General features: G+C 34.3%; 1 pseudogene; it reads left to right on the forward strand.

Moving 5' to 3' along the window:
• The first annotated feature begins 49,032 nt into the window (after positions 1-49,032).
• On the forward strand, positions 49,033-49,836 carry LOC132799861 (ATP synthase subunit alpha, chloroplastic-like; annotated as a pseudogene).
• The last annotated feature ends 22,253 nt before the right edge of the window (positions 49,837-72,089 follow it).

The following is a 72,089-nucleotide window of genomic DNA, read 5'->3' on the forward strand; positions in this document are numbered from 1 at the left end:
CCATATGGAGGCGGCGAACCAATGTGGTCCATGTAGAGCTAGCCCCATGATCATGTTGCCTACGAGCCCAGGGAATTGGACGGCCAATATAGGCAACCACCCTGGTTTGTATTGGTAGCAGAGTGTCGGCGACAGTTGGAATCATGGATTACGTAACATGTAGAAGGTGTCGTACGTACCTCCATTACAAGCGTGCATATTTTATTTTATGCAATGGATTTTAAGATATGATTTTCAATGTGGAGTTTTAACAATTGCCTATGCAAGTTAGGTATATTGAAAAATATATTTTATTATTTGTTTTATGTTATGGTTTTTCCAAGAGCGACTTAAGGGTTAAGTATCGCCAGTCGAGAATCCAAAGCAGGGTATTGTTGAGTTCAAAAAGGGGATCCTAAAGGACGCATGTGATTCAATGTATGCGATACATCCCAAGGGTATAAAGATGTATGGAATGCTCACTAGATGACATTGTGGTTTGGCATGATAAAGGAAGTTGCAAGATCCGAATAAAGGTACTTAGGTCACCGATAAGTAAAAGTAGGGAGATGTAAATATGGATTTCGTGCTTAAACTATCATTCACAAAGAGAAGGTACGACAGTGTTTAGAGAATCAAGCAAGCTTCGGATAGCAACTAAAGTTCTACTTGGTGGTTGATGAGGTTAATGAGATGAGGATGATTCCTTAGGCATGGTTGGATGTTTAAGCATGGTTATTTTCATTCTAGAAGCTAAGATCTTGATATCTTATTTCCTTGGAGATTTAAGGTTCGTATTGGTGGTGCTTTATCGATTCAAGGTGGTTGATATTGTTGGTGATAATTTACAATGATAAGGAGTATGATTTTTGGGACGGAGTTAGAATTTAAGAAGTGTGGAATACTTTATTGGGTTAAGGATCTAGTGATTTGTTCATAGTATTGGTGGTGATGCTAGAATTAAGATTTACATTTCTTATTGCTTGAGGTGTGGATTCATGGAATTTATTTGAAATAAGGGAAACTTAGGGTTTTCAAGAATGGTATTTGGATGTTGAGAAATTTTATTTATGACCTTGATGAATTTAGTTAAAAGAAAGATTGATGTTTGTCGAGGTTAAGACTATTGGTTAATCAATGAGGAGCAAGGGTTTTATAATTGTAAGTACTAGGAGGGTAATCGAAGACAAGTGAATTAATCTCAACCTTAACTTGGTGATACCAGTATTTGAGGAAATTAGACTTAAGTTCTAATCTTACCTTTTGGATTGCTGATCGAGTTACGAGAGTTGGTTGTTGGTTTAAGGATGCATGCTTTAGAAGCACCTTATGGTTAGCGTTCGACTATGATCAAGACTTGCAGATCGTGTTCTCGTGGACCAATTTGACTATCCTTAATTAGTGGGCATGAGAAGGAAAGTTGCACAAGAGGGAAGTTAAAGTCACTATTAGGCGAATGTAGTGGCAAATGCTTTGAGTAGGAAGGCTACTGGATCCCTTGCTCACATCCAAGTCATCCAACTACCTCTCATGGTGGAGTTGAAGAAGATGGGGGTGTTAATGCATATGCATCCTTTAGGAGTTCTCATGGCTAGCTTCCAGGTACGACCGGTGTTGGTGGATCGTATAGTAGAGACCCAAATGGAAGATCCTAAGTTGAGGACAATTAAGGGCAAGGTACAAGAAGGTCTTGATCCGGAATTTTCCATAAGGAGGGATGGAGCCCTCGTGTATAAAGGACGACTTTGCGTTCCGGATATCCCAGGACTCAAGAAGGAGATTTTGGAGGAGGCGCATAGCTCGATGTATGCGATGCATCCTGGGAGTACCAAGATGTACTGGACGCTTGTTAAGTATTATTGGTGGATTGGTATGAAGAGAGAAGTGGCAGACTTCGTATCAAAGTGTTTGATTTGTCAACAAGTGAAAGCAGAAAGACAGAAGCCTTTGGAACTACTCCAATCTTTACCGATTCCCGTGTGGAAGTGGGAAGAACTCAACATGGACTTCGTATTCAAGCTTCCTTCCACACCTAGAAGGTACGACGGCATTTGGGTAATCATTGATCGTCTCACCAAGTCGGCACACTTCCTACCGGTACGAGAACGTTTTTCACCCGAGAAGTTAGCCCAGTTGTTCGTGCAAGGCATACGTGGGATCAGTTCAAGATTGCCTTCTCTACTGAGTTTTGTCCTCCTACCTACCGTGAAGCAAGAAGGAGAGAGTTCGAGGAACTACGACAGGGGAACATGACGGTGACAGAGTACGAGAGGAGATTCCGAGAACTATCAGAATTCTACATGCACCTAATTCCCGACGATCACACGAAGAAGGTGAGGTTCATAGACGGATTGAAAGAGAGCATCGGCTACACCCTTTCTGGATCAGTACATCCCACCTATCAGTCCGCCAGGGATGCAGCGCTCGAGCTAGAGAGACAGGAGGAGATACACAGACCCTCGAGGCGCAGATCTTTCGAAGGTTCGTATAGCGGAGTACCTCGACAGGGGGCAGCTAAGAAAGGCCATAGCTCAGGCTCAGACAGTGATGGGTTAAGCCCACGAGGCAGATTCCAGAGGAGAGATAGTTATCGTATGCCCCAGCCAGCTCGCCATTCGATCAGTGTGGATACAAGCTCGTATCAGCAGTCACGCATTGGTTCTCCGCGGATTTGTCCACTTTGTAGGGGGAATCATTCTGGGCAGTGTCAGATGGATGGTTTATGCTTTCGGTATGGGCAGCCAGGCCACATAAGGAGGGAATGCCCTTATGGTAGCGGCAGTGTGCTAGAAGCAGGTCGACGGACACAGCATACGGGGATATTTCCAGGACAGAGTTCCCAGGGGAGTCAGCCAGTAGGAGTTTCTTCGGGATCAGTCCAGCCGTCTGCAGGATCGAGTCGAGGTAGAGGAAGGAGACCCCAGCAGACAAGTCAAGGCCGGGTGTTTGCTATGACGCAGCATGGAGCCAGGACTACGCCCGACGATTTCACAGATCAAGTGATGGAAGCAGACCTGATCCTGTTGGATCTATCCGGACTTGAAGTAGTGTTGGGCATGGATTGGTTGGCAAGGAACTACTTAGTCGAGGAAGCGACATGGGAGCCCGAAGCGCAGGTGCGTGATCAGAACCCTTGTTTGTTCCAGTGACGCGCGGAAATTTCGAGGATGAAATTTTTGTAAGGGGGGAAGGCTGTAACACCCCGTCCCGAATCGCACCGGAATCCGTGCACGTTGATCGTTGACTGTTGACCGTTGACCAAAGGGGTCAAAAGTTGACTTTTTGACTCGGTGGGAATTTCGAGTTGACCAGGGTACCGTGGCGAAGTGCATGACGCCCTGAGTTCGTAGACTAGTAGCACGTCGAAAACGGAGCTACGGTTTGAAAGTTATGGGCAAAACAAGTTGAAGTGTAAACTGTCTAAAAGGTGCCGGGAGTTGACTTTTTCTTGTGATGTAATTGTGAGTTGACTCTTGTATGGTTGTAAAGTACTCGTCGATACGAGTTCATAGACTAGCGGCACGCTTAAATCGGACATGTGGTTAAAAAGTTATGGACGTTTGAAGTTTACCGGATACCGTATTATTTTAATGTTTTTGGGTCGTGAACAGTGAAATACCACGTGTCAGCTTCTGAGTGGTCCAAGTGGCATGAACAGTGTCACGCAGGGTTTTAATTTTGAAAAACTCTCGGGGAAGAGAGAGAAAGAGAGAGAAGAGAGAGAAAGAGAGAGAGGAGAGAGAAAGAGAGGACCCGCCGGCCGCCGGTCATTTTCACGTTTTCCGGCCTAGTTACTGTACACGCGCCGGCCAGCCAGATTGCCCACCTCATTTCCGGCAAAACCTCCAAATTTCACGGCAAACGGCCGCCGAACGCGCTCGGATCGGACGTCCGAAGTTTGGCGGCGATTTTTCCCCCTCCACCGTCGGCCACCGCGAATCGGCACTATTTCGGCCGATATACAGTACACGCGCCATACACCCAGCATCCTCTCCTCAAGTCCGGCCTACCCACCAAAAATCACGGCCATCGGACCACCGACGCGCCGGGATCGGAGCGTTTTCCGACGAGGGGTCGAAAATCTTCAAACGGTGATTTCTCCGCCGTCCGACCTCCGTTTTGCTCACCGTCGGTCCCGTTGGATTGCTCTCCTCACGATCTACAAATCTGCAAAATTTCACAGCAAACGGCCACCGCCGGAAAATACTGTTCCGGCGACGATTGCCGGTGACCGCGGCCCACCGCCGGAAAATACTGTTCCGGCGAGTACCCGAAAATTCCGGCCAGCTCCAGTCCGCAGTATTCGACCTCCTGAACCCAAATCCGACTTCCGTTTCCACCAATTCGCGACGGTTTGGGAGAATTGGGGAGCCGAAACCCGAAAAGCTTCCCGATAAAATTCCGACCCCGTCGGGTACGATCATTGGAAATTAAGACCGGATCTGTGATTAGCATCACTCGAGCTTCGATTCGGTATATAATTCGTAAATTTTAGTTATCGTTTGGTGTTCGCTCCCCGGGTACCCATTTGGGGATTACCCGAATAAAATATTAATATTTGTGGTTTTGGTACTGTGGATGTTTTAGGTGCACGTGCAAGTAGCGGAGTCGATCCTGCGGAGGATCTTGATTGAGATACGTGCACAAGGTGAGTGACCCACCTTCAAATTAATTTTGGGTAATTTAATTGATGAATATATTATGTGTGAATTAAATATTTGGAATTTAATTTCTATGTGCCAAATATTTATTGGATTTATTGTAGAATTATTTATGAATTTATTGGATTTAAGAAAATGCGAATTCTACAAAATTATGCCGTGTGGAATTATTTTATGGTTTTGAGGATTTTGAAATTGGTGTGGTTTTAATGGTAAATTGGGCATGATTTGATTTTCAAATATTTCAAAGAAAATATTTGGTTATATTGGTGATTTCAATTTTTATAAAATATGCCCATGGAATATTATGAGATTTGATTATGATATTTCGAGAAATTATTTATACTATTGGGAAAATGTGGATATTTGAATTGATGGATTTGGAAGTTGGTGGATTTGAAAATCATAGAATTTATGGTATGGATTATAAGAAAATTGTGGAGAATTTCCCAGTTCAAGCGGATGGATTATGCCCGCTATGCTTATGAAAAATGTGAAATTTGTTTTATGATTTAAATTTATGGATTTTATAATTTTTAGATGCACCGTGCACGTACTGGTGTTCTGATTATGTGATATGGTATATGTGATATGGTTAGTGTGCACACGGTTGTGATTAGCGCGCAGGTGGGTGTGAGTAGCGCGCGGTTGATATTATGAGGGTGTCCTGTGGATGCCATCGGAGAGGGCGGCCACCCCCCTTTGGCCGGGACACCAGGTTAGCAGCGGCGCAGTGGGACGCCACGCGACCGTATGCCGGTTTCTTTCTATAACCTCCTGTCTGGCGGTACCTTGGGACGCTGGGTACTGTTGGCGCCACTGGTATATAGTGGGTGCATCAAATTATTTTCAGAACTGTGTTTTAAAAATAAAATGTTTGGAAACTGTATTGGAAAAATAAAATTAATTATTACTGTTCGGATATTTATTTGATGTCTTGGTTTTCGGGGAATATGAATAAAGGGTTTTGTGAAAATGTTTTAAAAGGGGAACCTTTCCAACTGAGAGAATTGTAAGGGTTTTGAGAGAAATTATTATTTTCAAATAATTATTATTTATACTTATTACTGTGATATTATATGGTATAGTAGTAGGGTCGCTCACTGAGATGATTAGCATCTCACACTCTTAAATTCCGTTCCTCTAGGTACCAGGTTGTCGGCGTTCACTTGGAGCGGACTTGATCTTCCTCGCTGTTTTAGTTCGTGCTGTACCATGTTTTTCTTTTATTGCAGTTGTAATATTTCTTTCATTCTTGTTGTATTTATTATGCACTGGATTACTGTATTTATTTTGAAGTGCTGCAATTTGTGGAATCAATTTGTAGTATTGTGGGAGGAATAAGGGGATATTTTTGACGTGTGTTTTCAGTGCAGGTAAATTTATGGTAAGTAAATCCCTTAGGGGAGGTGCTGCCGGATTTTCCGTTGGAAGGTTCGGTGGTATTTCCCTGGGATCAGGGCTTGTCTAGGGTTCCGGGGAAGAATTCTGGACGGGTCCTGACAGTAAATCAATCAAAAAAGATATAAAAGAATTAAAAATTCAACCTACATCCTCTAATCAAACTCTATATCCCCAACCTACACTTAAAAAATGGCACATTCAAATCACCATAGTCATTCAAAATTTTCAATTATCAACTATTGCACTTTTAGACTCTGGTGCAGATTTAAACTGTGTTCAAGAAGGTCTTGTACCTAGTAAATATTATACCAAAACCAAAGAAAAATTAAATTCTGCCAATGGTAGTAAAATGGATTTAAAGTATCAAATCAATCAAGCCCATATTTGCCACCAAAATGTTTGTTTTATCACCTCCTTTGTTCTAATTAAAAATTTAATAGATCCAGCCATATTAGGCACTCCTTTTCTCTCTTTGTTATACCCCTTCACCACAGAACATGATGGAATCATTAGTCACCCTTTAGGTGAAAAAATCAAATTTAAATTTATTCAGAAATCAAAAAATATACAACAAAATTCTAATTTAAAAACATTTAATTTCATTCAACATAAAACTAAACACCTACATTATTTACAAGACGAAATTAAATATAAACACATCGAAAATCAATTATCTACCTCTTATAATCAACAAAAAATCAATGATTTCCAACAACATTTAATCAAAGAAATCTGTGCTGACATCCCTAATGCCTTTTGGCATAGAGCTAAATATATTGTTCAACTTCCTTATATAAAAGATTTTGATGAACGAAACATTCCAACTAAGGCCCGAGCCATCCAAATGAATCACTAATTAATGGAATACTGCAAAACAGAAATCAATGATCTTTTAAAGAAAAAATTAATTCGTCCTAGTGAATCCCCTTGGTCTTGTTCTGCTTTTTATGTCCAAAAAAATGCTGAATTAGAAAGAGGCTCCCCTAGATTAGTAATCAATTATAAACCCTTGAACAAGTGTCTTCAATGGATTAGGTATCCTATTCCAAATAAACAAGATTTAATCAAAAGACTTAATCAAGCTACTATTTTTTCCAAATTTGATATGAAATCAGGATTTTGGCAAATAGAAATCAATGAATCAGAAAGATATAAAACCGCTTTTGATACTCCATTTGGTCATTATGAATGGAATGTAATGCCCTTTGGTTTAAAAAATGCTCCTAGTGAATTCCAACATATGATGAATGACATCTTTAATCAATACAGTCATTTTACCATTGTTTGTATAGATGATGTCTTAATTTATTCACAATCCATAGATCAACATTGGAAACATTTAACAACATTTTTAAACATAATCAAACAACATGGTTTAGTTGTTTCTGCCTCTAAGCTCAAATTATTCCAAACCAAAATCAGATTTTTAGGCTTTAATATTTACCAATCCCAAATCACTCCTATCACAAGAGCCATTGAATTTGCTAACAAATTTCCTGATGAAATTTTAGATAAAAATCAATTACAAAGATTTTTAGGATCTTTAAATTATATTGCTGAATTTTATAATAATTTAAGAATCAAATGTAAACCTTTGTTTGATCGTTTAAAATCAGAACCTCCACCTTGGTCTTCCACTCATACTAAGCTTGTTCAAGAAATCAAACTCCATGTTAAGACTCTTCCTTGTCTTGGCATCCCTTCCCCTTCTGCATTCAAAATTGTTCAAACTGATGCCTCCGACATAGGTTTTGGAGGGATTCTATTACAAAAAATCAACTCTGATTCTCCAGAACAAATCGTCCGGTTTCATTCTGGAACATGGACATCTTCTCAAATCAATTATAGTACTATTAAAAAAGAAATTTTATCTTTAGTATTATGTGTATCCAAATTTCAAGATGATTTACTTAATCAAAAATTTTTAGTTCGCATTGATTGCCAAAGTGCCAAATATATCTTAGAAAAAGATGTTCAAAATCTTGCATCTAAACAGATTTTTGCCCGATGGCAAGCTATCTTAAGTGTTTTTGACTTTGACATTGCATACATTAAAGGAAATCAAAACTGCATACCTGATTTCCTAACCCGAGAATTTTTACAGGAAAAGAAATCTCTCTACAGGATTATCATGCCTCCCAAGAAAAAGGGGTCATCAACCCCAAAGGAATCATTGATTCCTCCTCCCAATCACAAGGGATCATCTATCCCTCTTTCTCAACACCACATCCAATCACCCCATAATCAAAAACTCCCTGATGAGGATCAAATAACCAAAAATCAATCCATAATTCCCATAGAATCCACTCATCTTACTCATCCTATCCCAATCAGTCAAATCAATTATCAAACCGCTTTGACCAAACCATACAATCCATACAGTTTAACATCTAGCCAACCATTCACCCCTCTTGCCCAATCACAAACCAAATCAACCCCTTATTTTGAAATTACCAAAAACCTTTTATTCTACTCTGTTCTTATTTTTGTTCTTCATATCCATATCTCTATCTCTGTTCTTCATAATATTGGTGCTTCTCCCCTGTTGGTATCAGAGCCATAAGTGTTCCGATCTATATGCTTACTACTTCTTTTAGCACCCGTAGAGTATTATATCTGTTTAATTCATTCATTTCCTTGTCTTAATTTCTAAAGGTTTATTAAGCCAACTTTATTGTTGTCATTCGTGTTCGTCCCTAGCTGAACAGTAAATGGTCCGTGTCTGAACAATAAGTCCCAGGTGAGGCATGAGAGGAGCGGTCTGAGAGGTCAAGGGAAGAGAGCAATCATATGTCAATAGTAAATTTGAATTAATAAAGTTTTAAAAATTAAAATTTGAAAATGGATAAATTATTCAGAACTAATTCTTCTACTAGTTCTAGATTAAGTACCAGCTCTAGGTCATCGCTTAACGGAAATCAAATACCAGACATAATTAATGAAGAACATTATAGTTTCACCTCTAATGAACCAATCAACCCAGACTGGAATATTCCTCCAGTTTCCCCTAGTGAAATTTACCACCATAAAACTTGGTTTTTGTCCTCCTTTAAAAGTGAATCACATATTAAAACTGTTGAACAAGTTTACACAATCAATAAAGATCATGAAACATGCCAGTTCATCACTAAATCAAACATCAATCAACATTTAAAAGATGGTTATAAATTCATGCATATAGGATTAGTCCAAATCGGAATCAAACCCCTAACCAAATTAGGAACCAATTCATCTATACTACTGTGTCTTCGAGATGCAAGCTTTAAAAACTTTAATGAAAGTGTTTTTGGAGTTATAGAAACCAGTTTATGTAATGGCCCTGTTCATTTTGACTGTTATCCCAATTTTCCAGTCAGTTTAACAGACCCATGCATATTAAAGGTCTTAACTCTTAATTTAAAAACTTCGGGTTATCACTTCGACGAAGGTCGTCAACCCTTAGCCTTAATTTACAGAATTCATTATAAAGTCTCAGGAACTAATATGAACTTTAAAGCTAAACAACATAATGCTAAAGGTCATACTATGTTAATCCAGAGCCAATATCAAGATTTAAATATTCAAATTCCTAAATTAATCAAATGGTCAGATGTTAATTTACCCTCTGATTGGGTATTAACTGATGTCCGAAGTCCAACACCTATTCAAAATATATTAACCAACACTGAGTTCATCTCACAATCTGATGATGGATCAGTTCGAATCTCCTTTGATAGAAATCCTAGATCTAATCAACCCTTAGGAGAAACCTCCTCCCGAAGATCCCTTAATCAACCAATCATTGAGTCAGTCTCTTCTGATAGTATATCTCGCAGAGATCATGAAATAGAAAAAGATTTACAAAGAATTAAAATTCAAGAATTAGAACAACAACTACACAAACTAAGATTAGAAAATGAACTTAAAAATCTTAGATTAAAATCAATTCACCACACTGGACAAGTTAGTCAACCTCGTTACAGTGATGAAGAAATCCAATCCACACAGTCACCCACAGCTTCAGATTTTATAGATCCCCAATTAAACACCTTAGATACACCCTTTAAACCACACTGGAAACAATTAAATCAAGAAATGATGTCCGATAAAAATCACGATAGATTAATCAAATATAGACAATCACACACTAGAGAACAGAAAGAAGAAATTTGGCAAACTTGGAAACACACAATGTTGCATCTTTTCCAACTCTTTGCATTATTTCAAACTATCTTTTTTCTAATCATTCTCATTACAGCATGTCTCGCCCCAGCGGCTACATGATCATCAACAGCACATCTGTTCCAATTTGGAGTGGAGAAAATTCTGAAAAGAATTTCCCAACCCAATTTGAACTAGATATCCCCCAAAGAGCCTTAATCAATTCCGTTTGGAATAAAACCCATTTTGAATCACCCGAAGAAAAAATAGATTTTATTCAAACCCTTGATAACCTTTGTTTTTATCTCCAATCAATCAAACAAAAGCCCGATAGTAACTACTATTCCCATTATATCTTATTCACAGGCCCAAACCCTGGCCTTTATAAAACATGGTCCCAAATAGCCCATGAGATAGTAGGCCAAATCAATACCCAATACCGAGGCTATTACAGTCTTCATCAAGCCCTTGAAATCACCCATCGAGATATAGGTCCACAAGCCTTTATTCACCCTTGGGTCCAAATGGATCTAGAGTTTTCCAAAACTCTCCGCTCTGTCCAAAAAATCATCTCTAATCAAGCTTCTAGTTCCCAATCAGCCCAGAAAATTCAACATAATCATCCTCGCCCAATCACTGGTTTTGTCAACCCACAACATCCCAATCATCAACTTATTCAAATCCAAGATCCACTTGATATCCTCAATATAGAACATCCTTTAGAATTCCGAGTTCATGAACTCAAACATAAAAATCAATGTCTTGAACACCAAATCCAAACCTACTTCATAATAATGCCATCCACCAACTCCACATTAATCACCTTCAACAGGATCTAGATTATTGGACCAAAAAACAATCTTTTAATCCCAATCAAGCTTCAACCAGCAATTCCAATCAACCTTTTCAGCTCATTGACAATCCTTATCCTTTAATCAAAAATTCCACCTTACCTTGGAATCCTGTCCGAATATTTTTCTATCCTAATCAATGGTTACATCAAGCTGGCTTACCCAGTGATATTATTTCCCGCATTTGGCAAATCAAAAGAAAACAATTTTATGATGAATTCAATTTTCTTCAAAAAATGTTACGCTCATTTATCCAATCACCCAATACCTGTCCCCGTGGTATGTATGTCTATTCGGAAGCTGCTCTACATCCTTCCAATATCAAATGTACCACATGTGACCCTGAAAATATTCCCCTTAATCATGTTGGCTGTCCACACCAAATCAGTTATTGTATTTATCGTGTTGGCCTTTATGCCCCAACATTCCACAATTTTATTTACCAAAATAAAACAATCACTTGGGCCACCCTCTTCGACTGGGGATTAGTTGGTACCATTTATATTCACCCATACAGATCAAGCCCAAAACTGTACTGAACTAATCAAAATGGCCATTACCTGTCTCTTTTTACCTCACCATTCAGCACCATTAAAACAACAAGTATATATTGCTGCTCACATCACATCCACTCCACCATAATGGATTCATGGATGGGAACCAGCACGCCATCTAATCACTTTTGAAAAATCAAAATATGCTACTAATCATTTCCGCCAAGACGAACAGGTACGATGATGTTCAAGTCCAATCACAAAACAGCTTCGCCATTGGAGAGCTGCAGTATATGGAGACAATTTTAATCTCCAGCACATTAATCAAAAATATTTTTTAGCAAAAGAAAATCAATATACAAAATTATATTTACATCAAGGTTTCCGTTATGTATGGAATGATATATTTACATCTTTTCATTACAAAACAATGTATCCGGACCTTGCTGCTATTTACTATAAAATTTTCCAAAAACAAAAAATCATCAATGTAGATGTTGAAAGAATCATCAATCCCAATCAAGAATCAGACGAAGATATAGAAATTGATCCAGATGAAGATGACACTTACCAGTATGATGATGAAGAAGATCACAACATCAACAACATGCTGGAAGCCTGAGCCATAATCAACATCAGGAATCTTTGACAGTACAAAGTTACTTTCAAAATTCCACCCACAAAAGCAAATCACGAGACTTACTGTTCAATCACTATTCATGAACAGTAAAAGGAGCCGAAAGCAGATCACTGTTCAATCAACTGTTCTCAACAGTACACTGTTTAATCAACTGTTCATCAACAGGAATCGAGTCCTCCTTTGCCTATTTAAAGGAGCCCCATTCCTCTTCCAAATCAAGTTTTGTTTTTCAAGTTTTTCTCTCAAGCTTTTTAATTTCATTTTCAAGTTTTTTTTCTTTTTTGGAAGAGCCAAAATTGAGAGAGTTTAGAGAGTTTCTAGCAGAGTTTCTCCTCTTTCTCCCTCTTCTTTTCTCTTCCATCTTCATTTGTAATCAATTTATTTATTCTGAGTGTTGAGTGTTGAGTGCTTGTAACACTTTGGTTCTTCGTAATCAAGTAAGCATTCATATTTATCATTCATTATTTATTTCTCATTTACATTATTTATTTTACATATATTGCTTGGCTGGTTATACCGCCTTCAATATTTTCATTTAATTATTTTATATTTATATTTTATATTTCATTGTTCTTGGCTGGCTTTGCCGCCTTTAACTTTTGTCATTTTCGTTTCCTTCCGCTTAATCTTATTTTACTCTGCTCTTATCTTTGTTTTTCTTCCTGTATACTCTACTCTATTCTCCCCTGTTGGTAATTCTTTAATTTCAGACTTGATTGTTTTAATTTCAGTTTGTAAGTCTTGAACAGTTATAGGTTTATTTTTGGATTTATTAAATGTTTGCAAGGCTTCGGTTAAACATATTTTTTGAGTACTTTTATGATGTTGATTTGCCTCCAGTCAACCTATAGCCGAATCATCCAAATTAAAGCAACCTTTTGGCACAAGATGGGCCGATTACCAAGAAAGTCAAGATCCATATGATTTAGGATCTGACTAAATCATAATCAACATCAGGAATCTTTGACAGTACAAAGTTACTTTCAAAATTCCACCCACAAAAGCAGATCATGAGACTTTATTGTTCAATCACTATTCATGAACAGTAAAAGGAGCCGAAATCCAATCCACACAGTCACCCACAGCTTCAGATTTTATAGATCCCCAATTAAACACCTTAGATACACCCTTTAAACCACACTGGAAACAATTAAATCAAGAAATGATGTCTGCTAAAAATCACGACAAACTAATCAAATATAGACAATCACACACTAAAGATCAAAAAGAAGATATTTAGCAAACTTGGAAACAAACAATGTTACAACTTAAATTTGATATTAAATTTTTTGATTTTCTTGAAAAATTTTACTATCCTTTAAATAATTTAAAAACTTTAACAAAAGAAAAATGGATTAAATCCGATAAATCCACAGTCCTGTCTAGTCACCCTCCAGTTGAGAAAATAATCATTCCCCATTTAAATAACCAAGTCATAGCTTCACCCTTTAAAACTTCCACAAATGAAAATAACGATTTAATTAATGAAACTAGGAAAGTCATTGAACAAAATAATTACACCAATCAAAGTCAACAATGTCAGGTTGGGGAAGGTTTTGATTAGTAAAATAACTATTAGCAACCATGGACATGTGGTGTAATTTGTTTAGTATTTCTTGTTCTTTTAAACCATCTATATTCCATTCGTATAATTTATCAGAACTAACAGAGAATTGATTTTTAGAAAAGGTTGATTGGAATGGCTGGTTGAAGCTTGATTGGGATTAAAAGATTGTTTTTTGGTCCAATAATCTAGATCTTGTTGAAGGTGATTTATGTGGACTTGGTGGATGGCATTATTATGAAGTAGGGTTTGGATTTGGTGTTCAAGACATTGGTTTTTATGTTTGAGTTCATGAACTCGGAATTCTAAAGGATGTTCCTTCTGTTGATTGTGATTCAGGCTTCCAGCATGTTGTTGATGTTGTGATCTTCTTCGTCATCATACTGGTAAGTGTCATCTTCATCTGGATCGATTTCTATATCTTCGTCTGATTCTTGATTGTTATTGATAATTCTTTCAACGTCTATATTGATGATTTTCTGTTTTTGGAACATTTTATAGTAAATAGCAGCAAGGTCCGGATACATTGTTTTGTAATGAAAAGATGTAAATACATCATTCCATACATAACGGAAACCTTGATGTAAATATAATTTTGTATATTGATTTTCTTTTGCTAAAAAATATTTTTGATTAATGTGCTGGAGATTAAAATTGTCTCCATATACTGCAGCTCTCCAATGGCGAAGCTGTTTTGTGATTGGACTTGAACATCTTCGTACCTGTTCGTCTTGGCGGAAATGATTAGTAGCATATTTTGATTTTTCAAAAGTGATTAGATGGCGTGCTGGTTCCCATCCATGAATCCATTCTGGTGGAGTGGATGTGATGTGAGCAGCAATATATCCTTGTTGTTTTAATGGTGCTGAATGGTGAGGTAAAAAGAGACAGGTAATGGCCATTTTGATTAGTTCAGTACAGTTTTGGGCTTGATCTGTATGGGTGAATATAATGGTACCAACTAATGCCCAGTCGAAGAGGGTGGCCCAAGTGATTGTTTTATTTTGGTAAATAAAATTGTGGAATGTTGGGGCATAAAGGCTAACACGATAAATACAATAACTGATTTGGTGTGGATAGCCAACATGATTAAGGGGAATATTTTCAGGGTCACATGTGTGTCCGTGTCTGAACAATAAGTCCCAGGTGAGGCATGAGAGGAGCGGTCTGAGAGGTCAAGGGAAGAGAGCAATCATATGTCAATAGTAAATTTGAATTAATAGAGTTTTAAAAATTAAAATTTGAAAATGGATAGATTATTTAGATCTAATTCTTCTACTAATTCTAGATTAAGTACCAACTCTAGGTCATCGCTTAATGGAAATCCAATACCAGATATAATTAATGAAGAACTTACTAGTTATCCTTCTTGTCGTCCCTCTTGTAGTAAGTCTGTCTTTAGTAAATCTATTAATAATTCTAATATATCTTTAGGTTCATCTAGTAATAAAAAATTCAGATCTATACCAAAATTAAAACATCAAGATGAAATCTGCCAACAAATCAATACTAATCAATGGAGACCAAACTACAAATATCTAAATCAAGAATTTAAATTAGAAAAACATAAAGATCAATTATTAAATTACCAACGATCATACACTAAAGAACAAAAAGCCCATATTTTATCTAGTTGGAAAGAAACAATGATAGATCTTAAAACTAATATATTGTTTTTTAATTTTCTCGAAGATTATTATCCTTTACTAAACACAAACATATTACCAAAAGAAACAGGAGAACCACCAGATAAATCAACAGTCGTGTCAAGCCACCCCTCTAAAACACTTACATCTTCTTCTTCCCGTATAAAACCACTCCTTAATCCAAGTCTAAATACTTTAGACATTGCATACATTAAAGGAAATCAAAACTGCATACCTGATTTCCTAACTCGAGAATTTTTACAGGAAAAGAAATCTCTCTGCAGGATTATCATGCCTCCCAAGAAAAAGGGGTCATCAACCCCAAAGGAATCATTGATTTTCCCTAACCCGAGAATTTTTACAGGAAGTCCGTGTCTGAACAATAAGTCCCAGGTGAGGCATGAGAGGAGCGGTCTGAGAGGTCAAGGGAAGAGAGCAATTCCTAATTCAGAATAAAGGAATTAATTAATCAAATTTAGTTTAGGAAACTTAGTTTAGGACATATTAGAATTCGGTCAAGTTTCCTAATTCCTATAGGAGTCCGGTTTTGAATTATTTTTGAGGGTTTATTTTGTTTCTTTCAAGCCTATTTAAAGGCTTATTTTTCAATAATAATACAACTTTGATTTGACTAAGAAAATACTTGTGAGATTAATTATCTCTTTGTTCTTTGAGAACACCTAAAACACCATTAGAGAATTGGTTGTTTTAGCTTGACTTATCAATAGGTTTTCCATCCCCTATTGTGGCGTCTACATTATACCAAGGTTTCTAACCACAGGTTAGTTAGGGGTTGAGGTCCATTCCATTAGAACTTGAACTTAATTAAAGATCCGGGCTAATATAATACGGGTTTAGGAGCAGGTCGTCCTAGGTTCGTATCATTTGGTATCAAAGCTAAATTTTGTTCAGGTTTGATCTATCTTTATTTGCTGTAATTGTTTTTGTGTTACTCTAAAATTTTAGCATTAGGTTAAGGTTGCATCCATCCTATACACGTTCAGCATCTTAAAAAAAATAAAAATAAAAATTCATTCCTAGTTGAATTAGGTTTCCTAGTTTTATCGTATTTTTGTTTCCTAATTTATTGGTTGTCTTTTATCATTGTTCTTGATAATTTTGGTTTTTTTGTTGATTTTCCTTTGCTGTTTTAGTCTTAAATATTTGCATTCATATATTCAAAAAAAAAAGAAAAAAAAGAAGAAGTTTGCGGCAACATTTAAAAAAAAAAAAAAAAACTGCACATTGTGTTTATTTGGAGGTCACGGGTTTGGTATTTGTTTTAGATTTGGAATTGCAATTTTGGTACTTACTCTTGCTACTGCAATTGTTTATGCTCTGTGAGTAAAGGAAAAAAAAAAAAAAAAAAGAAGAGGTAAAGCCCAATATATAAAAAAAAAAAAAAAAAAACATTTCGGTTTGCTGGAGTTTGATTTGTTTGCTGGAAATTTGTTGGAGCTGCTGGGTTTTTTGATTATTTATTCAATATTTGAGTTGCTGGGAAATTATTTTTGCTGCTGGATATTTGGATTTTGGGTGCTAAAATTATTTGGATTAAAATCAGTTAAAGGATTTGATACAAAACTTGAATTACAAAGAACAACAACCAACAACTATTCTATATTTTTGTTCAATTTGATTCTTGTTCGAATTTGAATTTCTTTTTCTGGAATTTTATTCTTGAACTCATAATCTACTACCATCTGGTGCAGTTTTCAAAAATTCCAACGTTTTCCCATTATTTTGTGTTTTCTTGTCTAGAAAGCCGAAAAATTAGGATTTGTTGGATTCTTTCGGTATTGCCTACTTTTTGCTACTGCTTTGTTGATAAGTTTAATTAAAACATACTAGTGATCTAATTGCTGTTTTGTGGGTGTTTTAATTAGAACTTTGAGATAATTCATTGAGTGGAAAAAGGCAAGAGTGTGTGAGCTTAAAAGAGGGTAAAAGCCGAAACAAGTGTGCAAACACGAGTGTCGAGTCCTTATTTTAGTGAAACACGTAAGGGAGTGAAATTGGTAAGGTCCTATTTTATTTTTATTGCATTATTATACTAACATGACAGAATCAAGAATGAGGAGAGGAGATCCACCTTTGAGGATCAATGAGGAGGAGTCCGTAGCATTCCATGACGATGCCCGAGCTACCGGGAGTGGAGACCAAGTGGACATGAGAGCTGTTTTGGAGTCAATACAGCGGGTTAGTGCTCAAGTTGAGCATGTGAATCAAAAGATGGGAAGGCTAGAAGTTTCCCAAGGAATTCCGAACACAAGAAATAGGCAAGAATTCCATGGAGGACGAGGAGGTCACGAGAGACCGAGAGAAGAATTTGATGAGGAGCCATTCGGTGGAGACTTTGGGAAAGGCATGGACCAAACCTTTGCTGTCCAAGAGAAAGCTGGCCGTGGAAGGTATAGGAGGGAAGGAACAGATGACAATCTTAGCAATATCAAGATCAACATCCCATCATTCATGGGAAAAAGTGACCCCGAAGCATATTTGGAGTGGGAAGAAAAGATGGAGATGATATTTGACCGCCATAATTATTCGGAGGCTAAGAAGGTGAAATTGGCAGCAATGGAGTTTGGCCATTATGCACTCCAATGGTGGACCAATGAGCAAAACACGCGAAGGAGAATTGGTGATGACTTGATTACTACATGGCGACAAATGAAAGGAGCCATGCGGAAGCGATTCGTACCATCACACTATCATAGGTTGCTGCATCAAAGACTTCAATCTTTATCTCAAGGACATGGATCCGTGAAGGATTATTACAAGGAGATGGAGATGCTTATGATGAGATTGAACTTGAATGAAGATAGGGAAGCAACCATGGCAAGGTTTCTTGGTGGTTTGAATCGTGAAATAGCCAATCAACTAGAATTGCAACAATATGTGGAGTTGGAGGAGATGTTGCATGTGGCTATTAAATTAGAGTATCAATTCAAGAGGAGGGGTGTAAGATCATGGTTTGGAGGTGTTTCCAACAGTGGAAGGTCCAATTCTAGCGGCTGGAGGAACAATCCCATCTATGAAAGCAAGCCAAAGCTGAAAGTCAAAGAAGAAAGTTCAAATTGGCCAAGGAAAGAGACTAGAACTGAATCTGTCCAAGCACCAAAGAATGAGGTAAAATTAGATCCTAAACCTTCTAGAACTCATGATGTTGTGTGTTTTAAGTGCCAGGGAGGAGGACACATCGCTAGCCAATGCTCGAATAGAAGAATCATGGTGTTAAAGGGCAATGACAAGCTAGAATCGGAAAGTGAAGAAAGTGAGGATGAAGCCAAGCAAGAGGAGGAGGACTTGGAGGATGAACCCAAAACCTTGCAAGCATCCAATGCTGAATTAAACTTGCTTTCTAGAGAGTACTTGCTGCATACAAAGATGAGGATGAAATTCAAAGAGAGAACATCTTCCACACCCGATGTGAAATTCAAGGTAAGATTTGTAGTATGATTATTGATAGTAAAAGTTGTACTAATGTAATAAGTAACCTTGTAGTTGATAAATTGGGCTTAAAAACAATAAAACATCCTGAACCATATAGATTACAATGGCTTAATGATAGTGGTGAGATGAAAGTAAACAAACAAGCCAAAGTAAAATTTAGTATAGGTAGATATGAGGATGTAGTCTTATGTGATATTGTACCCATGATTGCTGGACATATACTATTAGGTAGGCCATGGCAATTTGATAAAGATGCTACTCATTTTGGTCGAGAAAATAGTATTGTTTTCAGGTTTAAAGGGAAGAAGGTCAAGCTGGAACCATTATCTCCTAAAGAGGTTTACAAAGACCAATTAAAAATGCAACAAAGGAGAGAAGCCGAAAAGCTCAAGGAAAAAGCAAGTATGGCACCAACGACTTCACCATCTTTTCAAGAAGGTGAGATTGAGGTTACTGATCAAGGTAAGCTTTCTAAAACCCAAATTGAGTCGAAGAACCAAGAAAAAGCTGAGAGAGGGGTGAGAAAAGAGAGCAAACCTGAGAGCACAAAAAATCTGGAAATTTCGGCCAATGAGAGCCAAACCGAGGAAAGAAAAAGAAAAGAAAGAAAAGAGAGGAAAAACCAGAATTTTTATTTGAGTTTTAGGAATATTAATAAGGCTATTGAATGTACAAAACCTTTGCTGGTCATAATTTATAAAGAAAATTATTTTAATGATCAAACTAACTTTGAAGAACTTGAATTGCCAAGTTCAATGATTTCTCTTTTGAAGGAATTTGGAGATGTCTTCCCAAATGAAATTCCAAGTGGACTACCATCCAATCAAGAGGGAAAAGGTGAGCTTGCTGTCCAAGGTAAGTCTTCTAATACTCAGGTTGTGTGGAAAAATTTTATTAAAACCAAGAGTGAGAAATTTGGTGCAAAATCCGAGAGTGAGGAAGGTGAGATGGTCGTGAGTGGGAAAGGAAAAGGAAGACAAGAATGGAAAAATATAATTTTTATCTTAGCTTTGGTGATGTTAATAAAGTAATTATGAATAAGAAATCATTGCTGACCATGAACTTTAAAGATAATTATTTAAAGATGTCTTTATTGGATAGAACTTTATCTGCATTGTTGAGAGCTTTACTTAGTGGTAATTTGAAAATTTGGAAAATATTGTGTGCTAACTTTAAAAAGTGTAATTTTTACCATAATGAGCATGTATTTCTAGATTTTGTTGTAATAGTGTTTGACCCAGGAGAATTGGTTTGGTTGCACTTACAAAAGGAAAGGTTTCCTAAACAAAGAAAGTCAAAGCTCATGCCGCCTATGGATGGACTTTTTCAAGTTTTGGAGCAGAATAACAAGAATGCCTACAAGCTTGATTTACCGGGTGAGTATCACATGAGTGCTGCATTTAATGTTGCTGATTTAACTCCTTTTGCTGCAGGTGATGATCTTGATTTGAGGACAAATCCTTTTCAAGAGGAGGGGAATGATGTGATTCCGCCCAAGCCCGCTCAACCGATAACCCGCTGGGGTGCTGACTCGACACGGATGAAGACTAGGCCAATCACAAGAGCTCAAATTAAGAGATTTAAGGACAACCTGGAAGTATCTATACAGGGGTAATCAATCTCAACAGAGCTTGTCCATACTTGAAGATGCAAAGCCTATTCTAAGCATCCAAGTGGTGGAAGCCGATACGGACCCGGGTGACGGTTTTGGTACATTTTTGGAGTCCGAGAAGCATGAAATGGTTCCAATGATTTATGGGTTCAATACATATGCCTAAGAGGTCATGGAATCAAGTTAAAGCAGCTTCAAATGCAATCAAAAAGGGCTTGTACGGACAGCATCAACAATTTGGCCGAATTTGCTGTATTGCTTGCTGACTTTACTGTATTTTACTGTATTAGCCTTTTCTTATTTTTCCAAGCATGGGCAACGTGTGGGACTTCATATTCAGCTTATTTGGCATCCTAAAAAGCATCTAGAAGCTGATTTGGAGCTCAAAGAAGTCAAAGATTGGTCAAAGTCAAATTAGTCAAAAAAACTAGTATTATAGTTTCCTAATTTTATTCTACTTTTTGTTTTAGGAAACTACCATTACTTTTTAGTTTTTATTTATTTATTTTCTGGACAAATAAGTTTAGGAAAGTTATTATTTTATTATTTTCATTGTAAATTAATTAATTCCTAATTCAGAATAAAGGAATTAATTAATCAAATTTAGTTTAGGAAACTTAGTTTAGGACATATTAGAATTTGGTCAAGTTTCCTAATTCCTATAGGAGTCCGGTTTTGAATTATTTTTTAGGGTTTATTTTGTTTCTTTCAAGCCTATTTAAAGGCTTATTTTTCAATAATAATACAACTTTGATTTGACTAAGAAAATACTTGTGAGATTAATTATCTCTTTGTTCTTTGAGAACACCTAAAACACCATTAGAGAATTGGTTGTTTTAGCTTGCTTATCAATAGGTTTTCCATCCCCTATTGTGGCGTCTACATTATACCAAGGTTTCTAACCACAGGTCCATTCCATTAGAACTTGAACTTAATTAAAGATCCGGGCTAATATAATACGGGTTTAGGAGCAGGTCGTCCTAGGTTCGTATCATCTACTGAAGTACCAAAGGCAAACAGGTCCCCCAGGCCAGGATGTCTAGCAGAATGCTTTCCCTCTTGCACAAGAAGCGACACTCGAAGGGTGAGCTTCTGGCTGTTAGCTTCTAAAATTAGAAAATTGTTATAATAGGCATTAGGCATTCCACACTGGAAGGAGCCAAGCAAATGAAGGGAGGCATTATGGCCCGACTACAAGAAGCAAAGCTTCGTAGACTTGGCAAGTCGCTTATAGAATGCATGCTACTAAGTGAAGACTTTCCACTTCATTTAATAAAGGAAGGGGGGAGGTAAGCTTTACATAGAGAGCTTTATAAGGCTGACCACTACATAAGCCGCCATAAGTCCAGGAGAGAAGGAAGCTACCTTTCTTTAATCCACATTCCTGGGTAGGGAAGAGAACGAAAATAGGTCACGGATGGTGGTCCCAGTAGGTTTGAGGATCTTATGTGGCGGAGCAACCTCCTCTATCATGTTGCATTCCCTCTGGCAGTGTAGCTGCACCCCCTCAATCCATCATACTGAAGTGATTCGAGAAGAACAATTAAGGTCATATTCTATCCTTTCTACAATGCCTATAGATGAAGTGCTCGCTGCAAATCGATTTGATCCGGTAAAAAATTGTAATACGCCATGACGGATTCCTACCACCTTGTACCCAAAGGGAATTGTCTAAGTGCTCTCCCCTCTTGGCTTTGTCTCATTTTAGATCTCATAATCATTCGATTCTATCCAAGTGAGCTCCTACTTCTAGCTTTGGTCCTTTTGACATAACATTTTCAGCCACCTTCGGTCCGATAGGAAAGAGCCTATAGCCAGTGACTAGCTCTTCTATGAAGCTACATGTACACCACCAAATCCATACTCTCTTTCGAAAGTGAGATCACCACCAGCTTTAAGAAAAGGGAAAGATCACTCCTAAATGTCACCGTAATCTTATATACGATACCATCAGATGCGCCCCTACCTCCCTTGCGGTCAAAACTATCCTCTTCAGTGAGACCGGCCGAACCAGAAGCCTCATTTTGTTCGGCTAATTTGACCGATTCAGTCAGTAAGAAAGTCATCTCACTGAACATTGGATTATATATCATGAAAATTACAATCGATCAATCGAGAGTATTCTATACATTTAGATTGAAAGTTTTTCTTTCTCCTCCAGCACACAAAAAGGTAGAAGTGCACTTCCTAAAGTTAGAGTGAAGAAAGGATCTTAGCCATCAGTGACCGGCTTTGGTAAAAGCACCTTTGGGTGATAGTTTCTTAATCAACTAGCTCATGTAAAGAAGTAAAGTGACTATCATCTACAATATGATATTGTTTGAGGGTTCTTTTTCAAAAATTTTGTAGTGCGCCTTAGCTTAGCACCTTTATCACTTACAGGTGAAAATTCAAGCAAGGGTGTAAAGACTAAAGTTTTCATCGCATCTGGCTTCCAAAATGTAGTTTCACCATCATGAAGGATTCAATCCAGCCATAGGTTTCCCTATGGATACTTTGTTGCAAACAAAAGCCCCCCGGATTGATGTGAATCCGCCAAAACCCGCACAACTGACAACCCGCTAGGATGAACCCGATACGGATGAAGGTTGGGCCGATCACTAGGGCTCAAACTAAGAGTTTTAAGGAAAACCTTGCTTCCTTTATACTGGGACTAACCCATTCCTAAGAGGGCTTGTCCATACCCAAAGATACAAGGCCCGTTTTGAGCATACAAGTGGTGGAAGCCGATACGGACCCGGGTAGCGGTTTTGGTGCATTTATGGATTATGGGCAGTGGGAAATGGGGTCAAATCTTCTTGAATTCACTTGATATCACTAATAAGTCATGGTAACTGGCCAACGCCAAAGCTAAGCTGGTCATTTAAGTGGTGTACATATGAGAGAGAAATTGGCCGGGTTTTGCTGTATTTTCTGCTGGTTTTACTATATTTTGCTGAGTTAGCTTTTTCTCTTTCCTCCAAGCAAGGGAAACATGTGGGACTTCATAATCGGCCTATCTGGCATCCTAAAAGGCATATGGAAGTTGATTTGGAGCCTAAATTGGTCAAGGATTGGTCAAAGTCAACTTAGTCAAAAAGATAGTATTTTAGTTTCCTATTTGGTTTCTACTTTTTGTTTTAGGAAATTACCTTTAGTTTTTGGTTTTTATTTATTTACTTGCTGGATAAATAAGTTTAGAAAAGTTATTATTTTATTATTTTCATTGTAAATTAATAAATTCCTAATTCAAAATAAAGGAATTAATTAATCAAAATTAGATTAGGAAAGAGGAGACTTTCGGCCATATTAGGAATCTTCATTGCATAGCCGGTTTTACTTATTATAATTTGGTTTATTTTGTTTTCTCTTAGCCTATAAAAGGGATTTATTTGTGGAAGAACACACCATTAATAATATTCACAATTTATTTTGTGAGATTGAATTTCTCTTTGTTCTTTTGAGCACCTAAAACACTATTAGTGAATGAGTGTTTTAGTTTGACTTATCAATAGGACATCCATCACCTATTATGGCGTCTTCATTATACCGAGGTTTCTAATCATAGGTTAGTTAAGGGTCAAGGTTACCATTATAACTTGAACATAATTAGATCCGGGCTAATATAATACGGGTTTAGGTGTAGGTCGTCCTAAGTTTGTATCACGGATCATGGCAGACCAAGTTAAAGATCAAGTGCGTTTTCATGTAAGACTCCCAATTAGAAAAAAATAACTATTCTATTTTACTAGAAAGTTTCATAATTTCCTAAAGGAGTGGACATCGGCCTCGGGTGACTTATAATAAAAATCCTATTGGGCAACTTCATCAGCTGCCCCGAAAAAAGAAAACCTCTCTTGTCCCCTCGAATAATACCTGCCATAGAAGGCCATACCCTTGTAGTACCGATAAAAAAATTCCTTTAGGAGTTGGACAAGCGCTTTACGAATTTTCTTTCATAAACATTCCTTTTCTGCACCATCGTCTTCTGGAGTGCCAAGCTCGGCTGCCCACGTGGAGCCGAGGGGCCGTCGGCACCAATTTGTTGCCCTAGCCGCTCCATAAAAAACTACTACCTAAGAAAAAATGAAAAAAAAAAAAAAACCAGAATGAGGTAGGCAATGAAAAAGTTTTTACTCTCCTACTGAACAGTTACCACTTATCTGGCAGCTCGATGTTACTTTAACACAAGAACCAGTGTCCATCATTGAAAGTGGCATCTCTACTTGCTCACATTGGAGAAAGTGCTACGCTAGTGAAATCGGTCCATTGACACCTATAATTACACCAAGGCCGAGCACTCTTCTCAATCTAATACAGTTTTTTTTTGGGATGCACTCTCGCCTTAAGTGGCTGAAACCTCTATGTGGAGACGTTTATTATTGAGAAATGAATGGCATTCTATAAGCTCTTACTTAAACAAGGACCCCCTATACTGTACTAACAGCAATGTCAGTGGAAGTAAACAACCTCCTCCCGATGTTCCCCTAGCAAGTGAATTACCAATAGTGATTGAAGCTCCTTATGCCTGGTTCCGTTCTCCCCTAAAAATGAAAGAAAGCAACTTTGTTGGTAATCTGAAAGCCTTCGCCTATAGCTTCAACTTCTACTTAGCATCCCAAATAAAGTACCCCTACTTCCTTTAAGAGGCTAGTACACAAGCTGTTAAAGCTAGTAAGCTAGTATACATGCATTTGGCCGATTGCTTAAAGAGAAGTACCTCCTACTTCCCAGTCCAAAACTACGGAACTCATCTGAAAAGTCAATTTTCTAGATCTGAATGTCAACTCTAAGAATAGGGGTATATAAGTAAACCACCTAGAATCAATCCATGACCGCTAAATAAAAAGAGTCATTTACCAAGTAAGCTAGGCAACCGTCTTTACCCACCTCAACCGATCTTAGCTCGGACATGCCAACAGCCCTTACTCCTTTCCCTAGGACAGCTAACCAAAATGAATACAGCTTGAATCCTTTATCTTTGAAACTACCCTTAGGACTCTGTAAAGTCATTTAACAGTAGATTAACAGAAGTTATGACAACCCTCACACGAGAGCCAGAAAGAAAGCTTTCATTAAGATAATTCACCCATACAATAGAAGAGGGAGAGCAATAAATTCTATGGCTACTTTAGGACAATTCCCGCCTTAGGACCCCTACTATGACAATAGCTAATATGCATCCTACATGAGAAAATGCTATCAAAGAAACAAACCTTTATCAAGCATATCACCATGACTTGGTACACAACCAATCTTCACTTTTCTTTTTCCGTAACGGATTAAGAAAAGCATTCTAATAGCAATTACACAGCCCCTAAATGTCTTAGATAGCTGTAAGTGAAATAAGGATACTAAGTAGCTGGGAATGCGGCTAGCTAGTTTACTTACTTGTTTGTATCCGCATCTGAAATACTACTTGAAAGTCCATATTCAACTCAAAGAAGAAGTAAGCTACCTTGCTTGTTTACCCTAACTACTTAAACGAATCCATCTCCTACTTCTCCTATGAACTATCATGCTCTAACTCAAGTTTACACAAAGCTAAGCTTGCTTGTTTAATAGACATAGATAATTTCCCCTAATGGCCGTAGCTCCGTTTGCTGGCTCATTTGTTTACCCGAGCTTGCTTATACCGCTAGCAAGAAGCAATCCTTACCTTACTTACAATGAAATAAGGCTACACAGTAGGAGGCTAAGCGAAGCGAAGCAGCTAGTTTACTTGCTTAGAAAGGTGCGGATAGTTTGGAGCCGAACAGAAGCATGAGTTTAGTGGTGAGCTCAAGTAGGGTAGCGAAACTAAGAACGGAGTTGGCTTGTTAGAGCTAGGCTGTTGAGTTAAACTAGGTGAGCTAGTCATACGAGCCAGTGAGCTAGGCAGCTTGCTGTAGTAGCTACGGTAAACTGGAGTGAAATGAGTTGGCAGTAGAGACTGAGGGCTAAACATGTCATTGGAACCTTTTAACAAGGCCGTTACGGAGATGCGAACAAAGCAAACCACAACTCGTGATCATAGGAGCTGTGTACTTCGACACTTAGAGCTAATCACCTCCTAGCAGTTCTTTCCAAGTAGCATTAGCAAAAATGAGCGTAAAGGAAATGGAACCACGAAGACTGATTTGGAATTCACTTCAGAGATCTCAAGAAGTGGCTTTTGAGATAAGTGGTGAGTGGATAGGATGGATAGAAACTATAGCTAAAGCAAATCGTTAGTTTGAAGTTCCCTACTACTCATTAATATTAGTAGATAGGAAGCAAATCCTGTAGTTAGCTCGAAACCTTGCAACTAGGAAAGTAGGAAAAGCTGCTAAGGGAAAGAGAACTACAAGAAGTCTTTTTAGTCCTAGGACTCCATCTCGATAAGTAAGGTAGAAGTAGCTTTCTGTTCAGTTCTAGTAATCAAGCTAGGCCCTTTGTTGGCTATTCATAGATCTGAGGTTCTCTTCTTTTGCAGATTTAGCTACCTTCTTTCAGAACCTTAGCTAGTAGCGAGTATCTTACAAGGGGGCAATGAGATTGCTATAATAATCTAAGGCTTGACTTTTATGGCAGCTGCAAAGAAAAAAGAAAGGAGACCAAGATGGGCACATGCAGTTCAGGTACGCAGTAACTTGCTCAGGACAATGGGAAGTCAGTCTCATAGTTGCCTGTTCATACTCCCGATTATTAGTAAGGTAAGCGGTAAATGTTCTATACTAAGGCCGATTTCGATACTAGAGTATAGGCAACTCAATGAGAAGGGGACTCACATAACCTTGTAATTGCCATTACAACTATAGCTAGTATAACAAAAGTAGAGAGGATAAAAGAAAGATACCCGAGCATGAAAAAGGAAGACTGGGGAACAGATGCACATTTTTTTAATAAAGATCACTGTTGAATCTGAACTATGATTCAGATAAAGTCTTACCAAAATCGGATTTCCTTTTCATGCCATATGCATCATTATTTCATTAGCCTAGCTATTCTGAAATACCTGGTTAATTCAAAAGTCTTATTGACCTTTTGTTTTACAGGTCAGAAATAATAGTGACTCCCGCCCCTTAGTTAGGAGTTCCTTCCATTTCTCAATCCAAAAAAGGGAGGGGTTCAATTGCACCTTTCTTTTCGGAATATATTTTTTTTTCATTGCGACATATTCCTTCACGATATCGGAGTCGAGAACCTCCCCCTTGGATTTGGTTAATAATCAAAAGAATGTTATGCTAGAGGCATCGAAGGAGATGTCCTCCTCATTGTTATTATTAGTATGGGAAGGTGATCGTGCCCATGCCTTAAGGGTTGGACTAGAACTTCCCCCAATCACCATCCCTGAAGAGGCAGACATGATGGACAATCTAAATTATTGCTCATATCACAGACGTCTGGGTCACATTCTTGAGATCTGCTACACTTTGAAGTTGTGGATTCAGAACCAAATCCATTAGGGAAACATTTTCCTTCCTCCTAATTTCTACAAGGATCCTTTACAAGGGAAACCTAGTACCTATAACATGGTGGCTTCGAGAGTGATTCAGATGAAGAGCTTAACTTCCCAAAAGAAGAAGAAGAGCCTAAGATGGTATACCAGATGCAACTCATAAAAAGGAAGACACTACCAAACATCAACCCTTAGAAGCCAAGGACAAAAGAAAAGAAAAGCAGATTGAGATTCAAGACGATGGCATCCCACAGTAAAGGAAAAATCCTTCAATGTCAGATTCTAATATCTTTTTAAATTTCAACAAACTTCCAGCCCTGCTCAGCATATTTGACGTCCTATGTATGTGAAAAAAAAGTCTAAGAGACGCTTTGATATTTGCCTTGCAACATTCTGAGCCATACAAGCAATCTTATTTCACTGAAATTAACATGAAGAGATGCTTTCTGTGATGGCCTTCCTCTCGTTGGGAAAAGTGAAAGGAAATAACAAGCCCTAAACTAAATACCAACTCACAGCTTATCCATCACCGAACATAGATTCATGGTTGACATCAAAGAAAAGGACCACCCACCCGGCAAAGAGCGAGGTCTTTCAGCTAAGTACTTCACAAAAAGGGTGGAAGGCGAGAAAGGGAAGAGGAAGATGGTCATACAAAGGTCGAATAAAGCTTTCTTAGAGCAGCATCCGAATGGACCTATAGTTGCTTCAATACATATGAAACCATGAATTGGAATTTGTAAGTATTTAATGTGGGCATATAAAAAAAAAGGGAAAAAAAGAGATGTATGGCTGAGGGGAGGAGAGAAAGAATGAATGCATGGAGATTCTGTCTACCAGAGGTTCAAGAACTATGAAAGGACTTCTATGGTTAAGGAAGAATTCACGAGAGTCCATTACTGAGAGAAGTGGTGATCTCATCTTGCTTGTTGGGAGAAAGGAAGCTTTCGGACCACCTTTTCTAGCCAAATAGTGAGCGATCACTCAACAATGAGCATTCATTGAAAGCGACCAGGAATGAGTACCTATCCCTTACGGGAATTGAAACGTGCCTTTGACATGAAAAGATGATGTCCTAACCACTAGACAAAGGGACTAAAAGCCATTCTTCATATACCTTAGCTCCGAGAGTAGAAGTGGTTCGTTTCGTTTCTATATGCAATTCAAGATTTCATTTGTGTTCATGTTGTAGATTTCTGATGTGAATTCGGTGGGTTGTCCCCCTCCCCCTTCTCCGATCATAAAGCCCCCTAATCCCTTCCTTTGTATTTCATCCCCCCTGAACAGAATAAGTAAGGCCCCGTTCTTTCTAATTCAATAAAGAAAATAGGGGCAAAGCGCCAAAGTGGTGAAGGCCTATGCTAAAGTAAGAAGGAAAGTACATTAAGATTATGAAGTAAGGTCAGCTGGTTAAGGAAAGCTCAAGTTATGAAATCGGTTAGCCATTAATTAATTAAATTAAGTAGTACTGAGGCGTTGGTACGGCGTTGTGCCAACTGTAGATATAGACTAGGCCAAGGGATGGACTTCATCTCTTTCTTCTATTCTCTTCACTTTCACCTTACACTTCTGCTGAGTCTAGTGTAGCTCAAGTGTGCAGCCTTCCACTGTGGACCGAGACTATGCAAAGAAAAGGTAGAACACCATAGAAACTTATGTGATTCTGCCCGAGCCCGCTAAACCGATAACCCGCTGGGGTGCTGACCCGACACGGATGAAGACTAGGCCAATCACAAGAGCTCACATTAAGAGATTTAAGGACAACCTAGGAGTATTTATACAGGGGGTAATCAATCTCAACAGAGCTTATTCATACTTGAAGATACAAAGCCTATTCTAAGCATCCAAGTGGTGGAAGCCGATGATGACACGGGTAGCAGTTTTGGTGCAAATATGGACAACGGGCAGCATGAAATGGTTCCAACTCTTTATGGATTCAATACATATGTCTGAGAGGATATGGAATCAAGTCAAGCCAGCTTCAAAGGCATTCAAAAGGGGTTGTACGGACAGCTTCAAATTTGGCCTGTTTTGTATTTTGTGCTGGCTTTACTGTATTTTACTGAGTTGGCTTTTTCTTCCTCTTCCAAGCATGGGCAACGTGTGGGACTTCATATTCAAGTTATTTGGCATCCTAAAAAGCATATTGAAGCTGATTTGGAGCTCAATTTGGTCAAAGATTGGTCAAAGTCAACTTAGTTAAAAAGTAAGTATTATCTGAGTTTTCGGGATGTTAATAAGGCTATCTTGGGTAAAAAACCATTGCTGGTTATGAATTATAAAGATGCTAATTTAAAAATGCTTTTGTTGTATAGAACTTTATCTGCATTGTTGAGAGCTTTACTTAGTGGAAATTTGAAAATTTGGGAAATATTGTTTGCTAACTTTAAAAAGTGTAATTTTTACCATAATGAGCATGTATTTCTAGATTTTGTTGTAATAGTGTTTGATCCAGGAGAATTGGTTTGGTTGCACTTACGAAAGGAAAGGTTTCCTAAACAAAGAAAGTTAAAGCTCATGCCGCCTATGGATGGACTTTTTCAAGTTTTGGAGCGGATTAACGAGAATACCTACAAACTTAATTTAATAGGTGAGTATAGTGTTAGCGCTGCATTTAATGTTGCTGATTTAACTCCTTTTGCTGCAGGTGATGATCTTGATTTAAGGATAAATCCTTTTCAAAAGGAGGGCAATGATGTGATTCCACCCGAGCCCGCTCAACCGATAACCCGCTGACATGCTGACCTGACACGGATGAAGACTAGGCCAATCACAAGAGCTCAAATTAAAGTATTTAAGGACAACCTGAGAGTATTTATACAGGGGGTAATCAATCTCAACAGAGCTTGTCAATAGTTGAAGATACAAAGCCTATTCTAAGCATACAAGTGGTGGAAGCCGATGCGGACCCAGGTAGCAGTTTTGGTGCAAATATGGACAACAGGTAGCATGAAATGGTTCCAACTCTTTATGGATTCAATAAATATGTCTAAGAGGATATGGAATCAAGTCAAGCCAGCTTCAAAGGCATTCAAAAAGGGGTTGCACGGACAGCTTCAAATTTGCCCTGTTTTGTATTTTGTGCTGGCTTTACTGTATTTTACTGAGTTGGCTTTTTCTTCCTCTTCCAAGCATGGGCAACGTGTGGGACTTCATATTTAGATTATTTGGCATCCTAAAAAGCATATTGAAGCTGATTTGGAGCTCAATTTGGTCTAAGATTGGTCAAAGTTAACTTAGTCAAAAAGCTAGTATTATATTTTCCTAATTCAATTCTACTTTTTGTTTTAGGAAATTACCATTACTTTTTAGTTTCTATTTATTTATTTTCTGGAACAATAAGTTTAGGAAAGTTACTATTTTATTATTTTCATTGTAAATTAATTAATTCCTAATTCAAAATAAAGGAATTAATTAATCCAAATTAGACTAGGAAAGGAGTGAGAATTTCGGCCACCATAGAACTCTTCATTGTGTGGCCGGAATTTCCTAGGGTTTTTAGGATTTATTTTGTTTCTTTCAAAGCCTATTTAAAGGCTTATTTTTCAATATGAATACAACTTTTATTTGATTAAGAAAATACTTGTGAGATTAATTATCTCTTTGTTCTTTGAGAACACCTAAAACACCATTAGAGAATTGGTTGTTTTAGCTTGACTTATCAATAAGTTTTCCATCCCCTATTGTGGCGTCTACATTATGCCAAGGTTTCTAAGAATAGGTTTGATACGAACCTAGGACGACCCGCTCCTAAACCCATATTATATTAGCCCGGATCTTTAATTAAGTTCAAGTTCTAATGGAATGGACCTCAACCCCTAACCAACCTGTGGTTAGAAACCTTGGTATAATGTAGACGCCACAATAGGGGATGGAAAACCTATTGTTAAGTCAAGCTAAAACAACCAATTCTCTAATGGTGTTTTAGGTGTTCTAAAAGAACAAAGAGATAATTAATCTCACAAGTATTTTCTCAATCAAATCAAAGTTTTTTTTATTATTGAAAAATAAGCCTTTAAATAGGCTTGAAAGAAACAAAACAAACCCTAAAAAATTAATTCAAAATCGGACTCCTATAGGAATTAGGAAACTTGACCGAATTCTAATATGTCCTAAACTAAGTTTCCTAAACTAAAATTGATTAATTAATTCCTTTATTTTGAATTAGGAATTAATTAATTTACAATGAAAATAATAAAATAATAACTTTCCTAAACTTATTTGTCCAGAAAATAAATAAATAGAAACTAAAAAGTAATGGTAGTTTCCTAAAACAAAAAGTAGAATAAAATAGGATTGGCACCCCAGCGGGTTGTCGGTTGTATGGGTTCGGGCGGATGCGCATCATTCCCCTCCTCTTGAAAGGGATTTGTCCTCAAATCGAAGTCATCACCTACAGAAAAGGGAGACAAATCAGCAACATTTAAGGTAGCACTGACATTATACTCACCCGGTAGATCAAGTTTGTAGGCATTATCCATCACCCCTCGGCATGAGTTTTGATTTCCTTTGTTCGGGAAATCTTTCCTTTCGTAAGTGCAACCAAATCAATTCTCCTGGGTCAAACACTATTACAAAAAAATCTAGAAATACATGCTCATCTTTGCAAAAATCACGTTTTTCAATGTTAGCAAACAATCTTTCCTTTCTAAGAACTTACAAAACTTGCCTAAGTTGATCCACATGGTCATCCAAATTTCGGCTATATATTAGAATGTCATCAAAACAAACAACCACAAATTTACCAATAAATGGACGCATTACACGATTCATAAGCCTCATAAAAGTACTAGGTGCCTTGGATAATCCAAAAGGCATAACTAACCATTCATAGAGCCCATATTTAGTTTTAAATGTGGTTTTCCATTCATCACCTTCTTTCATTCTAATTTGATGATAACCACTCCTAAGATCAATTTTAGTAAACATGCAAGCACCATGCAACTCATCAAGCATATCATCTAACCTAGGAATGGGATGTTTATATTTAATGGTGATGTTATTTATAGCCCTACAATCATCCAACAAAACAGGTACAGCACATAGACCTAAATTCTCACAAATATAACCTTTGTCAAGTAAATCACTTACCTGTTTTTGCAGCTCCTTTGTTTTTTCGGGATTGCTCCTATAAGCTGGTCTATTTGGTATGGCAGCCCCTAGAACAAAGTCAATTTGATGTTCTATCCCTCGAATAGGTGGTAGTCCACTTGGAATTTCATTTGGGAAGACATCTCCAAATTCTTTCAAAAGAGAAATCATTGAACTTGGCAATTCAAGTTCTTCAAAGTTAGTTTGATCATTAAAATAATTTTCTTTATAAATCATGACCAGCAAAGGTTTCATACACTCAATAATCTTATTAATATCCCCTAAACTCAAATAAAAATTGTTACTTAACCTTTCTTTTCTTTCTTTCTTATTTTCCCCCTTGGATTGGCGCAAACCTTCGGATTTCCCTTCCTTCTCCAAGCTCTCGGGTTTGCCACTTTCTTTTCCCTCTCTTTCAGCTTTCCCTTGATCTTTCCACTCAATATGAACCTTAGAAACCTTAACTTGGTCAGCAACCTCAATCTTACCTTCTTGAAAGGATGGTGAAGCCGTTGGTGCCATACTTGCTTTTTCCTTGAGCTTTTCGGCTTCTCTACTTTGTTGCATTCGTAAATGGTCTTTGTAAACCTCTTTAGGAGATAATGGTTCCAGCTTGACCTTCTTCCCTTTAAACCTGAAAACAATACTATTTTCTCGACCAAAATGAGTAGCATCTTTATCAAATTGCCATGGCTTACCTAATAGTATATGTCCAGCAATCATGGGTACAATATCACATAAAACTACATCTTCATATCTACCTATATTAAATTTTACTTTGGCTTGTTTATTCACTTTTATTTCACCACTATCATTAAGCCATTGTAATCTATAAGGTTCTGGATGTTTAATAGTTATTAAGCCTAATTTATCAACTACAATGTTACTAATTACATTTGTACAACTTCCACTATCAATAATCATACTACAAATCTTACCTTGAATTTCACATCGGGTGTGGAAGATGTTCTCTCTTTGAATTTCATCCTCATCTTTGTATGCAGCAAGTACTCTCCTAGAAAGCAAGTTTAATTTAGCATTGGATGCTTGCAACGTTTCGGGTTCATCCTTCAAGTCCTCCTCCTCTTGATTGGCTTCATCCTCACTTTCTTCACTTTCCGATTCTAGCTCGTCATTGCCCTTTAACACCATGATTCTTCTATTCGGGCATTGGCTAGCAATGTGTCCTCCTCCCTGGCACTTAAAACACACAACATCATGAGTTCTAGAAGGTTTAGGATCTAATTTTACCTCATTCTTTGGTTCTTGGACAGATTCAGTTCTAGTCTCCTTCCTTGGCCAGTTTGAACTTTCTTCTTTGACTTTCGGCTTTGGCTTGCTTTCATAGATGGGATTGTTCCTCCAGCCACTTGAATTGGACCTTCCACTGTTGGAAACACCTCCAAACCATGATCTTACACCCCTCCTCTTGAATTGATGCTCTAATTTAATAGCCACAGGCAACATCTCCTCCAATTCCACATATTGTTGCAATTCTAGTTGATTGGCTATTTCACAATTCAAACCACCAAGAAACCTTGCCATGGTTGCTTCCCTATCTTCATTCAAGTTCAATCTCATCATAAGCATCTCCATCTCCTTGTAATAATCCTCCACGGATCCATGTCCTTGAGATAAAGATTGAAGTCTTTGATGCAGCAACCTATGATAGTGTGATGGTATGAATCGCTTCTGCATGGCTCCTTTCATTTGTCGCCATGTAGTAATCAAGTCATCACCAACTCCCCTTCGGGTGTTTTGCTCATTGGTCCACCATTGGAGTGCATAATGGCCAAACTCCATTGCTGCCAATTTCACCTTCTTAGCCTCCAAATAATTATGGCGGTCAAATATCATCTCCATTTTTTCTTCCCACTCCAAATATGCTTCGGGGTCACTTTTTCCCATGAATGGTGGGATGTTGATCTTGACATTGCTAAGATTGTCATCTGTTTCTTCCCTCCTATATCTTCCACGGCCAGCTCTATCTTGGACAGCAAAGGTTTCGTCCATACCATCCTCAATGTCTCCACCGAATGGCTCCTCATTAAGTTCCTCTCTCGGTCTCTTGTGACCTCCTAGTCCTTGGCGTCGTCCTCCATGGAATTCTTGCCTATCTCTTGTGTTAGGAATTCTTTGGGAAACTTCGAGCCTTCCCATCCTTTGATTCACATGCTCAACTTGAGCACTAAGCTGCTGTATTGACTCCAAAACAGCTCTCATGTCCACTTGGTCTCCACTCCCGGTAGCTCGGGCATTGCCATGGAATGCTACAGACTCTTCCTCATTGATCCTCAAGGGTGGATCTCCTCTTCTTATTCTAGAATCTGCCATGTTAGTAAAATACTGCAAGAATAAAATAAATCCTCACAATATTCACTCCCTCATGTGTTTCACTCGTGTTTGCACACTAGTTTCGGCTTTTACCCTCTTTTAAGCTCTCACACTCTTGCCTTTTTCCACTCAATGAATTATCTCAAAGTTCTAATTAAAACACCCACAAAACAGCAATTAGATCACTAGTATGTTTTGATACGAACCTAGGACGACCTGCTCCTAAACCCGTATTATATTAGCCCGGATCTTTAATTAAGTTCAAGTTCTAATGGAATGGACCTCAACCCCTAACCAACCTGTGGTTAGAAACCTTGGTATAATGTAGACGCCACAATAGGGGATGGAAAACCTATTGATAAGTCAAGCTAAAACAACCAATTCTCTAATGGTGTTTTAGGTGTTCTTCAAAGAACAAAGAGATAATTAATCTCACAAGTATTTTCTCAATCAAATCAAAGTTGTATTCTTATTGAAAAATAAGCCTTTAAATAGGCTACAAAGCCACGAAATAAAACCCTAAAAACAAAAGAAAACCAGCCACCACACATAAAGAAACCTAGTTGGCTGAAACTATACTTCCTTTCCTAATATAAGTTTGATTAATTAATTCCTTTATATTAAATTAGGAATTAATTAATTTACAATGGAAAGAATAAAATAAAAACCTTGAAAGAATAAAATAAAAACCTTCCTAAAGTTATTTTTCCAGAAAATAAATAAATAAAAGCCAAAAAGTAATGGTAGTTTCCTAAAACAAAAAGTAAAAACAAATTAGGAAACTAAAAATGCTAGCCTTTTTGATCAAGTTGACTTTGATCAATCTTTGACCTCTTTGAGCTTCAAATCAGCTTCTAGATGCTTTGTAGATGCCAAATAAGCTGAATATGAAGTCCCACACGTTGCCCATGCTTGGAAAAATAAGAAAAGGCTAAAACAGTAAAATACAGTAAAGCCAGCAAGCAATACAGCAAATTCGGCCAAATTGTTGATGCTGTCCGTACAAGCCCTTTTTGATTGCATTTGAGGCTGCTTTAACTTGATTCCATGACCTCTTAAGCATATGTATTGAACCCATAAAGCATTGGAACCATTTCATGCTTCTTGGACTCCAAAAATGTACCAAAACCGTCACCCGGGCCCGTTTTGGCTTTTATTGCTTGTATGAGTAAAACAGGCCTTGGTTCTTTAGATATGACCAACTCCTCTTGAATATGACTTATTCCTCGTATAAAGACCACAAGATTGTCCTTGAAATTCTTGGCTAGGGCTCTAGTGATCGGTCCCACCTTCATCCGTAACGGATCGGCACCCCAGCGGGTTGTCGGTTGTATGGGTTCGGGTGGATTCGCATCATGTTTTAATTAAACTTATCAACAAAGCAGTAGCAAAAAGTAGGCAATACCAAAAGAATCCAACAAATCCTAATTTTTCGGCTTTCTAGACAAGAAAACACAAAATAATGGGAAAACGTTGGAACTTTTGAAAACTGCACCAGATGGTAGTGGATTATGAGTGCAAGAATAAAATTCCAGAAAAAGAAATTCAAATACGAACAAGAATCAAAGAGAACAAAATTATAGAAAAGTGTTGGTTGTTGTTCTTGTAATTCAAGTTTTGTATCAATTTCTTTATCTAATTTTAATCCAAATAATTTAAGCACCCAAACTCCAAATATCCAGCAGCAAAAATAATTCTCCAGCAACTCAAATATTGAATAAATAATAAAAAACCAGCAGCTCCAACAAATTTCCAGCAAACAAATCAAACTCCAACAAACCGAAATACTTTTTTTGTTTTTTTTTTTTATTCGGCTTTACCTTCTTTTTTTTTTTTTGTTTTTCACTCACAGAACATAAACAGCTGCAGTAGCAAGAATAATTACCAAAATTACAATTCCAACTCCAAAACAAACACCAAACCTGTGATCTCCCAATTAAACACAAATGTGCACTTTTTTTTTTTTTTTATTAAATGTTGCCGCAAACTCTTTTTTTTTTTTTTTTGAATATATGAATGCAAATAATTAAGACTAACACAGCAAAGAAAAATCAACACAAACCAAATTAACAAGAACAATGATAAAAGACAACCAACAAACTAGGAAACAAAAATACGATAAAACTAGGAAATCCTAATTCAACTAGGAATGAATTTTTTTTTTCTTTTTTTTAAGATGCTGAACGTGTATAGGATGGATTTAACCTTAACCTAATGCTAAAATTTCAGAATAACACAAAAACAAATAAAGCAAATAAAGATAGATCAAACCTGAACAAAATTTAGCTCTGATACCAAATGATACGAACCTAGGACGACCTGCTCCTAAACCCGTATTATATTAGTCCGGATCTTTAATTAAGTTCAAGTTCTAATGGAATGGACCTCAACCCCTAACCAACCTGTGGTTAGAAACCTTGGTATAATGTAGACGCCACAATAGGGGATGAAAAACCTATTGATAAGTCAAGCTAAAACAACCAATTCTCTAATGGTGTTTTAGGTATTCTCAAAGAACAAAGAAATAATTAATCTCACAAGTATTTTCTCAATCAAATCAAAGTTTTTTTTATTATTGAAAAATAAGCCTTTAAATAGGCTTGAAAGAAACAAAACAAACCCTAAAAAATTAATTCAAAACCGGACTCCTATAGGAATTAGGAAACTTGACCGAATTCTAATATGTCCTAAACTAAAATTGATTAATTAATTCCTTTATTTTGAATTAGGAATTAATTAATTTACAATGAAAATAATAAAATAAGAACTTTCCTAAACTTATTTGTCCAGAAAATAAATAAATAGAAACTAAAAAGTAATGGTAGTTTCCTAAAACAAAAAGTAGAATAAAATTAGGAAACTATAATACTAGCTTTTTGACTAATTTGACTTTGACCAATCTTTGACCTCTTTGAGCTTCAAATCAGCTTCTAGATGCTTTTTAGGATGACAAATAAGCTGAATATGAAGTCCCACACGTTGCCCATGCTTGGAAAAATAAGAAAAGGCTAATGCAGTAAAATACAGTAAAGCCAGCAAGCAATACAGCAAATTCGGCCAAATTGTTGATGCTGTCCGTACAAGCCCTTTTTGATTGCATTTGAGGCTGCTTTAACTTGATTCCATGAGCTCTTAGGCATATGTATTGAACCCATAAATCATTGGAACCATTTCATGCTTCCCGGACTCCAAAAATGTACCAAAACTGTCACCTGGGTCCGTATCGGCTTCTATTGCTTGTATGAGTAAAACAGGCCTTGGTTCTTTAGATATGGCCAACCCCTCTTGACTATGACTTATTCCTTGTATGAATACGGCAAGATTGTCCTTGAACGTCTTGGCTTGGGCCCTAGTGATCGGTCCCACCTTCATCCGTAACGGATCGGCACACCAGCGGGTTGTCGGTTGTATGGGTTTGGGCGGATTCGCATCAAGGTTGGTTAGGGGTTGAGGTCTATTCCATTAGAACTTGAACTTAATTGAGATCCGAGCTAATATAATACGGGTTTAGGAGCAAGTCGTCCTAGGTTCGTATCAGAAACTTTGTTGACTTTATCATAAACCTTGATTTCGCTACGCTCAATAAGAACCCGGAATAGCAGAAATAGGTTTGTGTTCCATTTCTAAAGTTAGGCATCTTTGCCCAACCATGAACTGTAGACGACTCTGCAGGGGGTTCCATTCCTTCTTACTTAACTTCTGGTCAACCTAACCTTAACGAGAAGAAGAGGATCTGCCAAACAACGGGTAACTCCACTTTGTATAGTTGCTGAGACACTGGCATTTTAGAAAAGGGAAGGGAACTTATCACTGAAGGAGGTATTAGGAATGAAGGAGGTGGGAAGCTACCACTTTCGGAACACAAGCTTATCCTTGACTTTTTTTAGATCTTACCACTATTGAAATAATAAAAAAGGGTTTATGGATGAAGTAATCAGAGTGACAAATGGTTACGATTTTAAAAATTAGATAAAATAAAGTCAGAAAGCGTCGGTTACCTTTTGAATCAAAGTACCGACGAGCCAAGTACTACGACCGTAGGAGGGGGGGGAGCAAAGCATTATAGATAGCTTCGCTTCCTCGTTGCTTCTTTTTGGTGACTAGCTCCTCCAGTGGGTGGCTTGCTTATTAAGCAAGCTACCTTCAGCACCGTAAAAACTCCTATCAATAATAGGCCAGAATGGTGGGGAAGGAGGCCCTCCCTACTTCAATGGAAAGGGGGGAATCACCGTTTCATAGCCAGTCCTCTCGCCCGACATGATCACGAACGAAGACATATAATTATGTAGATAGAAGGACGAAATGAACTAACCCACTTGTCCTGATCGGAATAATTGAAGAAAGAAAGCGAATAGTGGCCCCTTTTGCTAAGGGGCATCATTGGAGAACAATGTTAGAGATAGGGTGAGAACCTTTCGTTGGCTATGCCCTATCCCTCTCATGAGGTAGTTACTATATGTATTCGTGCTTCTTATCTTAAGTCAGATGTTGGAAGGGGAAGCTCTCCATAATATGAATACTCTTTCAGTCAAGTAATACCCCTTAGTCTTTATTATAGTATAACTAAGTAGCTAAGAGCTTCTAGTAATATAAAAACAAACGTAGGGATCGATTTGTTTTGCGTTAATGGGAGTTTGAGGGGCGTGTCTTCTATTTCCCTTATTAAGCAAGCCACACCTAATCGCCCTTGATGCCATCTTAGCGGTATCGATGTCCAATCCCCCTATTAAAAATTTTCAGTCAGCGAGTAAAAAACCTTCTTAGAAAAAATGCCTGCAAGTAGGTTAAGAACTACATGAGCACTTTTGACAGAAAAGCAGAAACGTCCTTCGTCCTCCACTCGCAGCAGAGTATGAGGATCTGGGATTTGAGAACACTGACTGATTGTACTCAATTGATGGGACTTTTACGGTATACCTATACCGACAGAACGAAGGCACGAGCCCCTACTAATAATCGAAGGCGATGGAGACCACAGCTCGATGTGAGTACAAACTGAGCTATACCACAAGGCTATAAGCATTGAGAGCTAAGCTCAAGGAGCTCTCTCAAACAGGGAACTCGAAAGCCTAATGCGACGGTTCTATAGCTCACCTCAAAACCTAGAAAGAAAAAAGCCAAAAACCTCCAAAGAAAAGCTATTTAAGCTTTTAAGCCAAGGAGTAGAGTTTCAACTAAAAGGCCGGCCCGACTCGAAGTGAAGCACTATCTAGAAAGCCCAAGACAGGAGCTATTACGACTCAAGGAGGAAGTAGAATTCCTATATCCAAAGTAAAATCTTTACCTAGGCTAGGCCTAGGCCAGGGAAACAGAAACCAACTCTGCTTGAGTCATTAGAGGAGCTATTCCTGCATTTGTTAACTCTCGAGCTTCACGCAAACAAAATGGCATTGGTGTGCTGTAAAACATATCACATCAAAGGGATTGGGATTGCTATTGGAATTCACTAATCGGTATGAATGTATTCAACGCTTTACCATTAAAAGTAGGTCTATAACAACAACTAAGTTTTGAACCCTTTCTATCTTTATCCATGGATCCTTTACTCATACTCATTCAATTGGAAATATTGATTGATCCAATTTTTTTTTTAAAAAAATTATGTTTCGTAATTTCATAATCCAATTTTTCAATTTCTAATTGACTCTTGGATACAAATCACGAGAATGTAAATTCTTCCTCAAATTTTTCATTGAAAGGTAAAGGATTTAATCCTTTTAAGAAATAAAGTTTTTGCTCGGAATGGAATATTAATCAAACTGAGAGACCCCTTAACTATTCGAGGGTTAATAGAATGAATCGTACTTTTACCACTAAACTATACATGCTCCAATCTGATTATTGTTTATAAATGGACTTTTGTCGAACAAGAAACTCGGGTGTCATCAAAAGATAGGATCAGAAAAAAATGTATTGTACACGAATCCATAGTTTTGTTTTTTATTATATACATATTTTCACTTATTTTTTATTTCAGTAAAATATCAATAAACAAAAAAAAAAGAAAAAAAAATAAAGAAGATAAGAAATCTCGCTTTGATTCTATATCAAAATTTGTCTTTTTATGACTTTTGTTGTTTCAATAACAAGCCTTTTTGTTTTGGTTTTAAATTAATTGCTTTCAAATTAAATAAATCATTTTATCTTATTAAGATTGAATAGCACAAAAGAGGCTCGGCCCAGCTAGGTACTGATCGAGCCAAGCCGTGGAAATAAAGGGCCTTTTCGGACTAAGTCAAATAGGGTTTTTTATTTTTTATTTATTATTAATAATAAATATTTTTTTCTCATTTTTTATATTTTTTCTTTTTTCTATTTATATATTATATAAAATACAGAATATATCTATTAAACATATATTAATTATATACATATATTAATTATATAAATCTATTCAAAAAATCTAAAAAATCTATGTTAAACACATTAACAAATATAAATTCCATTTTTATATTTGATTTATATTGGATTTTTAATATTTATTTCATTTATATTGGATTTATATATTGGACTATTGTAGACTGTGTAGATTGGATTGTTGATATCTCTTTCAAGTCTTTTCTTTATACAAGACTGTGTAGAATTATATATAACATATATGCATACGTTTTATATACATTTTATACAATCTAATTATATAATATAAATGCTTTTATTTTATCTAAATGGTCTAAATTAAATGGTATAAATGGAATTTGATTCTATATCATTATCATTCCGTATCTATTATATAAACTATTGTATATATATATATTATATATAATAAAATAATAAAAAATATAAAAAACGCTAAAGAAAAGAAAAAAAAATGAAGGGCTTTTTTCAAGCCTTATTTTTCGTGATGTAACATAGTAATTACATCCTTTCAATTGGGGGAAAGATGGCTGAGTGGACGAAAGCATCGGATTGCTAATCCGTTGTACGAGTTTTTCGTACTAAGGGTGTGAATCCCTCTCTTTCTGTTTTCATCAATATCTTGTTCTTTTCTTTCAAATTTCTCGCGAGTTCAATGTGGAATAGATAAAATCCTATTAAGCTAAGAACATTTTAAAATCAAGGGAGAAAAACCTTTTTTGTTTTGGTTTTTTTTCTTCACGTCTAGGACTACGCCGTGGGTTGTTAGATAGGAATCTGAAGATAAAGAGCGAAACAGAGAATATTACTACCGTGTAAATAAATAGTTTGAGAGTAAGCATTACACAATCTCTAAAATTATTTTCTAGGAAAAAAGAGAATAGATTCGTAATTTTATTTTAGACCGCATACCCTACTCTTTTTATTTTGTATTTTGACACCAAGAAATAAAGTTTTTTGTAAGAAATAGAAAATGAAATTTTCAAAAAATGCATTTGATATATTTATAATATAAGTGGATAAGTGGAGTTTTTCATTGCCAAAAATGTTCTTGCATACCCACAATTTGACATTGTGAGTACTTTAATAAGGACTTTCAATGGAAAAAAGGTCATCATAAGGGAATAGGTTTATCCAAATTTCTCGCGGCTGTACAAAAATTTCAATATTGGAATCGAGAGTTCATACTCTAAAACCTATCTAATCTTATCAAGCTTTATGTTAGAATTTTTTTTTTCCGAATCAATCATGAATTTGGCTAGGACGTTATAAAAGATCTCATCGAAAACTTACAAGAACCTGCCAAACAAAAGCTAAGAGAAAAAATAACACAGGTATTACTAGCATAACATCCACGATTGGATTCAAAAAAGCGTAGGCCTTTTGGCAATTTGGTGATGAAAAAACTGTTTGAATAAAGGGTAGAATTAAGACAGATCCAGACCAAACTAAATATATTAAGAATAACAAATATTTTGTTATTTTTGTTATTGAAGATAATTGTATTATTTTGATTGTGTTATTAATAAGTTGAGTTGTTGATAGAAGGGAAAATGAATAAAACTAAATAAGATAGACCCTTCTTTGATTTGAAGTCTCCTAATAAAAAATCCATCAATTCTCAAATCAAAAGAGAATAGAATAAATCATACTTTCATACAGTATCTTAATTGAATTCTATGTAATGATCAATAAATTCAATTTAATTCTATATCGACACATATTAAAATTCTAGCAGCAATCTTTATATTTTATAGATATTTATAGAGTTGACGAACAACCAATTCCAATATTAGTGTTTATTAGGGTTGAATAGAAATGGGGTGTGGTCAAGTGGTAAGGCAACAGGTTTTGGTCCCGCTATTCGGAAGTTCGAATTCTTCCGTCCCAGAGCATCTCCAACCCATTATAGCATTATAATATATATAATGCTATATATCAGAAAAAAAGATTGCCTTTTAAAATAAAACACCTTTCTATTTAAAAGTATAATGTTGGATTGGAAAAATTTTATTAGTATTCTTAATAATTCTTCTTTGAATCATATCTTTTTCACAAACTGAACCGTGTTCAAATAACACACAGATATAATTGGATCCATTTGTGATCCCTAAATGTTAATTATTTAACATAAAATATCTATAATTCGTTTTCGTAACAATTGTTTAGTATATCTGTATAGGGGTCCCATATTATTGTTATTTCGATTCCAATTGCAGAAATCAGTATGAAAAAACAACAACCTTACCTTACACCAATCTTTATCCACTAGTTCAATAAAAAAATAAATTCGATTTTTTAGCTATCTAGTTTTTTAATCATTGATGGGTTAATACAAATATGGATTTCTCTTAGGATGCTAAAATGTGGTCCTTACTTTTAAATGTTATTCAAATAATGATCCATAGTCTGGAAATATTTCAATTACTTAAATCTTTTTGATGATTTCTTATGAGGTCGTAGTACTTGAAGAAGTGTGAAATTGGTAAATTTATCCTATCACTATCAATTTACTTGAAGGTGCAGATTCAAAAAGAAATTTTTTATTTTATTCGTGGTAGTCATATTTTATTATATTAAATAAATAAAAAATGAAATAAAATATATGTTAAAATAAACATATGTATTGGGGATTAAATTGAATTTGTTTTGAGACTTCATTAGAACCTAGCCATTCATATTTTCATATAGAAAGAAAAAGTATAGATTACTATGTATCGACCGAACCAATGACTATTCATGATTCGATAATTGAATCAATTACATACTGGTTCCAAACTAAAGGAATATTATGGTAAAACTTTGTTTAGAACAATTGGTAGAAAGCAACGTGCAACTTGAAGGACATGATCCGTTGTGGATTCTTACATCCGCCATTTTTTATTGTACAGGAATTATGGATGAATGAAAGTGCTCTTAACTCGAAATCGTTTCTTTTGTTTCAATAGAACTCTCAATTTTTATTTTTTTTTGGGCGTGATGTAAATCGTACATGATGGAGCTCGAGTAAAATGTATTGATTCATTTCTTGGAGGTAAGAATCTAGGGTTAGTATTAATCAATAAACTGGGATAACTTCGTAAGTATATTTTCCATATATAAATCGAAAGGATCCAATTCAAGCAAGTTTCAAATTCAAGATTCAAGGACTTAAGAATGGAACAAAAGATGGGGAGACTCAATCGTTTTCCGAAAAGGGATGCGGCTGTGTTGAAGAGACAATTATCTCACTTGCAAACATATCTCGACAGGATTAAATATATGACTGGATTGCCCAATATTGTAATAATTGTTGATCCGCAAGAAGAATCTAGAGCTCTTCGTGAATGTATGACTTTGGGAATTCCAATAATACAAATTGTGACCCAGATCTAGCAGATATTTCGATTCCGACAAATGATGACGCTATAGCTTCAATTCAATTCAAATTGGTCAGGGGCTCTTTTACTCTGGAAAATCATACAGTTACCTCATGGGGAGTTAGCCATGCCCACAAATGATATAAATACTATTGTTGCTTTAGCTTTACTCACATCAGTAGCATATTTCTATACGGGCCTTTCAAAAAAAGGATTAGGTTATTTTGGTAAATACATTCAACCAACCCCAATCTTTTTGCCCATCAACATCTTAGAAGATTTCACAAAATCCTTATCGCTTAGTTTTTGACTTTTCGAAAATATATTAGTCGATGAATTAGTAGTTGTTGTTCTTGTTTCTTTAGTGCCTTTAGTGGTTCCTATACCTATCATGTTCCTTGGATTGTTTACAGGTGGCATTCAAGCTTTTATTTTTACAACCTTAGTTGCAGCTTATATAGGCGAATCCATGGAAGGTCATCATTGATTAGTTTTTGACATAGTCTTTTTTTTAGCTTACCCTGATGGCATGTCTACGTGTCTCAAAGTAATCCACTTAGACTTAAGGAAAAAAAATATACAAATAAGATTGAAATAAGAATAAAGTATATACAATCTAGCGTAATAGTAAAAAGAATATTATGATATTAAGTTAAGGAATTGTAAAAAATAAAAAATAAAAAAAAATAAAAAGGAAAGAGATCTAAAAGATCTATTTCCTCAAATTCTTGTTTGGTTGATTTATACCACCCTCCAATGAACAATCCATTTCTATTGATATTGTTTTGTTCATTCAATTCACCGATTGACCCAAAAAAAATTAATAAATAATAAATTAATGAACTTTGATCAACTCAATCCTGATATTTCAATGCAGTGATTATGTCTAACGAATTTGTCAGTTAGATTGATTGTACTCATGGGGGATAATGATATATAAAAATAGGAGATAAGGGTTTACAAAAAGGATATTTATAAAAAAAGGGGTTGATTAGAGGAGGAGGGGGGGGGGGGGGGTCGAACTAGATGTATGTAATCTGATCGTTATAAGACAATTCTTATGTATGTTTCGAAGAATGATTCTAGAATCTAACTGAATCTAAGATACGAATAGTTGATTTACATTATGGGGGAAAGACGAATGATTCTAGAATCTGACTGAATCTAAGATACAATAGTTGATTTACATTATGGGGGAAAGACATGTATATGTGATATTCAATATTAACTAGGTATATATGAATTAAAGATATATTTAATTTGCCTTACTATTATGTTATGAATTTCGATAGGGATTCGAAAATAAGTCCTTCCATTTTGACTATAATTTTTTTGGAATATTGAATGAATTTAAATCACAAAAAGGAATAGAGAATTCAAAGAATGGTTAAGAAAGAAAATAAAAAAGAAAGAACTGGCCGAACAAAAGTTGTACGAATTAACAAAAATTACATGTATAGGAATATATCGAAGCAGTTCTATTGCTTCAAGAATACTATTATTTCAATTCAGGGTTTTTAGTGACTTTGAACGGATAAATATTAGCGATAGAATAAGTAAGCCATAATTCATTGATTGATTGTATCATTAACTAGTTCTTTATTTTATTTATTTTTTGCAAGGAATTTCTCATGAATCCACTAATTTCTGCCACTTCCGTTATTGCCGCTGGATTGGCTGTTGGGCTTGTTTCTATTGTACCTGGGGTTGGGCAAGGTACTACCATGAGCCAAGCTGTGGAGGGGATCGCTAGACAACCAGAAGCAGAGCGAAAAATACGAGGTACTTTATTGCTTAGTCTGGCTTTTATGGAAGCTTTTAACAATTTATGGACTGGTTGTGGCATTAGCGCTTTTATTTGCGAATCCTTTTATTTAAACTTTTACTGTTTAATTTAGAAAAATAGTAGAATAAAAATATATAGATAATTAGTCTATCTATAAGAATAAGAAAGAGGAGATCATATGGAAAATGTAACCAATTCTTTCCTTTCCTTGGGTTATTGGCCATTCACCGGGAGTTTTGAGTTTAATATTGATATTTTAGCAACAAATCCAATAAATCTAAGTGTAGTCCTTGGTGTATTGATTTTTTTTTGGAAAGGGAGTGTGTACAAGTTGTTTATTTCAAGAATAGGTTGGATCCAACCAACTGCACTTTTTTTCGTTATAACTTAAAAAGGTGCACGATTCCTCAAGTTACTTCTGAATAAATTAAGAAATCATGTTTAAGAACTATAGCATTTTGTGATTCATTGGTAAATCTACTTTGATTCTCTATCAACCAATAATGTGGGATTGTTAAAAAGGTTAAAGCAAAATTGTTTGAAGTCTAGATGGAGCGTGGTACTCTTTCTACTACTATGTTAATACAGAATATGTTAATCCAAAAATGATTTCAAAGAGTTGGAATGTTGGATTAGTGATCAGTTTCTGTACTTTCATAAGTATGAATAGAGAAAAGAGGATAGGCTTATTACATTAAAAAAAGCTAGGGAGCTTCCCCCATACATAAGTAATTGGGTGTGAGAGCCAAATGAATCGAAAGATTCAGGTTTCGTTCAAGAAAGGATCGTGGAAGTTTTGAAATGAATGGAAAGATAATCTACTTTCATTAAGTGATTTATTAGATAATCGAAAACAACAGATCTTAAAGACTATTCAAAATTCAGAAGAACTATGCAGGGTGATGCGAATCCGCCCGAGCTCGCACAACCGACAACTCACTACTGTACTGATCTGATACGGATGAAGGCTGGACCGATCACTAGGGCTCAAGCTAAGAGGTTTAAGGACAACCTTGCTGCCTTTATCTAGAAAGTAGTTCATTCTCAAAAGGGCTTGTCCATAACTGAAGATAAAAGACCTGTTTTAAGCAGCCAAGTGGTGGAGGCTGATACATCGGACATTTTATATCGGACAGCCATGCCTCGGACATCTAACCCATGCCTCGGACATCTTACCTCGGACTTCGAACATCAGGCAGACATAAGTTAGCTCGGATAGACATAAGTTAGCTCAAAAAGACATAACTTAGTTCGGACATTAGGCAGACATAAGTTAGCTCGGACATCAGACATAAGTCAGCTTAGTTGTCAAACTAGTCAACTCATTTTCTAGTTTGCGTTTGACTTTTTTTTTGGGGGGTTTTTATTTATTTATTTGCTGGACAAATAAGTTTAGGAAAGTTATTATTTTATTATTTTCATTGTAAATTAATTAATTCTTAATTGAAAATAAGGGAATTAATTAATTAGATTAGGAAAAGGAAAGATTCGGTCAAGCTAGAATTCTTCATTGCGTGCCCGGTTTTTCCTAGGGTTTTTAGGGTTTATTTTATTTCTTTCAAAGCCTATTTAAAGGATTATTTTTTCAATAAGAAGACAACTTTGATTTGATTGAGAAAATACTTGTGAGATTAATTATCTCTTTGTTATTTGATAACACCTAAAACACCATTAGAGAATTGGTTGTTTTAGCTTGACTTATCAATTGGTTTTCCATCCCCTATTGTGGTGTCTACATTATACTAAGGTTTCTAACCACAGGTTGGTTAGGGGTTGAGGTCAATTCCATTAGAACTTGAACTTAATTAAGATACGGGCTAATATAATATGGGTTTAGGAGCAGGTCGTCCTAGGTTCGTATCACGGGGGGACCGTGGAAAGGTTGGAAAAAGCCTGGTCCCACTTGCAGAAAGTAGAAATGGAAGCGGAGTAGTTTCGAGCGAATGGATACTTTGAAATAGAACGAGAAAAATTGAATTTGATTAATTCAACTTAGAAAACCTTGGAACAATTAGAACATTACAAAAATGAAACCATTCATTTTGAACAATAAAAAGCTATTAATCAAGTTGGACAACTGGTTTTCCAACAAGCCTTACAAGGAGATCTAGGAACTCTGAATAATTGTTTGAACACCGAGTTACATTTACGTACCAATAATACTAATATTGGCATGTTTGGAATGATGAAAGAAATAAAGGGTTTGTCTTTCTACTGCAGGCATTACTTTTCTTTCAAACAAAAATAAAGAATTAAGAAATACTCATGGTAACTATTCGAGCAGATGAAATTAGTAACATTATTCATGAATGTATTGAGCAATATAATAAAGAAGTAAAGATTTTAAATACTAGTACTGTACTCCAAGTAGGCGACTACATTGCTCATATTTATGGTCTTGATAAATTAATGGCGGGGGAATTAGTAGAATTTAAGGAAGGTACGATAGGCATTGCTCTAAATTTGGAATCAAATAATGTCGGTGTTGTATTAATGGGTGACGGTTTGATGATACAAGAGGGAAGTTCTGTAAAAGCAACAAGAAAAATCGCTCATATCCCGGTAAGTGAGGCTTTTTTAGGCTATGTTATAAATGCTCTGGCTAAACCTATTGATGTCGAGGTGAAATTTCAGCTTCTGAATCCCAGTTAATTGAACCTCCCACCCTAGGTAGTATTTCGAGACGGTTGATATATGAGCCTCTTAAAATAGGACTTATTGCTATTGATTCAATGATTCCTATAGGATGTGGTCAGCGAGAAATAATTATTGGGGACAGAAAAACCGATAAAATAGTAGTAACCACAGATACAATTCTCAATCAACAACAGCAAAATATAATATGCATTTATGTAGCTATTGGTCAACAAGCATCTTCTGTGGCTCAGGTGGTGACTGCTTTACAAGAAAGGGGAGCAATGGATTACTATTGTGGTAGCTAAAACGGCCGATTCTCTGGCTACATTACAATACCTCGCTCCTTATACAGGAACTGCTCTGGCTGAATATTTTATGTATCGTGAATAAACCACTTCAATTATTTATGACGATCTCTCAAAACAAGCATAGGCTTATCACCAAATGTCTCTTTTATTACGTAGACCACCGGGCCGACAAGCTTATCCGGGAGATGTTTTTTATTTCCATTCATGCCTTTTGGAAAGAGCTGCTAAATCAAGTTCTCATTTAGGTGAAGGAAGAATGACTACTTTACCAATAGTTAGGACTCAATATGGAGATCTTTCGGCTTATATTCCTACTAATGTAATTTCCATTACAGATGGACAAATATTCTATCTGCCGATCTATTCAATGCCGGAATCAGAACTGCTATTAATGTGGGTATTTTTGTATCCAGAGTAGGGTCCGCAACTCAAATTAAAGCCATGACACAAGTAGCTGGCAAATCAAAATTGGAATTGGTGCAATTTGAAGAATTAGAAGCCTTTGAACAATTCGCTTTTGATCTCGATAAACCTACTCAGAATCAATTGGCAAGAGGTCAACGATTACATGAGCTGCTCAAACAATCTCAATCAGCCCCTCTCGCGGTGGAAGAATATATAATGACTATTTATACTGGAACCAATGGTTATCTTGATTGATTAGAAATTGCGCAAGTAAGGAAATTTCTTGTTGAGTTACGTAATTACTTAAAAATGAATAAAACTCAGTTCCAAGAAATCATAGCTTCTACCAAGACATTTACTGAGGAAGCAAAAGCCATTTTGAAGGATGCTATTTAGGAACAGCTGGAACGTTTTCTACTTCAGGAACAAGTATAAAGAAAATAAATTGATCACTTTTAATTTTTATTAATCGTAATTAAAGAAAATAAATTGATCACTTTTAATTTTTATCAATCTTAATTCAATGTTAATTAAATCTTAATTTAATACAAATTTTAAAATTTAATACTAATTTTAATAATAATAAATAAATTATATACTTTTTCTAATATATAATTAATAATTATTTAATTATTTAAATTATTTTAAAATAAAATACAAAAAAAAATTATAAAATATAAAAGTTTTTGTTTTTTGTAATAATTATTTTCCATAATAATATAGAAATAATAATATATTACATTTCTATATTAAATATAATATTAATATTAAATACATAATAATTATATACTCATATTAACATACATTAAATATATAATATATATTAAATTTATGGAAAATACATGGAAATAATATATAAACTAGATTATACTCATATTACAAGTACTAAGTGTATAAGAGCGCCTCTTATTCAAATTATTCAAAAGATCTTTTTTGACATGGAAATCTAAAAATATATGGAAATAAATTGTGTTCAATAGGATTTGAACCTATACCAAAGGTTTAGAAGACCTCTGTCCTATCCATTAGACAATGGATGCTTTGCATTCTAATTTTTTTTGTATTTATTTTCTTTTCACATTTATTATTCGGACGAAACAAATATGTGAAAGAATTCCGGGAATTGCGTATTCAACTATGCCCTACATTAATTATATTCATTTTATTTATATTTCTATAAAACATATTTAATAGAAATTTGATATTTTAATGCATATCAAAATATATAAATACATATTAGATATAAATATGTATTAGATATATAGATTTATAGGTTTTGACTATAAAAAAAAAATATTGAAAAATACTGAATAGAGATAAGAGAAAGTAAGCACAAGCACGTAGCGAGAATCGAACTCGCATTGTTAGCTTGGAAGGCTAGGGATTATAATCGACGTTGATTCATCATTGTTAATGTCTCTAATTCAAAATTGAACATGAAACTTTGGTTTCATTCAGCTCCTTTATGGAAGATAAATAAATTTCCAAATATCAATTGAAATTAAAAAAAAAAATATTAGACCCATAACATCTATGTCAGCTTTTCAGTCTGAATGCATTCAAAATGGCCCGCTTTCTAGACGATCCTTATAACAATCTAGCTAGTTACTTTGTACTCTACTTCTATTTGAAAGAATCCTTAGGAAAAGGTTTTTCTTTCCACCGAGCTAAAACAATTTTTTGATGTCTCTAGTAAACCAAAGTTATTGTTTAATTAGCTATTTTGTTTCAATTTTCCCTATACAAAAAAGAAAAATTGAGGATTTAGTTACAATTAGAAATACACTTTCTATCTTTATCCATGGATCCTCTACTCATACTCAATCAATTGGAAATATTGATTGATCCAATTAAAAAAAAAATATTATGTTTCGTAATTTCATAATCCAATTTTTCAATTTCTAATTGACTCTTGGATACAAATCACGAGAATGTATATTCTTCTTCAAATTTTTCATTGAAAGGTCAAGGATTTAATGCTTTTCAGAAATAAAGTTTTTGCTCAGAATGGAATATTAATCAAGCCGAGAGACCCCTTAACTATTCTGGGGTTAATAGAATAAATCGTACTTTTACCACTAAACTATACCCGCTCCAATCGATTATTGCATATAAATGAACTTTTTGTCAAACAAGAAACTCAGGCATAGTCAAAAGATAGGATCAGAAAAAAATACATTGTGCACGAATCCATAGTTCCGTTTTTTATTATATACATTTTTTTATTTATTTTTTATTTCAATAAAATATCAGTAAACCAAAAAAAAAAGAAAAAAAAATAAAGAAGATAAGAAATCTCGCTTTGATTCTATATCAAAATAGGTCTTTTTATGAGTTTTGTTGCTTCATTACTTGTTAAGGAAGGTCATGGTGGGGGTTTAAGGGAACACTTTGGTGTAGCAAAAACTTTATCCATATTACAATAATACTTTTATTAGCCGAACATGAGGAGAGATGTAGAGAGGATTTGTGAGAGGTATATCACGTGTAGAAAGTCAAAATCTAAGCTAAAACCACATGATTTGTATATGCCATTACCTATTCCTTCTTATCCTTGGGTAGATTTATCTGTGGATTTTGTATTGGGGTTACCTAGGTTAAGAATGGGTAAGGACTCTATTTTTGTGGTTGTTGATGATTTTCTAAGATAGCACATTTCATAGCATGTAATAGGATTGATGATGCATCTCATTTAGCTAATTTTCTCTTTAAAGAAGTAGTGAAACTTCATGGCATGCCTAGGACTATTGTTTCAGATACGGATGCTAAGTTCTTAAGTTATTTTTGGAAAACATTATGGGCTAATCCTGTGCAACTGAAGACCAGCCCGTACCCTACAATCAACTAATTGCTGGGGTGCTAATCCTGTGTAACTGAAGACTAAGCCAATTACTAAGGCTCAAGATAAGAGGTTTAAGGAAAATTTTGTTAGCTTCATACAAAATGTAATTAAATCTCAAGAGGGCATATTAGTATCAGAAGATTCTAAGCCCGTGCTGAGCATCTAACTTATGAAGGCAGAAATGGACCCAGGAAGCTATTTTGGTGCATTTGAGGACTCTAAGCAATATAGGGCGAGTTTGTTAGCCTATGAATGTGTTTGAGCTCACTAAGAGGCCATGAAATCATATCAGGGCAAAGCAAGGACGCCTAAGTATGTCATTAGCATCCAAGCTTCCACATTGGCTGGATTTAGCTAGTTTGGCATTAGGAAGGAGCTCACTTGCATTCTAAGCAAGCTTTGATAATTTCAATCAATGGCAACATGTGGGGACCAGTTCTAATCATACTAAGCATCCTACATGGCATGTTGAATTAGATTTGGAGCCTAAATTAGTTGGAGATTTGACAAGTACAACTTATTTGAAAAACTAGTCAAATCAGATTTGGAGCCTAAATTAGCAGGAGATTGGACAAGTACAGCTTATTTGGAAAAATAATAAACTATTTTCCAAATATGAAATTTGACTTTTATTTTAAGAAATAGTCTTTTATTTACTGGACAAATTAATTTAGGAAGGCTGAATTTTAATATTTGTGATTGTAAATTAATTAATTCCTCTTTAAAAGTTAAGAAATTAATTAATAAAAATTATATTAGAAAAGACATGTAAAATTCAGCCACACCTTTTGTTAAGTTTTATTGGCCGGTTTTTACCTATTGTTTTAGGATTTTGATTTTGTCACTTTAGCTTATTTAAAGGCTTATTTCTCAATAAATGACACTAAATTATTCATTCAGAAAAATTACTGTGAAAAAGATTTCTCTTTGCTCTCTTTAGAACACCTAGAACACGGAATAGAGAGTGAATGTTTTAGTTTGACTTATCAAGAGGACAATTCATAACCTATTGTGGCATCTTCGATGTATACCAAGATTTTTAATCACATATTAATTAGGGGTCAAGGTGGCCATTAGTATTTGAACTTAATTTTGATCCGGGCTAATATGATATGGGTTTAAAAGCAAGTCGACCTAGGTTCATATCAATTGGTAAACTGTCACTTCTGGGTTTGTTATTGGGTTACTGGGTACTGTCAATGCTAGGTTTCTTGGTGTGTTTGTTGTTGTATTGCTAGATTGCTAGGTTACTGCTTGATTGCTAGGTTATTGCTGGTTTGCTGGATTGCTAGGTTACTGCTTGCTGTATTGCTCTGTTGCACAGGTGGAAGGTGGAAAAAACTTAGGTCATGGGTTTTTTTTTCAAATTTAATAGGAGATTTTTCTCAATCTTGTTTGGGTTGATATTTTGTTTATGATTTTGCTTGGGATTGGGTTTTTTGTCGCGATTTTACTTTGAATTAGAGTTTTGTTCTTGATTTTGCAATGGGGTTGGGTTTTCATTTTGATTTTGGTCACTCTTTGTGCAGTGGTTTGGGTTAGCACAGCGACTGAAGTTTGCTCCATTGGGTGACTGACTTGGCCTCAAGTTATGTTTGGGTTTCCTTATTGGGATTGTGTCGAATTTGGCATCGTTGAAAAATGTATGCTTAATTTTATTTTAGTGGTTGATAATATGAAATTGAATTATTATATGAGTCTGAAATAGATAAAAATTTTCATTTTGTATATTTTTATTATATGTTTATAATTTGAAATTAAAGCTATAGTTGTTATAATATGTGTGGGAAATTTGAGTTGTAATGGTTTCCATGGAGGAGTTAAAATTGGTAGGATTGAAATCTCATGATTGTCATACATTGATGCAGCAACTCTTGCCTCTTGTAATTTGCTCAATCCTTCCTAAAAATGTGAGACATACAATTGCAAGACTTTGTTTTTACTTTAATGCCATTTACAAGAAGTCCATCATTCTTGCTGAATTGGACATAATCCAAAATGATATTGGTACAGCTCTGTGCCGGCTAGAGAAATTCTTCCCACCATCATTTTTCGATATAATGGTTCATTTAACTTTCATTTAGATCGAGAGATTAGATTGTGTGGACCAATACATTTCAGGCAAATGTACCCATTTAAGAGGTATATGAAAGTATTGAAAGGTTATGTTCAGAACAAAAATGGCCCAAAAAGTTATATTGCTGAGAGCTATATTTGTGAAGAAGTGATTGAGTTTTGTAGTGAATATCAAAGATGATTAGATGTAATTGGAAACATCATTGGTAGGTATCAAAAACTAAATGATGAGGATGATGTTGGTTCCCCTGTTAAGGGTGGAAAGACCTAATCAATTAATCAACAACTTTAGGAGCAAGTCCATATATGTGTACTACCGAATGTCCAGGAGATGGAACCATACATGAGATACATAAATCCATGTTAAAGTATAAATTAATAATTATTTTGAATATATTAATTAAATAAGAAAACTTTTCTTTGTTTTAGAATTCATTTGGTAGCCTTGATGTTAAAAAAAAAATCGAGGAAAAAAAAGCAAAATGGTTTCAAGATGAACACAAACGTACATTTATATATTGGTTACATGATAAGGTAAGTTTAAAATAAACTATTAATATCAAGGTTTTAACTTTAGGTTTAGTGAGTAAATAATGTATAACTGTATTTTCATTTACTAGATTGAACAAATGCAAAGTCAACCAAGTCATATAGTTTCTGAAACATTAAGACAGAATGTACATGGTTCGCAATGGTTGGTAACGAAACATGAAGGATATGAGATTAAAGGAGTTCGATTCGACACTTTGGATAAGGATAATAAGCGGGTGACCTAGAATTTTGGGCTAAAGGTAGTTTCTAAAAGTGAGCATTTTGCTAGTCCAAAGAACAATAACCTTATTTTAGCTGAGATGACATACTATGGGGCAATAATAGAATTCTACGATGTCAAATACATTGTGTTTTGAATTCTCGTAGTCAAGTGTGATTTGGTTGATAGTAGTGGTGTGAAAGTTGATGAGATAGGCTTTATATGTATTAACTTAAATAAAATTGGATATAAATCCGACCCATTCATTGTGGCTTCACAAGTTCAACAAGTAGTTTATGTTAAGAATCAACTTGATTCTAGATCCACTACAACATGGTACTTTGTTGACAATGAATTGGTTGCAGAAGATGGTCTTAGAGATTCTACGATGGTGCACAACCATTTGTCTTTCAGTTGACAAGTGTGGTTGAAAGTGATAATGAGGAAGAATGTGATAATGGTTATGTTTGTAATGATTGCAAGGGGATATGGATAAAAAACATACCATCTACTAAACAAATTCGTAATTAGATTCATCAACTTATGTTTAAATAATTATCCATTGTCATTATATGTTTTCCATTATTGTTATATTTTTTTGTTAATTATGTGTACATTCACAAATGCTTAATTTGCTTAATTAATTTTTTTGTTATTGTTGTCAATTAATTTGTGCAAAATTTAGTTGTGTTTATTTAATTTATGAATTTTTTTATTTATTATTGTTTTAATTTATTTTTTGTTATTATTCATTTTGATGTAGATTTATAGGCCCGTTTGATCAACACGCCCTCCTATATAATGATGAGTATAGATCATCATCAAGTAACGAGATCGACCTCATTTTGAGACACCCGAAGTATTTAAGCATCCACCCGAAATGTATCAATTCCATAGTCCTAGAGATGTTGAATGAATTTTTAAAATAGAGATTGACAGAAGAGTTCAATATATATTTATAAGTATTTATCAAATGCACAAAAGTTAAGTACTTATATATTTATTTTGTCATTATTTACTCAAAAATATACTTAATTATTTAATTTTCTAATATGTATATGTGTTTATAATTTTGCAGAAACTAAGTGAGGCACAATCTGAAAGAAGAAAGTCGAATAAGCATCCCCAGAGAATGGGTGTGTTGGGATATGCAAGACTGGAAAAAACTATGGTATGTTTTCTATTTTTACTTCCATTTAACTATATATGAATTTTTTATTTTAATCACATGGTATTATTAATATTTACATGTAACTTTTGCAGCAAATTGAAAGAGGCACATAAGAATACATAAAACCTGAGGATCTATGGACATGGACACGAATGGGGAAATATGGAAAATATGAAAATGAAGAAACGGAAATTTTAATGGGAAAAAATTTGTGAGTATTTTTATTTACATAAAAATGTATAATTGTAATGTTTAACTATTACCTTTCATCAAATATGATTAATTTTATAGTTTATATATTTTTATGATTGAAATATGGATATTTTTGTTTAGTTTTTTAACTTGATATTTTTATTCATTTTCATAATTTTGATTTAATTTTATTATTATTGTTGCCATGCAAAATATATTAATTTTTAGTTCAATATTGTAATTAAATATTCATGTAATCATTTAATATATAATGTAAGCATAATTAATTATTTTTACCACTATATATTGTTATGACTGAAACATAGATATTTTTGTTTAGTTTTCAATTTTATATTTTTATTCATTCACTTAAGTATGCTTAAATTTATTATTATTGTTGCCATGCATAATATATTAATATTTAGTTAAATATTGTAATTTTCTAATTATTTAATCATTTAATATACATTGTAAAATATCCTAAGGAAGAAGGCAGAGGAAGGAGAAATTGAGTCTTCACCACAGATGATATACTTACACAAGTTTTGGGGACCTAGTATGAAGATTAGCTTAGCGGTAGAGGCAAAGGTTATACAATGACTAATTTTTTTCACACACCTAAGTAAAGTTAAAAAAAAAAGGATAAGTCCGAGAAGAGTGAGAGAATTACCAAGCTAAAACTCGTTGTTAGTGGTCTTTTGGGGATCATTCGAAAGAAATGCAACATTCAAAAGATTAGTGAATTAGTATCTACATGTGGTATTAACCTACAGTCTGAGCCTCATATGCTAGACAACAATCTACGCATGGAAAGGCATTGCACTCTTGTACTCATACTTGGTCACCACATGGAGACTATGCAGTACATGACAACAATGTTGCCGATCTAAGGCCTTCATCTACTGCTAAACTTGATGCTCCTCCTATTTATCCATCACCTTTGACACCTTCAAAGGTATTATAAAAAAACAAAATTTGAAATTTATATTTAGCATTAATATATATGTTTAAATACTAATATTTTTATTCTTTTTTTTTTTTATGTTTATGTTTGATTTTGTTATCATTATTGCTACAAGAAGTATATAAATATATATATATTTCTATATTAATTATTCTAACTTTGTTTCTAATGCAGGATGTTAAATGCAATATTGCATAAGGCAGTGTTGCAAATATAGTAGTACATGGTACTTTGGTTCCTTCTATCCCATCGGATGTGTGCCATAATGTTATGCTAGGTGATCAAAATTTGAAAGTCACTGTTGATAAGGTGATTGATGAATTTGTCCCTTTACCTATATTATCATATGATATTGGATGTGTCAGTGATGTAGAAGAGGCATTTATTGCATGATCTAGATATCTTGTTGTACCATTTGATGCAACTGTATATGATAATTTATATGCATGTGTGAATAATAATGTTTTTTTCTTGTTATACTGGCATTTTATTGGTTGATATTTGTAGGCAAGTCTGAAGAAAAACCATGTTGAGGATGATCAATGTGGTGATGGTGATGCCTTATCAATAGTTACCCCACCAATCTGCGAGTTGTTACATCGAATCGAGGATGTCTAGAGCGATCATTTATGGACATTTCATATGATTAAAGGAACCGTGGGATACAAACAAGATTTATGCATATCAAAGAATGATATAACTGAGTTTTATTACATGCATGAATTATTTTCTGAGTGCATTTTGTTTTCAAAAGGTAACTTAAATTTAAATGCGTTTATTTCTAATTATTCAATTCAATTAATTATAATTATCATTATAAAAAAATATATTTACTTCTAATTTGATTATGTAGGCACTTATATAATGGACTGATGGATACACAAGCTGAAGAGAATTATTGTTTTATTTATCCCGCTATCATTGCACCAATTGGTCATGCAAATCCTTATGAAAGAATGATTAATATATTTAGTAGATGACAACATGCAAGACAATGTCATTTATGGTTCTTTCCATACTGTGCAAGGTATAATAGTTTAATTGCTTTTATTTGTACATAACTATGTAAAATAGTTGATTAAATAGCAAATCTATTTTATGTATTAATATTTAATTTATTTAAAATAAGTGTTTATTATGCAAATATTTATTTGAATTTTGTTGTCTATTAATTATTTTACATGAAGCTAGCTATTAAACAATTCTAATTGGGCAAAATTAAAAACAAAATTCAAATAAATAAATAAAAAGAAGATGCTTTTAAAAAAAAGTCACTCTATAATAGAAGGAAAAGCGTCGCTAAATACGTGCCAAAAGCTTTGCTAGATATGAGAAGAGGCGAGGCTCTAGATAAGAAAATATACGACACCTTTTTTTGTAAAATGTGTTGCTAGATGTTGAAATAGGAAATGTTTTTTCAAAAGCATTGCTAGATGTGGGAACAGACGACACTTTTTTCAAAAAAGTATCACTAGACGTGGGAGAATAGGATACACTTTTTTTAAAAAAGCATCGCCATATATAATAACAGGCGATGCTTTTTTAAAAAGCAGTGCTATATATAATATTAGACAATGCTTTTTTTAAAAAAAAAGCGTTGTTAGATATTAAATAAGGCAACTCTTTTCATAAGAAAAAGAGTCATTAAATACCAAAATATGGCGATGCTTTTCTAAAGAAAAAGCATTGTTAGATACTAAATCAGACGAAGCTTTTTTAAGAAAAACCATTTCTAGATAGCAAATCAGGCGAAAGCATCGCTAGATACATAATCAGGCGATGCTTTTCTTAAAAAGGCATTGCTAGATAAATAATCAAAACGGCGCTTTTTTAATAAAAAGGAGTCATTAGATTCATAATCAGGAGATGCTTTATAAAGTGTCAGCTTTGTTTTAATAATTTTAACGACACCACATTAGGCGATGCTTTGTTAAGCATCAGTTTTTATTTTACACGACAAATTAATTGCTTCACCTATTATTGTTTTTCTTATAGTGATATCAATTATATACATACGTATCTCGGTCTAGCAACTATGAATTACACATCTTTATTATTTAACAAAAGAAACTAATCTATACCTCTTTGTTAATAAAGAACCAATTATAAAAAACTGTACAGAAGATATATTTCATCTTTTGATATATTTTTTTGTTTTCATATCTATATGATATACAGTACTTTTCGAAGTGATTGTTGCATCGATAAATTAGCTAATAAAATATTATACTAAGACTAATTAAAATGTAAAAAAATAAAATTTACTCTAGAGCATTGCGTACTCTTTGGTACTTCTCTTATGTTCATTATGAGCAACTTAATTTCCAATTTGTATTTGATGTCATGGTGCATGACATCAGCAACATGGAAAAAAAACTAATACACATGCCATTAAATTATTGAGTGTTAGAGGAGCAATGGAGTGCATTCATGTGAGGTGCCATGATCGGTATCCAAGAAAGTATGTCAAAATTTTCTTCCGTCTCTTACTGTGTTTCTTTTAATTATTTAGAGTAATTTCTCTCTTCGTTTTAGTGTTTCAAATATATAACTTTTGAGTATAATTATAAATGGTTAATTGAATCAATCTAATTTGATATTTCACATTGTTTTAAAACAAAAAAATATATGTACTATGAATAAGAATGTACTAGAATAACATCTTTCTTAATAAAATATCAATTCTCATCTAAATAGAAAAAACTAACTAGGAAATAAATAGAGTTTACATGAAGGTAATAATATATATCTTAAATTCATCTTGAACAATTAAACCAATTTATTAAAAATATGGTCTATTAAAAAGTGTGAATGGGCAAACAAAATATTATAATTCTTGGGATTCTTCACTAGAAGCTTCTACTTATAAAATCGTTACATGGTCATCGTGGTAAGATATGGTTAATAAGTGCACATTGATTTGCATCATTGTATGCTAATTTTGAATATATGCATAATGTATGCATTCCCATTATGATTATGATCATGTTGATTCTAACAGTTTGTATCATGATTTATCCAATTTTTTTTAATTTTGACCAAGTTTAATATGGGTTAACCGGGTGAAGGGTTTGGAATTGACTTTTTATTGATATGAGTTTGGGCGTTGACTTTTATACGGCTGCGAAAAGCTCTTAAATACAAGGACATTGTAACACCCCATACCAAATTTATGTAGAAAGTTTTGATTTTTGATTAAATTTGACCATTTGATCGATATAGATACCAGAGTTGACTTTTTATTCTTAGAAGTTATAGCTTTAACTTGTGTACCAATATACAATACACGAGGTGAGTTCAAATTTGCGATCCTCATGCCTTAAGCTTCATTTTGGCCTATAAGTTGTAATTTTAGACTAAGGTTTGTGTATTTCTTCTAGGTGAGCTATATGTTTATTACCCGATAAGAAAATAGTATTTTCAATATACTTATATTCTTGATATTACTTTAGACACTCGGGTAAATCGTAGGACGGATCTTGTGGAAGATCTAGAGTGATTCATAAATTATTGGTATGTGATATATTTTCAATATTTTTGTGTTATATATATTAATCTATATAAATTCTTGGTTTGACAGTTATATATATATACACATATATTTGTTCATGTTTATTTGTAAATTTTTATCAGACAGTTTAATATGTTTAAAAATAATTAATTCAAGCTATTGAATGTCGATTTGAGATTTGAAAATCTATAAATTTTATTTAAAGATTTTGTTCATTTATTTATTAGTCTTATTTGACAAATCTTACTGTTGATAAGAAACATGTTAGTATTTATTTTCGAACACGGTTTATAAAATGGATTTGCTAAAAGGTTAGTATGCTTGTATTGCTTCTCACATGCATCATATAGTACTAGTGTTCCCTATTCTTGTTATCATTAATTAGGGCGCATATATATTTAGCAATCCTATGGGAGCTAAGATGGAAAGGAGTAGGTAAGTACTTTATGATTTGAGCATCAGCCTCTCTCCACTTAGTTGTAGGATAGGAGGTTATTAATATCGATGCCTTTGGAATTTCAAAGGGTCGATTGCATATGTCTCTTCTCCCTCCTTTTTATCAGGTGGTGTTTAGGACGCCAAACATCCACCTGGCAACATTTAGAATATAATATGGTGCATCAGGTGTACATATGGTATTTTATGTATTTTAAATGTTTCAACATAGATTTAAATCGTTTATTGGTTTATTTATTTAATTTAATTTAAATCGTTTTTAATTATGTTATTATTTCATTTTAATTATTTGTGAATATGATTATTTTTAGGATATTTATTTAAATGTCATTTTATCTTATTTTATTTTCTATAAAAATATTTTACAAATGCGGATATAAAAATGATCCGTTTATGAAAAAAAAATTTAAATTGCAAAACTTTTCAAAATGGGTGGACTAGCAGGGGTTTTGAGAGAAAAATTGTTTTTTGAATATTTATTTTATTTTCTTATCTTATTATTATTATAATTGCTTTTATTTATTTTTATTAATATTCCAATTATTTATTATTATTATTATTATTATTTGTACTGTTAATATTAGAATGATACCATTTACTTGGATAATTAGCATCTCATTTGTTTTTTTTATTTTAGAAACATGTTCTCCTAGGTCCAGGTAGATAGCAGATGGACCGTAGCGCAACCCATTCAACTACGATGCTCTTTCAATTGTATCATGCAGTCTTTCCTATCTCTCATACTATTACTATTTTATTAGTATTGTTTTCTTTTATTTGTCATATATATATTTCAAATATTCTTAGAATACTCTAATGGAAATTATAGACCTAGGGTACTATATTTATTCATTTATTTATTTTGTTGCTTACCATTTACTGGAGTACTAAAATTTATGGAAAAGTGTAGTAAATGGAAGGAATAAAGTGAATGTATGTTTAGGAAAATCTATATCTCAGGGAAGATGCTGCTGAACTTTTTGGAGAATTTTTTATGGTGTTTTCCCAAGTCGAGACCACCCTAAGGTTCTAGTAAGGAATTATGGAAGAGGTTTTAGCATTCATAGACAAGCAACACACTTTATTTGGAGTTATGGATAATAAGTTATGTGTCTGTAAAGTTTCATGATTTGTTTTAGCCGTATTCGTCCCACAAGTAGCGTTTTCTTCAAAAAAGACAAAAAGATAAATTAGAAATGTCTTCTAACCATGCCATCTGTCAAAATTTCAATGATTGACTAGCCAGGTTGTCCAAACTACACCCTCACAGGTGTTAAATTTGGGTTTTCTATAACTAGTGTTGTTCAAATAACACCCCATGTTATTTGAACAACTCCCTACTAATCGAGTTAAATCCCAGTTTGGCTTGAGAAAAGAAATGGAGAAAGAATGTCAGATAAGACCCATTTTTTTCACCAAGGAAATAACCCTCCGTCGGCCACGTTTACCACCTCATTGCTTGCACCACCTTGTTGCCTTCATGAAACCTAACCTCTCCACCAAATCTCACACTGGGAGGCTCATCGATGCATCGAAATCAATATCCAACTTCAACAGTCATGTCTTGATCCAATTGCTGGATTCATATCACTTCCAGGTCGAGGGGATACTCTCTTCCATAATTTTCAAACTTCTTGAACATGATTCTAACCTCCTTTTAGCTCGAATCAAGCATGTATGACTGGTAGAGTGAAACCCACTTTGGCGGTGACTTTTAAGCGAGGAATCCATTCACCACCAACCATCTGTGGGGTAGGTAAATTCACAAATGAAATACCCATTCCTTTAGCTTCAATTTGGTGTAATATTCTTAAATTTTGGTTGAGTATTGAGTATAAACCAAAATGGGGAAACTTTAGGATAATACCTGGTAAAATTTGGCCCAGAATGTAAAATTAGTTTGTATTTTGTGATGCATATAAGCTTCTAATGTCATGGAAAACTAGTTGAAGGTCTAATTTCATTAGAATAACAAATGCTAGAAAAATTCCAATTTTAGACACTAGATGGGTTTATACAAATTCTTCGGGGGACTGTGTGCATATTTATATATATATAAAGAAAATGTATATAAATATTTACATAGGTTATGGTTAGTCATGATGTTATCAGAGCTAGCATAATGCCTCAATTTTTCAATCTAAAGTATCGTTTCTATATATGCATCTTAAATGTAATTTAGCTTATTACAAGTTGTCTCACAATTTATCGGTTACTAACTTTATATGTATATATTTCGATAGACTATACATTTTAGGATCTGGGATCCAAGTTATTTTTATCTCTCATTATTATTATTATTATTATTATATTTTTATTTACATATATGTGATTGGTATATTCATGAAATGCTGAAAAAAAAAGTGATATTGTTGTAAGTGAAAACTTAGGAAAAGATGAGGCCATCTTGGGGTTTAGGTAGTAAGTTCTAGGAAGGATCCTGACACATGTAAATGTATTTTTGGTTTATTATTTATTACTTATATTTATATTCCTATGCTATTGTTATCGAAGTTCTACAAATTTGTGAAAATTCGTAGCAAGACAGGGAGGAAACATTTGGGAGAGTCTAATTTACAAGGAAGATGCTGCTGCATTTTCTGTAAAATTTTTGGTGGAGTTTCTTTTAGTCAATGCCATCCTAGAGTTCCGATAGATAGCCCTATAAGGGTCTTGGCAGTTTGGTTGGAAGTAATGTTTTATGATTATTACTAGATTTATGTGATTTTAAGATGCATCATATAATACTAGTGTTATGTATTATTGTTATCATTAATTAGCCTGCAGATACTAATTAACCATCCTACTGGAGCAAAGGTGAGAGATAGTAGATAGGTATTTTACGAGGTAAGCATAAGGTGAGCATTAGTCACCCTTTTCTTAGTCGTAGGATGGTAGGTTGTTAGTATAGGCACCTCTGGGATGCAATGGCTTCTGCTACAGCTGTACTCGCTTGGATATCATACTTGCTACAAGAGATAGGAATCTCTTATGCTAAACTGATCAAACTATACTTTGACAACACTAGTGCTCTTTATCTCACCATTAATCCAGTCTTTCATAATAGAACAAAACACATCCAGCTAGACTATCATTTTATTCGGGAGAAAATTACATCTGGAGATACAAACACACAGTACTTACCATCTACTTACTAAGTTGCAGATCTGTTCACAAAACCCCTCAGTTGTTTTCAATTTGTTCATTTTCAAAGCAAATTGGAAGTTCATAACCTTCCACTTGCCAGTTTGAGGGGGATGATAAGCTAGATGTGCATGTCCTAGAGCCATGTCAATGTATATCCATGTCATCATATAACAAAGACTAGCAAGAGTTTATTTTAGATAGTGTGATTCATCAAAACATTTTTTATCAGAATATTTTTCAAAAGGAAAAAATAGATAAATAAATTGTTATTAATTATTATTATTTTTCTAAGGAGAAAAATATATAAACATATCATCAACTAATTGAGATTTAGATAAAAACAATTGAAGAATAATTTTTAGGTTGAATGACTATTAATTAAATATTTATGCCACATAGAATAGAAGCTTTTCCAACCTTTATATCACATATAGATAATAATTCACATAGCTATTGGAGATGGCTACCTAGCTGATGCAGTCATAATTGACATGTATGTATGTATGGTGTGTAATAATGCCATTACAGGTTATTATATTGCAACTTTATGTTAACATTCTCATAAATATGCCTATTTTTTTACAAACAAAATATTTATCAAATTATATTACCCTTTTATCTTCAAAGATTTCTGGAACTAATTCTTTTTTTTTTTTTTTTTTTTGCAAGAACTAATTCTTGTTATGTATGTCATGTATGCATGCAATATAGCCAATGATTGTCAAATTAATTCATCACAAATTTAGGATTTATTTCATTTGGATCTTTGAAGTTTGCAATCATTACAATTTAAAACATATATCAAACATACTGCAGAAATAGAAAAAAAAAAAAAACCATGAATTTTTTAAAAACTAAATATCTTCAATTATGTTTTTTTTTTTCTCTTTTAAGACAACATAAAAAAATGTGTATAAAAGAGATTTTTATTTTAGTCTTTTATTCCTTTTCGTATTTGCTATTTTTTATTTTTTAATATATTAATATTATTATCTAATGGTTATATTTTTATCATTTTATATTAAAAATAAATAATTTTAATGTATATTTAGTACGTGTATTTTTCAATTTATAATAAATATTATACGTATATATAAATTTAATAAACTTTTCACTTACATATTCTTCAGCTAAATTTTTCTCCATATTTTTAAATAAATTAAATGATTTATACACGTACGTACTATTTATGTTTTTTTGCCATTCCGTATTTTTCCAACTTTGAGAGAAAGTTGAAGAAGCTTTTAGAAAAGGTAAACAAAATATAAGAGAATAAGAAATGAAAATATTTTCATTGTTACTTAAAGAGTCCTTGATCAATGCTCATACAAACACCAACGGGCTCTATTTGTAGGGCTTACAAAAGATAAAATATAGTAGTAGGACTAATTAATATAGAATATGTAAAAGGAATGTCAAAATTCTCTCTCCCATGAGTAGGGATTGATCGCTTGATTCTAACTTGCACATAATCACATAAGTTATCGTTTGGTTTCTTGCCTCAATATGACCAATATATAGATGTATATTAGATATGGGTAGAATGCATTTTCGTATTCTAAAGTTTAAGAGTGATGTAATTTCAACTTTAAACTTTTGATTTGGATAATTCAAACTTTGAATTTTCAAAACCATTACAAATTGATTCACTTTATAATGGTGGTGTTAAAATTAATGGGGATGATATTAGTTTCACATCATGCTATGTCATAATTATTTTTCAGAAATAACAAATAATTTAAAATTTTAAAAAAATTACATTTGTTATTTTTCCATTTATACATATTGTCTTTTATTTGAAAATTAGACCAAAATATTTTTGATTCTAAAATTAGACCAAAATAAAAATAAAAATTAAATTAAATTTTTGTTCTAATAAAAAAAAATTAGTAGAGCAAAAATTAAAAATAATTTTTATGCCCAAACAAAAAAAAAAGAAGGAAAATTAGACCAACGTAAGAAACAAATTAGACCAAATTTTTAAAAATAAAATTAATTTTTTTTTTAAAATTAGATTGAAAAAATAAAGTTTTCTCATTTTCCTGTTTTCCATCTTCTTATTCTAGAATTCTTTATGATACCCTTAAATAAACATCAAAAAAAGAAAAAAAGACCAGAATATGAAAAAAAAAAAAAAAAAGACCAAATTTTTAAAAAATAAAAATATTTATTTTTAATTAGACCAAAAAAATAATGTTTTTTCAGTTTCCTTTCTTTCATCTTCTTATTTTAAAATTCTTAATAGTATCAATGTGCAATTTACCTTTAAATAAATATGAAAGTTAAAAAGGGATGAAAATTCTAGATAAATACAATTTTATTAATATTTACGGAATTTTTATCAAGATGGAATTTATCTATCAAGCCTATTAGTTATCTAGAAGCTTATGTTGGTGCCTATACAAAAGGGGTCCAAGCTTTATTTTTGACACTTAAAAATTTCCTCAAATATCATCGCTTATTTCTCTCAGTTTTAGTTCTTCAAGTTCATAGTTTTAGTTTATTTATTTTTTCATTTGATCCATTTATTTCATAGTCAAGTTTCTTTTTAGTGTTTCTATTTTGTCATTAAGATTTTATTTTTATTAAAGTCATTTTTATTCTTTTGAAGCATTATAACCCATTTTAGAATTCTCTTTCATTGTTAGCTTCTGATATAATTGTAACACCTTGTCTCCATAGGCGAATCTGTCACTCTCTACTGATATTGTTCCCAATTAGCCACCGCACTAGGCATAAGGTTTTTTATTCAGAGTTTCCAGGAGGTCACTGTCCTTGGATTATTCTCATGTAAGCAAGCTTAACTTCGGAGCTTTTTTGAGACCTGAAGCCAACAATTTTGAAAATTCGGTTTTTTTAGAGTGACTATTATTATATTTGAACCATCTTATGTTCCACACTAGATAGCCTACCAACGCCCCGCACCCGCCCACACTGATCATCACAATCTACCTCCCTTAGGGTCCAACATCCTCATTGGTACACTTCCGATTTGGGTACAAGTTTTGATACCATTCATACTCATTGGTAAACTTTCGGTTTGGGTACAGCTTTGATACCATTTGTAGCACCCCGCCTTCACTAATGGACCTATCACTCTCTGCCAATATTGTTGGCAATTTAGCCATCACATTTGGTATGAAATTTTTTGTTTAGAGCTTCCCAAGAGGTCATTTATCCTTGAACTACTCTCGCCTGAGCATGCTTAACTTCAGAGTTTTTTTGAATCTTGAAGCCAACCGCTTTAAAAAGGTCTCAATATTGTGATAGTGATCATACTTACATTTGAACCATCCCCTATTTCACACCTAGGTGATGTGGGATTAGATACCAGGTAGTCTACCAGTGCCCCATACCCGATCACATTGGTCGTCACACAATTGCCTGATTATTTTATTATTCATTTTATTTTCCTTCAGTTTAGTATTTAATTTGAAGGTGGCATGTGCTGTACATCACAGAGATTGCTTAATATTATCAATGTCAAGACCCAACCAAGAAACCTTTTGGAGCTCCCAAGTGGCCATATCTAGGGAAAGTTCTACTAGAGATTCAATAGAACATGCTGGCAGAACCCCCGCTACAATACGAACATTCCCAAAAATACAACCTTGCTATTTAAAAAACACTTCAATATAAATATACAACTCCATAACTTCCACAAATACAATTCCACAATTTGGTTTTTATGAAGAATTTTTATAAAATTAATTTTATCCCTTTACACATCGATTTCATATGGAAAATTGTATTTTGGGTTTTGTGAAGATAGTTTTATAATGGGGAATTCAAATCAAATGTTTGTGTGAGTTTTTCCATGAAAAATAAATTTCAAAGGTTGAATTTTAATTTATTATATATATATATGGATTATTATTATTATTATTATTTGGAATGTCTCCTTCACATCTTTTTACAAGTAATCTCTTTCTATTATTATTATTATTATTACTATTAATGTTATTCACCATTCACTAGGATGTTTATCATCTCACATTTTTCTTGTTTCAAATTCTGTCCTCCTAGGTTTTGGTTGATAGCTGGTTGTTTCTTATCCCTTCTGTAACGCGTCTTGCATTCCTGTGCTTTGCAAAGTATTCTACCCTTTTTTTCTTCTCTTTTTTTCCAAATTCCATTGTTCAATATTTCTATTTGGATTAATCTAATTACTTTTTACAAATGTTCATATGATAGTATGGACTTAGGGTGTGTGTGTGATGTGATATCTAAAGTGTTGGAAATTGTTGAATTGTATTTGTGGAAGTTGTGGAGTTGGTATATTTAAATTGAAGTGTGTTTTAAATAGCAAGGTTGTATTTTTTCGAATGTCCATATCGTAGCGGGGATTCTGCCAGCATGTGCCATTGAATCTCTAGTAGAACATTCCCTAGATACGGCCACTTGGGAGTCCTAAAAGGTTTCTTGGTTGGGTCTTGACATTGATAATATTAAGCAATCTCTGTGATGTACAAGGCATGCCACCTTCAAATTAAATACTAAACTGAAGAAAAATAAAATGAATAATAAAATAATTAGGCAATTATGACGACCAATGTGATCGGGTATGGGGCACTGGTAAGCTACCTGATATCTAATCCCACATCACTTAGGTGTGGAACAAGGGATGGTTCAAATGTAAGTATGATTACTATCACAATGTTGAGACCTTTTCAAAGTAGTTGGCTTCAAGATTCAAAAGAACTTCAAGTTAAGCATGCTTCGGCGAGAGTAGTTCAAGGATGGGTGACCCCTTTGGAAGCTCTGAACAAAAAATTTCATACCAAATGCAATGGCTAAATTGCCAACAATATTGGCAGAGAATGACAGGTCTTTCAGTGAAGAAAGGATGCAAGAAATGGTATCAAAGCCTGTACTCAAATCGAATGTTTAACATGACTACGAATGGTATCAAAACTCATACCCAAATTGGAAGTGTACGAATGAGGACATTGGGCTCTAAGGGAGGTGGATTATGATGATCAGTGTGTGCTAGTGCGGGGGCATTGGTAGGCTATCTGGTGTGGAACATAGGATGATTCAAATATAACAATAGTCACTATTAAAATATAAACATCAACTTTTCAAGGTTGTTGGCTTCAGGGTTCGAAAGAGTTCCGAAGTTAAGCTTGTTTATGTGAGAGTAATCCAAGGATGATGACCTCCTGGAAACTCTGAATAAAAAACCTTATGCCTAGTGCAGTGGCTAATTGGGAACAGTATCAGTAGAGAGTGATGGATTCGCCTATGGAGGCAAGTTGTTACAATTATATCAGAAGCAAACAACAAAAGAGAATCCTAAAATGGGCTATAATGCTTCAAAAGAATAAAATGACTTTAATAAAAATAAAATCTTAATGACAAAATAGAAACACTAAAAAGAAACTTGTCTATGAAATAAATGGATCAAATGAAAAAATAAATAAAATAAAACTATGAACTTGAAGAACTAAAATTGAGAGAAAGAAGCGATGATATTTGTGGAAATTTTTAGGTGTATCAAAAATAAAGCTTGGAGCCGTTTTGTATAGGCACCAACATAAGCTTCTATATAACTAAAAGGCTTGATAGATAAATTCCATCTTGATAAAAATTCCCTAAATATTAATAAAATTGTATTTATCTAGAATTTTGATCCCTCTTTTAAATTTCATATTTATTTAAAGGTAGATTGCACTTTGATACTATAAAGAATTTTAGAATAAGAAGATGAAAGAGAGGAAAATGAAAAAAAATTTATTTTTTTGTCTAATTTCAAAAAAAAAAAATTGGTCTTTTTCTTTTCATATTCTGTTTTTTTTTTTTAATGTTTATTTAAGGGTACCATAAAGAATTTTAGAATAAAAAGATGGAAAAGAGGAAAATGAGAAAAATTGATTTTTTAGTCTAATTTAAAAAATATATATAATTTTTTTTTTTCATCTTCTTTTTTTTTTTTTTTTTTTAATTTAAGGGTACCATAAAGAATTTTAGAATAAGAAGATGGAAAAGAGGAAAATGAGAAAACTTTATTTTTTTAGTCTAATTTTAAAAATAAAATTAATTATTTTTCTTTTTAAAAATTTGGTCTGATTTTCTTTTCTTGCTCTGGTCTAATTTTCTTTTTCTTTTTTTATTTTGGGCATAAAAAATATTTTTAATTTTTGCTTTGGTAAAATGTTTTTTATTAGACCAAAAATTTTAATTTTATTTTAATTTTTATTTTGCTCTAGTTTTAGGTTCAAAAATATTTTAATTATGATTGTGGGTATTTTCATTTAATTAAGGACACAATTTTTCAAACAACAAACCACAAATATAAATGGAAAAATAACTAATGTATTTTTGCAATGGTTTTAAAAATTCAGAGTTTAAATTACCTAAATCAAAAGTTCAGAGTTAAAATTACACCACTCTTAAACTTTAGAATATCAAAATGCATTTTACCCCATATCCAATATACATCTATATATTGGTCATACTGAGGCAAGAAATCAAGCAATAACTTCTGTGATTATGTGCAAGTGAGAATCAAGTGATCAATCCCTGCTTATGGGAGAGAGAATTTTGACATTCTTTTTGCATATTCTACATTAATTATTCCTATTACTATATTTTATCTTTTGTAAGCTCTACAAATAGAACCCGTTGGTGTTTGTATGAGCATTGATCAAAGACTTTAAGTAACAATGAAAATATTTCCATTTCTTATTCTCTTATATTTTCTTTATCTTTTCTAAAAGCTTCGTCAACTTTCTCTCATGGTTGGCAAAATATGGAGTGGCAAAAAAAAAACATAAATAGTACATACATGTATAAATCATTTAATTTATTCAAAAATATGGAGAAAATTTTAGTAGAAGAATATTTGAGTGGGAAGTTTATA

The sequence above is a fragment of the Ziziphus jujuba genome, chromosome 11 (assembly GCF_031755915.1).
Source record: "Ziziphus jujuba cultivar Dongzao chromosome 11, ASM3175591v1".
NCBI classification, from domain to species: Eukaryota; Viridiplantae; Streptophyta; class Magnoliopsida; order Rosales; family Rhamnaceae; genus Ziziphus; species Ziziphus jujuba.